Source organism: Carcharodon carcharias, chromosome 2, assembly GCF_017639515.1.
Source record: "Carcharodon carcharias isolate sCarCar2 chromosome 2, sCarCar2.pri, whole genome shotgun sequence".
In the NCBI taxonomy this organism is placed as follows: Eukaryota; Metazoa; Chordata; class Chondrichthyes; order Lamniformes; family Lamnidae; genus Carcharodon; species Carcharodon carcharias.
Window position 1 is genome coordinate 120,590,800 of NC_054468.1, and position 72,089 is coordinate 120,662,888.

Genomic DNA, 72,089 nt, shown 5'->3' on the forward strand with positions numbered 1-72,089 from the left:
CCCTCTATATCTCTGTAACCTGCTCCAGCCCCTACAAGCTTCCCTACATCTGTAACCTCCTCCATCCCCATAAACCTCCCTATCTCTGTAAACTCCTGCAACCGTGTAACCCTCCCTTTCTCCGTAACGCCCTCCAGCCCCATAACCCTCCCTATCTCTGTAACGTCCTCCAGCCCCATAAACCTCCCTATCTCTGCAACCTCCTCCAGTCCCATAACACTCCCTATCTCTGTAACCTCGTCCAGCCACTACAACCCTCCCTAACTCTGTAAACTCGTCCAGCCCCTACAACCAACTATATCTCTGTAACCTGCTCCAGCCCCTACAACCTTCCCTACCGCTGTAATATTCTCCAGTGCCTACAACCCTCCCTATCTCTGTAACGTCCTCCAGCCCCATAACCATCCCTATCTCAGTAACCTCCTCCAGCCACAAAATCCGCTCTATCTTTGTAACCTCCTCCAATCCCATAACACTCCCTATAACTGTAACCTCCTCCATTCCCATAAACTTCCCTATCTCTGTAACCTCCTCCAGTCCCAAAAACCTCCCTATCTCTGCAACCTCCTCCAGTCCCATAACCCTCCCTATCTCTGTAATCTCCTCCAGACCCTACAAACCTCCCAATCTCCGTAATATCCGGCAGTCACATAACCCTCCCTATCTCTGTAACCTCCTCCAGTCCCATAACAATCCCTATCAATGTAACCTCCTCCAACCCGAAAAACCTCCCTATCTCTGTAACCTCCTCCAGTGCCTACAACACTCCCTATCTCTGTAACATCCTCCAGCCCGAGAAACCTTCTAATCTCTGCAACATCCTCCAGAGCCATAACCTTCCCTATCACTGTAACCTGCTCCAATCCCATAACACTCTCTATCTCTGTAACCTCCTCCAGCCCCTACAACCCTCCCTATCTCGGTAAACACCTTCAGACCCTACAACGCTAGCTATCTCTGTAACATCCTCCAGCCCCTACAATCCACCCTATCTCTCTAACATCCTCCAGCCCCATAACCCGCCCTATCCCAGTAACCTCCTCCAGCCCCATAAACCTAGCAATCTCTGTAACATTGTCCAGCCCCTACAACCCTCCATATCTATCTAAACTCCTCCTGCCCCAAAACCCTCGCTATCTCTGTAACCTCCTCCAATCCCATAACCCTCCCTATCTCTGTAACCTCCTCCAGCCCCATATCGCTCCCTATCACTGTAACCTCCTCCAGCCCCAGAAACCTCCCAATCTCTGCACATCCTCCAGACCCATAACCTTCCCTATCTCTGTAACCTCCTCCAGTCCCATAACACTCCCTATCTCTGTAACCTCCTCCAGCCCCTACAACCATCCCTATCTCTGTAATCTCCTCAAACCCCATAACCCTCCCTATCTCTGTAACCTCCTCCAGTGCCAACAACCCTCCCTATCTCTGTAACCACCTCCAGCCCCATAAACCTCCTTATCTCTGTAACCACCTCCAGCCCCATAACCCTCCTTATCTCATTAACCTCCTCCTCTCCCATAACACACCCTATCTCTGTAACCTCCTCCTGACGCTACAATGCTCCCTATCACTGTAACCTACTCCAGACCCATAACCTTCCCTATCTCTGTAACCTCCTCCAGCATCTTTTAAACTCCCAATCTCTGTAACCTCCTCCAGTGCCATAAACCTCCCTATCTCTGTAACCTCCCCCAGCACCATAAGCCTCCCGATCTCTATAATCTCCTCCAGCCCCATAATGCTCCCTATCTCTGTAACCTCCTCCAGACCCATAATCCTCCCTATCTCACTAATCTGCTCCAGCCCCATAACACTCCCTATCTCTGTAACCTCCTCCAGTCACATAACCCTCCCTATCTTTGTAAAATCCTCCAGCCTCAGAAACCTCCCTATCTCTGTAAACTCCTCCAGCGCCATAACCCTCCCTATCTCTGTAACCTCCTCCAGCCACTACAACGCTCCCTATCTCTGTAAAACCCTCCTTCCCTACAACTCTCTCTATGTCTGTAACCTGCTCCAGCCCCTACAACCCACTCTATTTCTGTAACCTCCTCCAGCCCGAAAACCCTCCCCATCTCTGTAACCTCCAACAGGCCCAAAACCCTCCCTATCTCTGTAACCTCCTACTGCCACATAATCCTCCCTATCTCTGTAAATCCTCCAGCCCCAAAACCCTCCCTATCTCTGTAAACTCCTCCAGCCACCACAACCCTCCCAATCTCTGTAACATCCTCCAGTCCCATAAGCCTCCCTATCCCTATAACCTCCTCCAGCCGCATAACGCTCCCTATCACTGTAACCTCCACCAGCCCCAAAACCCTCCCTATTTCTGTAACATCCTCCAGCCCCATAACCCTCGCTATCTCTGTAACCTCCTCAAGCCACCACAACCCTCCCTATTTCTGTAACCTCCTCCAGTCCCATAACCCTCCCTATCTCTGTAAAATTCTCCAGCCTCAGAAACCTCCCTATCTCTGTAAACTCCTCCAGCGCCATAACCCTCCCTATCTCTGTAACCTGCTCTAGCCCGCACAATCCTCCCTACCTCTGTAACCTCCTACAGCCCCATAACCCTCCCTATCTTTGTAACCTCCTCTAGCCCCATAACTCTCCGTATCTCTATAAATTCCTGCAGCCGCGTAATCCTCCCTATCTCCATAACCTCTTCCAGCCCCTTTTAACCTCCCTATCTCTGTAACCTCCTCCAGCCCCAAAACCCTCCCTATCTCTGTAACTTCATCCAGTCCCATAAACCTCCCAATCTCTGTAACATCATCCAGAGCCATAAACCTCCCTATCTCTCTTACCTCCTCCAGACCCATAACGCTCCCTATCTCTGTAACCTCCTCCAGTCCCATAACCCTCCCTATCTCTGTAACCTCCTCCAGCCTCAGAAACCTCCCTACCTCTGTAACCTCCTACAGCCCCATAAACCCCCTATCTCTGTAACCTCCTCCAGCCCCTAACCCTCCCGATCTCCATAAATTCCTGCAGCCGTGTAAACCTCCTTTTCTCTGTAAACTCCTCCAGCCCCTACAACCTGCCCTATCACTGTAACCTTCTCCAGTCCCTACAACCCTCAATATCTCTGTAACCTCCTCCAGCCACTTAACCCTCCCTCTCTCTGTAACCTCCTCCAGCCACATAACCCTCCTTATCTGTGTAACCTCCTCCAGTCCCATAACACTCCCTATAACTGTAAACTCCTCCATTCCCATTAATCTCCTTATCTCTGTAACCTCCCCCAGGCCCATAGAACTCCCTATCTCTGCAAACCCCTCCAGCCCCAAAACCATTCCTAACTCTGTAACCTCCTCCAGTCCCATAACCCTCCCTATCTCTGTAACCTCCTCCAGTCCCATAACAATCCCTATCAATGTAACCTCCTCCAACCCGAAAAACCTCCCTATCTCTGTAACCTCCTCCAGTGCCTACAACACTCCCTATCTCTGTAACATCCTCCAGTCCCATAACCCTCCCTTTCTCTGTAACCTCATCCAGCCCCATATCGCTCCCTATCACTGTAACATCCTCCAGCCCCAGAAACCTTCTAATCTCTGCAACATCCTCCAGAGCCATAACCTTCCCTATCACAGTAAAATGCTCCAATCCAATAACACTGTCTATCTCTGTAACCTCCTCCAGCCCCTACAACCCTCCCTATCTCTGTAAACACCTTCAGACCCTACAACGCTAGCTATCTCTGTAACATCCTCCAGCCCCTACAATCCACCCTATCTCTCTAACCTCCTCCAGCCCCAGAAACTTCCCAATCTCTGCACATCCTCCAGACCCATAACCTTCCCTATCTCTGTAACCTCCTCCAGTCCCATAACACTCCCTATCTCTGTAACCTCCTCCAGCCCCATAAACCTCCTTTTCTCTGTAACCTCCTCCAGCCCCATAACCCTCCTTATCTCATTAATCTCCTCCAGTCCCATAACACACCCTATCTCTGTAACCTCCTCCTGACGTTACAATGCTCCCTATCACTGTAACCTACTCCAGTCTCATAACCCTCCCTATCTCTGTAACCTCTTCCAGCCACACAACCCTCCCTATCTCTATAACATCCTCCAGAGGCTACATCGCTCTCTATCTATGTAACCTCCTCCAGTCCCATAAACCTAGCAATCTCTGTAACATTCTCCAGCCCCTACAACCCTCCATATCTATCTAAACTCCTCCTGCCCCAAAACCCTCGCTATCTCTGTAACCTCCTCCTGTCCCATAACACTCCCTATCCCTGCAACCTCCTCCAGCCCGAAAACCATCATTATTTCGGTAACCTCCTCCAATCCCATAACACTCCCTATCTCTGTAATCTCCTCCAGCCCCAGAAACCTACCAATCTCTGCACATCCTCCAGAACAATAACCTTCCCTATCTCTGTAATCTCCTCAAACCCCATAACACTCCCTATCTCTGTAACCTTCTCCAGCCCCATAATCCTCCTTATCTCTGTAACTTCCTCCAGCCCCATAACCCTCCTTATCTCATTAACCTCCTCCTTTCCCTTAACACACCCCATCTCTGTAACCTCCTCCTGACGCTACAATGCTCCCTATCACTGTAACCTACTCCAGTCTCATAACCCTCCCTATCTCTGTAACCTCCTCCAGCCACACAACCCTCCCTATCTCTATAACTTCCTCCAGAGGCTACGTCGCTCTCTATCTACGTAACCTCCTCCAGTCCCATAACACTCCATATCCCTGCAACCTCCTCCAGCCCCAAAACACTTCCAATCTCTGTGACATCCTCCAGTCCCATAAGCCTCCCTATCTCTATAACCTCCTCCAGCCCCATTACGCTCGCTATCTCTGTAACCTCCTCAAGCCACATAACGGTCCCTTTCGCTGTAACATCCTCCAGCACCAAAACCCTCCATATCTCTGTAACGTCCTCCTGCCCCATAAACCTCCCTATCTCTATAGCCTCCTCCAGTCCCATAACGCTCACTATCTCTTTAACCTCCTCAATCCCCATAACGCTCCCTTTCACTGTAACCTCCTCCAGCCAAAATACCCTCCCTATCTCTAAACGTCCTCCAGCCCCATAACCCTCCCTATATCTGTAACATCCTCCAGCGCCATAACACTCCCTACCTCTGTAACCTCCTCTAGTCCCATAACACTCCCTATCTCTGTAATCTCCTCCAGCCACTACAACCCTCCCTATCTCTATAAAACCCTCCTTCCCTACAACTCTCTCTATGTCTGTAACCTGCTCCAGCCCCTACAACCCACCCTATTTCTGTAACCTCCTCCAGCCCGAAAACCCTCCCCATCTCTGTAACCTCCAACAGGCCCAAAACCCTCCCTTTCTCTGTAACCTCCTACTGCCACATAATCCTCCCTATCTCTGTAAATCCTCCAGCCCCAAAACCCTCCCTATCTCTGTAAACTCCTCCAGCCACAGCAACCCTCCCAATCTCTGTAACATCCTCCAGTCCCATAAGCCTCCCTATCCCTATAACCTCCTCCAGCCGCATAACGCTCCCTATCACTGTAACCTCCTCCAGCCCCAAAACCCTCCCTATTTCTGTAACATCCTCTAGCCCCATAACCCTCGCTATCTCTGTAACCTCCTCCAGCCCCATAACGCTCCCAACTCGGTAGCCGACTCCAGACCCATAATCCTCCCTAGCTCTGTAACCTCTTCCAGCCCCTTTTAACCACCCTATCTCTGTAACCTTCTCCAGCGCCATAACCCTCCTTATCTCTCTAACTTCATCCAGTCCCATAAACCTCCCTATCTCTGTAACATCATCCAGAGCCATAAACCTCCCTATCTCTCTAACCTCCTCCAGACCCATAATTCTCCCTATCTCTGTAACCTCCTCCAGTCCCATAACCCTCCCTATCTCTGTAACCTCCTCCAGCCTCAGAAACCTCCCTACCTCTGTAACCTCCTACAGCCCCATAACCCTCCCTATCTCTGTAACCTCCTCCAGCCCCATAACCCTCCCTATCTCTATAAATTCCTGCAGCCGTGTAAACCTCCTTTTCTCTGTAAACTCCTCCAGCCCCTACAACCTGCCCTATCACTGTAACCTTCCCCAGTCCCTACAACCCTCAATATCTCTGTAACCTCCTCCAGCCACTTAACCCTCCCTCTCTCTGTAACCTCCTCCAGCCACATAACCCTCCTTATCTGTGTAACCTCCTCCAGTCCCATAACACTCCCTATAACTGTAAACTCCTCCATTCCCATTAATCTCCCTATCTCTGTAACCTCCTCCAGGCCCATAGCACCCCCCATCTCTGCAAACTCCTCCAGCCCCAAAACCATCCCTAACTCTCTAACCTCCTCCAGTCCCATAACCCTCCATATCTCTGTAATCTCCTCCAGACCCTACAAACCTCCCAATCTCCGTAATCTCCAGCAGTCACATAACCCTCCCTATCTCTGTAACCTCCTCCAGTCCCATAATAATCCCTATCAATGTAACCTCCTCCAACCCGAAAAACCTCCCTATCTCTGTAACCTCCTCCAGTGCCTACAACACTCCCTATCTCTGTAACATCCTCCAGTCCCATAACCCTCCCTTTCTCTGTAACCTCATCCAGCCCCATATCGCTCCCTATCACTGTAACATCCTCCAGCCCCAGAAACCTTCTAATCTCTGCAACATCCTCCAGAGCCATAACCTTCCCTATCACTGTAACCTGCTCCAATCCCATAACACTCTCTATCTCTGTAACCTCCTCCAGCCCCTACAACCCTCCCTATCTCGGTAAACACCTTCAGACCCTACAACGCTAGCTATCTCTGTAACATCCTCCAGCCCCTACAATCCACCCTATCTCTCTAACCTCCTCCAGCCCCATAACCCTCCCTATCCCTGTAACCTCCTCCAGCCCCAGAAACTTCCCAATCTCTGCACATCCTCCAGACCCATAACCTTCCCTATCTCTGTAACCTCCTCCAGTCCCATAACACTCCCTATCTCTGTAACCTCCTGCAGCCCCTACAACCATCCCTATCTCTGTAATCTCCTCAAACCCCATAACCTTCCCTATCTCTGTAACCTCCTCCAGTGCCAACAACCCTCCCTACCTCTGTAACCTCCTCCAGCCCCATAATCCTCCTTTTCTCTGTAACCTCCTCCAGCCCCATAACCCTCCTTATCTCATTAACCTCCTCCTCTCCCATAACACACCCTTTCTCTGTAACCTCCTCCTGACGCTACAATGCTCCCTATCACTGTAACCTACTCCAGTCTCATAACCCTCCCTATCTCTGTAACCTCCTCCAGCCACACAACCCTCCCTATCTCTATAACATCCTCCAGAGGCTACATCGCTCTCTATCTACATAACCTCCTCCAGTCCCATAACACTCCATATCCCTGCAACCTCCTCCAGCCCCAAAACCCTCCCAATCTCTGTGACATCCTCCAGTCCCATAAGCCTCCCTATCTCTATAACCTCCTCCAGCCCCATTACGCTCGCTATCTTTGTAACCTCCTCAAGCCACATAACGGTCCCTTTCGCCGTAACATCCTCCAGCCCCAAAACCCTCCATATCTCTGTAACGTCCTCCTGCCCCATTAACCTCCCTATCTCTATAACCTCCTTCAGCCCCATAACGCTCACTATCTCTTTAACCTCCTCAAGCCCCATAACGCTCCCTCTCACTGTAACCTCCTCCAGCCAAAATACCCTCCCTATCTCTAAACGTCCTCCAGCCCCGTAACCCTCCCTATCTCTGTAACGTCCTCCAGCGCCATAACACTCCCTACCTCTGTAACCTCCTCTAGTCCCATAACACTCCCTATCTCTGTAACCTCCTCCAGCCACAACAACCCTCCCTATCTCTGTAAAACCCTCCTTCCCTACAACTCTCTCTATGTCTGTAACCTGTTCCAGCCCCTACAACCCTCCCTATTTCTGTAACCTCCTCCAGCCCGAAAACCCTCCCCATCTCTGTAACCTCCAACAGGCCCAAAACCCTCCCTATCTCTGTAACCTCCTCCTGCCACATAATCCTCCCTATCTCTGTAACCTCCTCCAGCCCCAAAACCCTACCTATCTCTGTCAACCCCTCCAGCCACCAGAATCCTCCCAATCTCTGTAACATCCTCCAGTCCCATAAGCCTCCCTATTCCTATAACCTCCTCCAGCCGCATCACGCTCCCTATCACTGTAACCTCCTCCAGCCCCAAAACCCTCCCTATTTCTGTAACATCCTCCAGCCCCATAACCCTCGCTATCTCTGTAACCTCCTTCAGCCCCATAACGCTCCCAACTCTGTAGCCGACTCCAGACCCATAATCCTCCCTATCTCTGTAACCTCTTCCAGCCCCTTTTAACCTCCCTATCTCTGTAACCTCCTCCAGCGCCATAACCCTCCCTATCTCTGTAACTTCATCCAGTCCCATAAACCTCCCTATCTCTGTAACCTCCTCCAGCCCCATAACGCTCCCTATCTCTGTAACCGCCTCCAGCCTCAGAAACCTCCCTATCTCTGTAACCTCCTCCAGCGCCATAAACCTCCCTATCTCTCTAACCTCCTCCAGCCCCATAACACTCCCTATCTCTGTAACCTCCTCCAGCCTCAGAAACCTCCCTACCTCTGTAACCTCCAACAGCCCCATAACCTTCCCTATCTCTGTAACCTCCTCCAGCCCCATAACCCTCCCTATCTCTATAAATTCCTGCAGCCGCGTAAATCTCCTTTTCTCTTTAAACTCCTCCAGCCCCTACAACCTGCCCTATCACTGTAACCTTCCCCAGTCCCTACAACCCTCACTATCTCTGTAACCTCCTCCAGTCCCATAAACCCCCCTTTCTCTGTAACCTCCTCCAGCCCCTACAACGCTCACTATCTCTGTAACATCCTCTAGCCACATAACGCTCCCTATCTGTGTAACCTCCTCCAGTCCCATAACACTCCCTATAACTGTAACCTCCTCCATTCCCATAAACCTCCCTACCTCTGTAACCTCCTCCAGTCCCATAACAGTCCCTATCTCTGAAACCTCCTCCAGTCCTAAATCCCTCCTTATCTCGGTAACCTCCTCCAGTCCCACAACCCTCCCTATCTCTGTAATCTCCTCCAGCTCCTAGAAACCTCCCAATCTCCGTAATCTCCAGCAGTCACGTAACTCTCCCTATCTCTGTAAACTCCTCTGTCCCATAACCCTCCCTATCCATGTAACCTCCTCCAGTGCCTACAACACTCCCTATCTCTGTAACCTCCTCCAATCCCATAACACTCCCTATCTCTGTAACCTCCTCCAGACCCATAACCCTCCATATATCTGTAACCTCCTCCAGCCCCATATCACTCCCAATCACTGTAACCTCCTCCAGCCCCTGAAACCTCCCACTCTCAGCTACATCCTCCAGAATCATAACCTTCCCTATCTCTGTAACCTCCTCCAGTCCCATAACACTCCCTATCTCTGTAACCTCCTCCAGCCGCTACATCCCTCCCTAACTCTGTAAAACCCTACAACCCTGTCTATGTCTGTAACCTCCAACAGGCCCAAAACCCTCCCTATCTCTGTAACCTCCTCCAGCCACATAAGCCTCCCTATCTCTATCACCTCTTCCAGCCACATAACGCTCGCAATCTCTGTAACCTCCTTAAACCCCATAACGCTCCCTATCACTTGAAACCTCCTCCAGCCCCAAAACCCTCCCTATCTTGTAACATCCTCGAGCCTCATAACCCTCCCTATCTCTGTAACCTCCTCAAACCCCATAACACTCCCTATCTCTGTAACCTCCTCCAGCCCCATAACCCTCACTATCCCTGTAACCTCCTCCAGACCCATAAACCTGCCAATCTGTAACATTCTCCAGCCCCTACAACCCTCCCTATCTATCTAAACTCCTCCAGCCACATAACCCTCCCTATCTCTGTAACGTCCTCCAGCCCCATTACCCTCCCTATCACTGTAACCTCCTTCAGCCCCGATAACCATCGCTATCTCTGTAATCTCCTCAAACCCCATAACCCTCCCTATCTCTGTAACCTCCTCCAGCCCCTACATCCCTCCCTAACCCTGTGACTTTCTCCAGCCCCATAACCCTCCTTATCTCATTAACCTCCTCCAGTCCCATAACACACCCTATCTCTGTAACCTCCTCCAGATGCTTCAACGCTCCCTATCACTGTAACCTACTCCAGTCCCATAAACCTCACTATCTCTGTAACCTTCTCCAGCCACAAAACCCTCCCTATCTCTATAACATCCTCCAGAGGCTACATCATTCTCTATCCATGTAACCTTCTCCAGTCCCATAACACTCCATATCCCTTCAATCTCCTCCAGCCCCAAAACCCTCCCTATCTCTGTAACATCCTCCAGCCACATAACACTCCCTATCTCTATAACCTCCTCCAGCGCCAAAATCCTCCCAAATTGTGTAACCTCCTCCAGCCGCTACAACCCTCCCAATCTCTGTAACATCCTCCAGCGCCATAACCCTCCATACCTCTGTAACCTCCTCCAGTCCCATAACACTCCCTATCTCTGTAACTTCCTCCAGCCCCATAACGCTCGCTATCTCTGTAACCTCCTCAAACCCCATAACCCTCCCTATCACTGTAACCTCCTCCAGCCCCAAAACCGTCCCTATCTCTGTAAAGTCCTCCAGCCCCTTTTAACCTCCCTATCTCTGTAACCTCCTCCAGTCCCATAAACCTCCTTATCTCTGTAACCTCCTCCAGCCCCATAACGCTCCCTATCTCTGTAACCTGCTCCAGCCAAATAACCCTCCTTATCTCTGTAACTTCCTCAAGCCACAAAACCTCCCTATCTCTGTAACCTCCAACAGCCCCTACCAACCTCCCTATCTCTGTAACCTCCTCCAGCCCCATAACCCTCCCTATCTCTGTAACCTCATCCAGCCACATAACGTTCCCTATCTGTGTAACCTCCTCCAATCCCATAACACTCCCTATAACTGTAACCTCCTGCATTCCCATAAAACCGCCTATCTCTGTAATCTCCTCCAGTCCCATAACACTTCCTATCTCTGCAACCTACTCGAGTCCCATAACCCTCCCTATCTCTGTAACCTCATTCATCCGCATAACCTTCCCTATCTCTGTAACCTCCTCCAGCCCTCAAACCCTCCCTATCTTTGTAACCTCCTCCAGCCCCTACAACCCTCCCTATCTCTGTAACCTCCTCCAGCCCCATAAACATCCCTATCTCTGTAGCCTCCTCCAGCACCAAAACCCTCCCTATCTCGGTAACCTCCTCCAGTCCCATAACCCGCCCTATCTCTGTAATCTCCTCCAGTCCCTACAAACCTCCCAATCTCCATAATCTCCGGCAGCCACATAACCCTCCCTATCTCTGTATCCTCCTCCAGTCCCATAACTGTCCCTATCCATGTAACCTCCTCCATCCCGAAAAACCTCCTTATCTCTGTAACCTCCTCCAGTGCCTACAACACTCCCTATCTCTGTAACCTCCTCCAGACCCATAACCCTCCCCATCTCGGTAACCTCCTCCAGCCCCATATTGCTCCCTATCACTGTAACCTCCTCCAGCCCCAGAAACCTCCCAATCTCTGCACATCCTCCAGACCCATAAATTTCCCTATCTCTGTAATCTCCTCAAACCCCATAACCCTCCCTATCTCTGTAACCTCCTCCAGTGCCAACAACCCTCCCTGTATCTGTAACCTCCTCCAGTCGCATAACCCTCCCTATCTCTGTAACCTCCTCCAGCCACACAACCCTCCCTATCTCTATAACATCCTCCAGAGGCTACATCGCTTTCTATCTATGTAACCTCCTCCAGCCCCAAAACCCTCCATATCTCTGTAACATCCTCCTGCCCCATAACCCTCCCTATCTTTATAACCTCCACCAGCCCCATAACGCTCGCTATCTCTGTAACCTCCTCCAGCCACTACAACCCTCCCTAACTCTGTAAACTCCTCTAGCCCATACAACCCTCTTTATCTCTGTAACCTACTCCAGCCCCTTCAACCCTCCCTACATTTGTAACCTCCTACAGACCCTAAGCCCTCACTATCTCTGGACCCTCCTCCAGCCACATAACGCTCCCTTTCTGTGTAACCTCCTCCAGTCCCATAACACTCCCTATAACTGTAACATCCTCCATTCCCATAAAACTTCCTATCTCTGTAACCTCCTCCAGTCCCATAACACTCCCTATCTCTGCAACCTCCTCCAGTCCAATAACCCTCCCTATCTCTGTAACCTCATTCATCCGCATAACCCTCCCTATCTCTGTAACCTCCTCCAGCCCCTACAACCCTCCCTATCTCTGTAACCTCCTCCAGCCCCATTAACATCCCTATATCTGTAGCCTCCTCCAGCACCAAAACCCTCCCTATCTCTGTATTCTCCTCCAGCACCTACAAACCTCCCAATCTCTGTTAATTCTCTCCATTCCAATGACACTCTCTATCTCTATAATCTCCTCCAGCCCCATAACCCTCCCTATCTCTGGAACCTCCTCCAGCCCCATAACCCACCCTATCCATGTAACCTCCTCCAACACGAAAACCCACTCATTTTCTGTAACTTCCTTCAGCGCATCAACACTCCCTATCTCTATAACCTCCTCCAGTCCCATAACCTTCCCTATCTCTTTAAGCTCCTCCAGACCCATAACCATCCCTATCACTGTAACCTCCTCCAGCCTCAGAAAACTCCCAATCTCTACAAACTCCTCCAGACCCTTAACCTTCCGTATCTCTGTAACCCCCTCCAGTCCCATAACACTCCCTATCTCTGTAAACACCATCAGACCCTACAACCCTCTCTATCACTGTAACATCCTCCAGCGCCTACAAACATCCCTATCTCTGTAAGCTCCTGAAACCCCTTAACCTCCCTATCTCTGTAACCTCCTCCAACCCCTACAAACCTCCCTATCTTTGTATCCTCCTCCAGTCCCATAGCCCTCCCTATCTCTGTAACCTGCTCCAGCCAAATAACCCTCCCTATCTCTGTAACTTCCTCAAGCCACAAAACCTCCCTATCTCTGTAACCTCCTCCAGTCCCATAACACTCCCTATAACTGTAACCTCCTCCAATCCCATAACACTCCATATCTCTGCAACCTCCTCCAGTCCCATAAACCTCCCTATCTCTGTAACCTCATTCATCCGCATAACCCTCCCTATCTCTGTAACCTCCTCCAGCCCCTACAACCCTCCCTATCTCTGTAACCTCCTCCAGCCCCATAAACATCCCTATCTCTGTAGCCGCCTCCAGCACCAAAACACTCCCTATCTCGGTAACCTCCTCCAGTCCCATAACCCTCCCTATCTCTGTAATCTCCTCCAGCCCCTACAAACCTCCCAATCTCCGTAATCTCCGGCAGCCACATCACCCTCCCTATCTCTGTATCCTCCTCCTGTCCGATAACCCTCCCTATCCATGTAACCTCCTCCATCCCGAAAAACCTCTCTATCTCTGTAACCTCCTCCAGTGCCTACAACACTCCCTATCTCTGTAACCTCCTCCAGACCCATAAACCTCCCTATCTTGGTAACCTCCTCCAGCCCCATATCGCTCCCTATCAGTGTAACCTCCTCCAGCCCCAGAAACCTCCAAATCTCTGCACATCCTCCAGACCCATAACTTTTCCTATCTCTGTAACCTCCTCCAGTCCATAACACTCCCTATCTCTGTAACCTCCTCCAGCCCCTACAACCATCCCTATCTCTGTAATCTCCTCAAACCCCATAACACTCCCTATCTCTGTAACCTGGTCCAGTCCCAACCACCCTCCCTATCTCTGTAACCTCCTCCAGCCCCATATTCCTCCTTATCTCAGTAACCTCCTCCTGCTCCATAACCCTCCTTATCTCATTAACCTCCTCCTCTCCCATAACACACCCTATCTCTGTAACCTTCTTCTGACGCTACAATGCTCCCTATCACTGTAAGCTACTCCAGTCCCATAACCCTCCCTATCTCTGTAACCTCCTCCAGAGGCTACATCGCTCTCTATCTATGTAACGTCCTCCTGACCCATAACCCTCCCTATCTTTATAACCTCCTCCAGCCCCATAACGCTCGCTATCTCTGAAACCTCCTCAAGAACCATAACGCTCCCTTTCACTGTAACGTCCTCCAGCCCGAAAACCCTCCGTATCTCTGTTACGTCCTCCAGCCCCAAACCCTCCCTATCTCTGTAACCTCCTCCAGTCCCATAACACTCCCTATCTCTGTAACCTCCTCCAGCCACTACAACCCTCCCTAACTCTGTAAACTCCTCCAGCCCATACAATCCTCTCTATCTCTGTAACCTGCTCCAGCCCCTACAACCCACCCTACATTTGTAACCTCCTACAGCCCCTAAACCCTCCCTATCTCTGTACCCTCCTCCAGACCCATATCCCTCCCTATGTCTGGAATGTACTCCAGCCCCTAACCCTCCCTATCTCTGTAAACTCCTGCAGCAGTGTAACCATCGCTTTCTCATTAACCTCCTTCAGCCCCTACAACCCTCCATACCTCTGTAACCTCCCCCATCCCCTACAACCCTCCCTATCTCTGTAACATCCTCCAGCCGCATAACCCTCCCTATCTCTGTAAACCCCTGCAGCCGCGTAACCATCCCTTTCTCATTAACCTCCTCCAGCCCCTACAACCCTCCCTACCTCTGTAACCTTCTCCAGCCCCGACAACCCTCCCTACCTCTGTAATCTTCTCCAGCCCCGACAACCCTCCCTATCTCTGTAACCTCCTCCAGCCCCTACAGCCCTCCCTATCTCTGTAAGCTCCTTCAGACACTACAATCCTATCTATCTCTGAAACATCCATCTGCCCCTACAATCCTCCCTATCTCTTTAACCTGCTCCAGCCCCATAAGCCTACCAATCTCTGTAACATCCTCCAGCCACTTCAACCTTCCCTATCTATCTAAGCTCCTCCTGCCCAATAACCCTCGCTATCTCTGTAACCTCCTAAAGCCCCATAACCCTCCCTATCACTGTAAACTCCTTCAGCCCCAACCATCACTATCTCTGTAATCTCCTCAAACCCCATAACCCTCCCTATCTCTGTAACCTCCTCAGCCCCATAAACTCCCCTATCTCTGTAAAATCCTGCAGCCATGTAACCCTCCCTTTCTCTGTAAACGCCTCCAGCCCCTACAACCCTCTCAACATTTGTAACCTCCTCCAGCCCCTACAACACTCCCTATCTCTGTAACCTCCTCCAGCCCCTAGAACCGTCCCGATCTCTGTAAACTCCTTCAGACCCTACAACCCTATCTATCTCTGTAACATCCTCCAGCCCCTACAGTCCTCCCTATCTCACTAACCTCCACCAGCCCCATAACACTCTCTATCCCTGTAACCTCCTCCAGCCCCATAAACCTACCAATCTATGTAACATTCTCCAGCCCCTACAACCCTCCCTATCTATCTAAACTCCTCCTGGCCAATAAACCTCGTTATCTCTGTAACCTCCTCCAGCCCCATTACCCTCCATATCTCGGTAAACTCCTTCAGCCCCTACAACCATCGCTATCTCTGTAATCTCCTCAAAGCCCATAACGTTCCCTATCTCTGTAACCTCCTCCAGTCCCATAACACTCCCTATCTCTGTAACCTCCTCCAGCCCCTACAACCATCCCTATCTCTGTAAATTCCTTCAGAAGCTACAAACCTATCTATCTCTGTAACATCCTCCAGCCCCTACAACCCTCCCTAACCCCGTGACCTTCTCCAGTCCCATACTCCTCCTTATCTCTGTAACCTCCTACAGCCCCTACAACCCTGTTTATCTCAGTAACCTGCTACAGTCCCATAACACACCCTAACTCTGTTACCTTCTCTAGACGCTACAACGCTCCCTATCAGTGTAACCTACTCCAGTCCGATAACCCTCCCTATCTCTGTAACCTCCTCCAGCCACACAACCCTCCCTATCTCTATAACATCCTGCAGAGGCTACATCGCTCTCTATCTATGTAACCTCCTCCAGTCCCATAAAACTCCATATCCATGCAATCTCCTCCAGCCCCAAAACCCTCCCTAACTCTGTAACATCCTCCAGCCACATAACCCTCCCTATCTCTGTAACCCCTCCAGCACCTACAACCCTGCCAAACTCTGTAACATCCTCCAGCGCCATAACCTTACCTACCTCTGTAACCTCCTCCAGTCCCATAACACTCCCTATCTCTGTAACCTCCTCCAGCCACTACAACCCTCCCTATCTCTGTAAAACCCTACAACCCTGTCTATGTCGTAACCTCCAACAGGCCCAAAACCCTCCCTATCTCTGTAACCTCCTCCAGACCCATAACTCTCCCTATCTCTGAAACCTCCTCCAGCTCCATAACCCTCCTTATCTCTGTAAACTCCTCCAGCCCCTACAACACTCCCAATCTCTGTAACATCCTCTAGTCCCATAAGCCTCCATATCTCTATAACCTCCTCCAGCCCCATAACGCTCGCAATCTCTGTAACCTCCTCAAACCCCATAACGCTCCCTATCACTGTAACCTCCTCCAGCCCCAAAATCCTTCCTATCTCTGTAACATCCTCGAGCCCCATAACCCTCGCTATCTCTGTAACCTCCTCTAGCCCCATAATGCTCCCAACTCTGAAACCCCCTCCAGACCATAACCCTCCCTATCTCTGTAACCTCCTCCAGCCACTTTTAAACTCCCTATATCTGTAACCTCCTCGAGCGCCATAACCTTCCCTATCTCTGTAACCTCCTCCAGCCCCATAAACCTCCCTATCTCTGTAACCTCCTCCATCCCCTTAATGCTCCCTATCTCTGTAACCTCCGCCAGCATCAGAACCCTCCCTATCTCTGTAACCTCTTCCAGCGCCATAAATCTCCCTATCTCTGTAACCTCTTCCTGCCCCATAACCCTCCCTATCTCTGCAAACTCCAGCAGCCGCGTAACCCTCCCTTTCTTGTAACCTCATCCAGTCCTACAACGCTCACTATCTCTGTAATCTCATCCAGCCACATAATCCTCCCTATCTGTGTAACCTCCTCCAGTCCCATAACACTCCCTATAACTGGAACCTCCTCCATTCCCATAAACCTCCCTACCTCTGTAACCTCCTCCAGTCCCATAACAGACCCTATCTCTGAAACCTCCTCCAGCCCCAAATCCCTCCTTATCTCGGTAACCTCCTCCAGTCCCACAAACCTCCCTATCTCTGTAATCTCCTCCAGCCCCTACAAACCTCCCAAACTCCGTAATCTCCGGCAGCCACATAACTGTCCCTATCTCTGTAAACTCCTCCAGTCCCATAACCCTCCCTATCCATGTAACCTCCTCCAGTGCCTACAACACTCCTTATCTCTGTAACCTCCTCCAGTCCCATAACACTCCCTATCTCTGTAATCTCCTCCAGCCCCATATCACTCCCTATCACTGTAACCTCCTCCAGCCCCAGAAACCTCCCACTCTCAGCTACATCCTCCAGACCCATAACACTCCCTATCTCTGTAACCTCCTCCAGTCCCATAACACTCCTTATCTCTGTAACCTCCTCCAGCCCCTGCAGCCGTCCCTATTTCTGTAAACTCCAACAGACCCTACAACACTATGTATCTCTGTAACATCCTCCAGCCCCTACAGTCTTCCCTCTCTCTCTAACCTCCTCCAGCCCCATAACCCTCTCTATCCCTGTAACCTCCTCCAGTCCCATAAACCTACCAATCTGTAACATTCTACAGCCCCTTCAACCCTCCCTATCTATCTAAACTCCTCCAGCCACATAACCCTCCCTATCTCTATAACCTCCTCCATCCCCTACAACCCTCCCAAACTCTGTAACAACCTCCAGCGCCATAACCCTCTCTAACTCTGTAACCTCCTCCAGTCCCATAACACTCCAACAGGCCCAATACCCTCCCTATCTCTGTAAAATCCTCCAGCCCCTACAACCCTCCCAATCTCTGTAACATCCTCCAGTCCCATAAGCACCCCATCTCTGTAACCTCCTCAAACCTCATAACGCTCCCTATCTCTGTAACCTCCTCCAGCCCCAAAACCCTTCTTATCTCTGTAACATCCTCGAGCCTCATAACCCTCGCTAACTCTGTAACCTCCTCCAGCCCCATAACACTCCCAACTCTGTAACCGCTTCCAGACCATAACCCTTCCTAACTCTGTAACCTCCTCCACCCCCTTTAAATCTCCCTATCTCTGTAAACTCCTCGAGCGCCATAACCCTCCATATCAATGTAACATCCTCCATCCCCCTAACGCTCCCTATCTCTGTAAACTCCTCAAGCCTCAGAAAACTCACTATCTCTGTAACCTCTTCCAGCGCCATAAACATCCCTATCTCTGTAACCTCCTCCAGCCCCATAATAATCCCTAAATCTGTAACCTCCTCCAGACCCATAACCCTCCCTATCACTGTAACCTTCTCCAGTACCATAACCCTCGCTATCTCTGTAACCTCCTCCAGCCACACAACCCTCCCTATCTCTATAACATCCTGCAGAGACTACATCGCTCTCTATTTATGCAACCTCCTCCAGTCCCATAACACTCCATATCCCTGCAATCTCCTCCAGCCCCAAAACCCTCCCTCTCTCTGTAACATCCTCCAGCCACATAACCCTCCCTATCTCTGTAACCTCCTCCAGCCCCTACAACCCTCCCAAACTCTGTAACATCCTCCAGCGCCATAACCTTCCTTACCTCTGTAACCTCCTCCAGTCCCATAACACTCCCATTCTCTGTAACCTCCTCCAGCGACTACAACCCTCACTAACTCTGTAAAACCCTACAACCCTGTCTATATCTGTAACCTCCAACAGGCCCAAAATCCTCCCTATCTCTGTAACCTCCTCCAGCCACATAAGCCTCCCTATCTCTGTAACCTCCTCCAGCCCCAAAACCCTTCCTATCACTGTAAATTCCTCCAGCCCCTACAACCCTCTCCATCTCTGTAACATCCTCCAGTCCCATAAGTCTCCTTATCTCTATAACCTCCTCCAGTCCTATAACGTTCGCAATCTCTGTAACCTCCTCAAACCCCATAACGCTCCCTATCACTGTAACCTCCTCCAGCCCCAAAACCCTCCCTATCTCTGTAACATCCTCGAGCCCATAACCCTCTTTATCTCTGTAACCTCCTCCAGCCCCATAATGCTCCCAACTCTGTAACCGCCTCCAGAACATAACCCTCCCTCTCTCTGTAACCTCCTCGAGCGCCATAACCCTCCCTATCTCTGTAACCTCCTCCAGTCCTATAAACCTCCCTATCTTTGTAACCTCCTTCATCCCCTTAACGCTCCCTACATCTGTAAACTCCTCCAGCCTCAGAAAACTCCCTATCTCTGTAACCTCTTCCAGCGCCATAAACCTCCCTATCTCTGTAACCTCCTCCAGCCCCATAATAATCCCTAAATCTGTAAACTCCTCCAGACCCATAACCCTCCCTATCTCTGTAACCTCCTCCAGCCCCATAACCCTCCCTATCTCTGCAATATCCTGCAGCCGCGTAACCCTCCCTTTCTCTGTAACCTCCTCCAGCCCCTACAACGCTCACTATCTCTGTAACCTGCTCCAGCCACATAACCCTCCCTATCTGTGTAACCTCCTCCATTCCCATAAACCTCCCTACCTTTGTAACCTCCTCCAGTCCCATAACAGTCCCTATCTCTGAAACCTCCTCCAGCCCCAAATCCCTCCTTATCTCGGTAACCTCCTCCCATCCCACAACCCTCCCTATCTCTGTAATCTCATCCAGCCCCTAAAAACCTCCCAAACATCGTAATCTCCGGCTGTCACATAACTCTCCCTATCTCTGTAAACTCTTCCAGTCCCATAACCCTCCTTATCCATGTAACCTCCTCCAGTGCCTACAAAACTCCCTATCTCTGTAACCTCCTCCAGTCCCATAAACCTCCCTATCTCTGTAACCTCCTCTAGCCCCATAACGGTCCCATCTCTGTAACCCCCTCCAGACCATAACCCTCCCTATCTCTGTAACTTCCTCCAGCCCCTATAACCTCCCTATCTCTGTAACCTCCACGAGCGCCATAACCCTCCCTATCTCTGTAACCTCCTCCAGTCGCATAAACCTCCCTATCTCTGTAACCTCCTCCATCCCCTTAACGCTCCCTATCACTGTAATCTCCTCCAGCCTCAGAAACCTCCCTATCTCCGTAACCTCTTCCAGCGCCTTAAATCTCCCTATCTCTGTAACCTCCTCCAGCCCCGTAATAATCCCTAAATCTGTAACCTCCTCCAGACCCATAATGATCCCTATCTCTGTAACCTCCTCCAGCCCCATAACCCTCCCTATCTCTGCAATATCCTGCAGCCGCGTAACCCTCCCTTTCTCTGTAACCTCATCCAGCCTCTACAACGCTCACTATCTCTGATACCTCCTCCAGCCCAAACAACCCTCCCTATCTCTGTAACCTCCTCCAGCCACATAACCCTCCTTAACTGTGTAACCTCCTCCTTTTCCATAACACTCCCTATAACTGTAACCTCCTCCAGTCCCATAACAGTCCCTATCTCTGAAACATCCTCCAGCCCCAAATCCCTCCTTATCTCGGTAACCTCCTCCCATCCCACAACCCTCCCTATCTCTGTAATCTCATCCAGCCCCTAGAATCCTCCCAATCACCGTAATCTCCGGCAGTCACATAACACTCCCTATCTCTGTAAACTCTTCCAGTCCCATAACCCTCCATATCCATGTAACCTCCTCAAGTGCCTACAAAACTCCCTATCTCTGTAACCTCCTCCAGTCCCATAACACTCCCTATCACTGTAACCACCTCCAGACCCATAACCCTCCCTATATCTGTAACCTCCTCCAGCCCCATATCACTCCCTATCACTGTAACCTCCTCCAGCCCCAGAAACCTCCCACTCTCAGCTACATCCTCCAGACCCATAACCTTCCCTATCTCTGTAACCTCCTCCAGTCCCATAACACTCCCTTTCTCTGTAACATCCTCCAGCCCCTACAATCTTCCCTCTCTCTCTAACCTCATCCAGCCCCATAACCCTCCCTATCCCTGTAATGTCCTCCAGCCCCATAAACCTACCAATCTGTAACATTCTCCAGCCCCTACAACCCTAGCTATCTATCTAACTTCCTCCAGCCACATAACCCTCCCTATCTCTGTAACCTCCTCCAGCCCCTACAACCCTCCCAAACTCTGTAACAACCTCCAGCGCCATAACCCTCTCTAACTCTTTAACCTCCTCCAGTCCCATAACACTCCCTATCTCTGTAACCTCCTCCAGCCCCATAACCCTCCCTATCTCTGCAATATCCTGCAGCCGCGTAACCCTCCCTTTCTCTGTAACCTCCTCCAGCCCCTACAACGCTCACTATCTCTGTAACCTCCTCCAGCCACATAACCCTCCCTATCTGTGTAACCTCCTCCATTCCCATAAACCTCCCTACCTTTGTAACCTCCTCCAGTCCCATAACAGTCCCTATCTCTGAAACCTCCTCCAGCCCCAAATCCCTCCTTATCTCGGTAACCTCCTCCCGTCCCACAACGCTCCCTATCTCTGTAATCTCATCCAGCCCCTAAAAACCTCCCAATCACCGTAATCTCTGGCAGTCACATAACTCTCCCTATCTCTGTAAACTCTTCCAGTCCCATAACCCTCCTTATCCATGTAACCTCCTCCAGTGCCTACAAAACTCACTATCTCTGTAACCTCCTCCAGCCACTACAAAACTCCATAACTCTGTAAAACCCTACAAACCTGTCTATGTCTGTAACTTCCAACAGGCCCAAAACCCTCCCTATCTCTGTAAACTCCTCCAGCCCCTACAACCCTCACAATCTCTGTAACATCCTCAAGGCCCATAAGCCTCCTTATCTCTATAACCTCCTCAAACCCAATAACGCTCCCTATCACTGTAACCTCCTCCAGCCCCAAATCCCTTCCTATCTCTGTAACATCCTCGAGCCTCATAACCCTCGCTATCTCTGTAACCTCCTCCAGCCCCATAACACTCCCAATTCCGTAACCGCATCCAGACCACAACCCTCCCTACTTCTGTAACCTCCTCCACCACCTTTTAACCTCCCTATCTCTGTAACCTCCTCCAGCGCCATACCCCTCCTTATCTTTGTAACCTCCTCCATCCCCTTAACGCTCCCTACATCTGTAAACTCCTCCAGCCTCAGAAAACTCCCTATCTCTGTAACCTCTTCCAGCGCCATAAACCTCCCTATCTTTGTAACCTCCTCCAGCCCCATAATAATCCCTAAATCTGTAACCTCCTCCAGACCTATAACCCTCCCTATCACTGTAACCTTCTCCAGTCCCATAACCCTCGCTATCTCTGTAACCTCCTCCAGCCACACAACCCTCCCTATCTCTATAACATCCTGCAGAGACTACATCGCTCTCTATCTATGCAACCTCCTCCAGTCCCATAACACTCCATATCCCTGCAATCTCCTCCAGCCCCAAAATCCTCCCTACCTCTGTAACCTCCTCCAGTCCCATAACACTCCCATTCTCTGTAATCTCCTCCAGCCACTACAACCCTCCCTAACTCTGTAAAATTCTACAACCCTGTCTATATCTGTAACCTCCAACAGGCCCAAAATCCTCCCTATCTCTGTAACCTCCTCCAGCCACATAATCCTCCCTATCTCTATAATCTCCTCCAGCCCCATAACCCTCCCTATCTCTGTAAACTCCTCCACCCCTACAACCCTCCCCATCTCTGTAACATCCTCCAGTCCCATAAGTCTCCGTATCTCTATAACCTCCTCCAGCCCTATAACGCTCGCAATCTCTGTAACCTGCTCAAACCCCATAACGCTCCCTATCACTGTAACCTCCTCCAGCCCCAAAACCATCCCTATCTCTGTAACATCCTCGAGCCCCATAACCCTCTTTATCTCTGTAACCTCCTCCAGCCCCATAATGCTCCCAACTCTGTAACCGCCTCCAGAACATAACCCTCCCTATCTCTGTAACCTCCTCGAGCGCCATAACCCTCCCTATCTCTGTAACCTCCTCCAGTCCTATAAACCTCCCTATCTCTGTAACCTCCTCCATCCTCTTAACGCTCCCTATCTCTGTAAACTCTTCCAGCCTCAGAAACCTCCCTATCTCTGTAACCTCTTCCTGCGCCATAAACCTCCCTATCTCTGTAACCTCCTCCAGCCCCATAATAATCCCTAAATCTGTAACCTCCTCCAGACCCATAACCCTCCCTATCTCTGTAACCTCCTCCAGCCCCATAACCCTCCCTATCTCTGCAATATCCTGCAGCCGCGTAACCCTCCCTTTCTCTGTAACCTCCTCCAGCCCCTACAACGCTCACTATCTCTGTAACCTCCTCCAGCCACATAACCCTCCCTATCTGTGTAACCTCCTCCATTCCCATAAACCTCCCTACCTTTGTAACCTCCTCCAGTCCCATAACAGTCCCTATCTCTGAAACCTCCTCCAGCCCCAAATCCCTCCTTATCTCGGTAACCTCCTCCCGTCCCACAACCCTCCCTATCTCTGTAATCTCATCCAGCCCCTAAAAACCTCCCAATCACCGTAATCTCCGGCAGTCACATAACTCTCCCTATCTCTGTAAACTCTTCCAGTCCCATAACCCTCCTTATCCATGTAACCTCCTCCAGTGCCTACAAAACTCACTATCTCTGTAACCTCCTCCAGTCCCATAACACTCCCTATCTCTGTAACCACCTCCAGACCCATAACCCTCCCTATATCTGTAACCTCCTCCAGCCCCATATCACTCCCTATCACTGTAACCTCCTCCAGCCCCAGAAACCTCCCACTCTCAGCTACATCCTCCAGACCCATAACCTTCCCTATCTCTGTAACCTCCTCCAGTCCCATAACACTCCCTTTCTCTGTAACATCCTCCAGCCCCTACAATCTTCCCTCTCTCTCTAACCTCCTCCAGCCCCATAACCCTCCCTATCCCTGTAACTTCCTCCAGCCCCATAAACCTACCAATCTGTAACATTCTCCAGCCCCTACAACCCTCCCTATCTATCTAAACTCCTCCAGCCACATAACCCTCCCTATCTCTGTAACCTCCTCCAGCCCCTACAACCCTCCCAAACTCTGTAACAACCTCCAGCGCCATAACCCTCTCTAACTCTTTAACCTCCTCCAGTCCCATAACACTCCCTATCTCTGTAACCTCCTCCAGCCCCATAACCCTCCCTATCTCTGCAATATCCTGCAGCCGCGTAACCCTCCCTTTCTCTGTAACCTCCTCCAGCCCCTACAACGCTCACTATCTCTGTAACCTCCTCCAGCCACATAACCCTCCCTATCTGTGTAACCTCCTCCATTCCCATAAACCTCCCTACCTTTGTAACCTCCTCCAGTCCCATAACAGTCCCTATCTCTGAAACCTCCTCCAGCCCCAAATCCCTCCTTATCTCGGTAACCTCCTCCCGTCCCACAACGCTCCCTATCTCTGTAATCTCATCCAGCCCCTAAAAACCTCCCAATCACCGTAATCTCTGGCAGTCACATAACTCTCCCTATCTCTGTAAACTCTTCCAGTCCCATAACCCTCCTTATCCATGTAACCTCCTCCAGTGCCTACAAAACTCACTATCTCTGTAACCTCCTCCAGCCACTACAAAACTCCATAACTCTGTAAAACCCTACAAACCTGTCTATGTCTGTAACTTCCAACAGGCCCAAAACCCTCCCTATCTCTGTAAACTCCTCCAGCCCCTACAACCCTCCCAATCTCTGTAACATCCTCAAGGCCCATAAGCCTCCTTATCTCTGTAACCTCCTCAAACCCAATAACGCTCCCTATCACTGTAACCTCCTCCAGCCCCAAAACCCTTCCTATCTCTGTAACATCCTCGAGCCTCATAACCCTCGCTATCTCTGTAACCTCCTCCAGCCCCATAACACTCCCAACTCTGTAACCGCTTCCAGACCACAACCCTCCCTACTTCTGTAACCTCCTCCACCACCTTTTAACCTCCCTATCTCTGTAACCTCCTCCAGCGCCATACCCCTCCTTATCTTTGTAACCTCCTCCATCCCCTTAACGCTCCCTACATCTGTAAACTCCTCCAGCCTCAGAAAACTCCCTATCTCTGTAACCTCTTCCAGCGCCATAAACCTCCCTATCTTTGTAACCTCCTCCAGCCCCATAATAATCCCTAAATCTGTAACCTCCTCCAGACCCATAACCCTCCCTATCACTGTAACCTTCTCCAGTCCCATAACCCTCGCTATCTCTGTAACCTCCTCCAGCCACACAACCCTCCCTATCTCTATAACATCCTGCAGAGACTACATCGCTCTCTATCTATGCAACCTCCTCCAGTCCCATAACACTCCATATCCCTGCAATCTCCTCCAGCCCCAAAATCCTCCCTACCTCTGTAACCTCCTCCAGTCCCATAACACTCCCATTCTCTGTAATCTCCTCCAGCCACTACAACCCTCCCTAACTCTGTAAAATTCTACAACCCTGTCTATATCTGTAACCTCCAACAGGCCCAAAATCCTCCCTATCTCTGTAACCTCCTCCAGCCACATAATCCTCCCTATCTCTATAATCTCCTCCAGCCCCATTTCTCCCTATCTCTGTAAACTCCTCCACCCCTACAACCCTCCCCATCTCTGTAACATCCTCCAGTCCCATAAGTCTCCGTACCTCTATAACCTCCTCCAGCCCTATAACGCTCGCAATCTCTGTAACCTGCTCAAACCCCATAACGCTCCCTATCACTGTAACCTCCTCCAGCCCCAAAACCATCCCTATCTCTGTAACATCCTCGAGCCCCATAACCCTCTTTATCTCTGTAACCTCCTCCAGCCCCATAATGCTCCCAACTCTGTAACCGCCTCCAGAACATAACCCTCCCTATCTCTGTAACCTCCTCGAGCGCCATAACCCTCCCTATCTCTGTAACCTCCTCCAGTCCTATAAACCTCCCTATCTCTGTAACCTCCTCCATCCTCTTAACGCTCCCTATCTCTGTAAACTCTTCCAGCCTCAGAAACCTCCCTATCTCTGTAACCTCTTCCTGCGCCATAAACCTCCCTATCTCTGTAACCTCCTCCAGCCCCATAATAATCCCTAAATCTGTAACCTCCTCCAGACCCATAACCCTCCCTATCTCTGTAACCTCCTCCAGCCCCATAACCCTCCCTATCTCTGCAATATCCTGCAGCCGCGTAACCCTCCCTTTCTCTGTAACCTCCTCCAGCCCCTACAACGCTCACTATCTCTGTAACCTCCTCCAGCCACATAACCCTCCCTATCTGTGTAACCTCCTCCATTCCCATAAACCTCCCTACCTTTGTAACCTCCTCCAGTCCCATAACAGTCCCTATCTCTGAAACCTCCTCCAGCCCCAAATCCCTCCTTATCTCGGTAACCTCCTCCCGTCCCACAACCCTCCCTATCTCTGTAATCTCATCCAGCCCCTAAAAACCTCCCAATCACCGTAATCTCCGGCAGTCACATAACTCTCCCTATCTCTGTAAACTCTTCCAGTCCCATAACCCTCCTTATCCATGTAACCTCCTCCAGTGCCTACAAAACTCACTATCTCTGTAACCTCCTCCAGTCCCATAACACTCCCTATCTCTGTAACCACCTCCAGACCCATAACCCTCCCTATATCTGTAACCTCCTCCAGCCCCATATCACTCCCTATCACTGTAACCTCCTCCAGCCCCAGAAACCTCCCACTCTCAGCTACATCCTCCAGACCCATAACCTTCCCTATCTCTGTAACCTCCTCCAGTCCCATAACACTCCCTTTCTCTGTAACATCCTCCAGCCCCTACAATCTTCCCTCTCTCTCTAACCTCCTCCAGCCCCATAACCCTCCCTATCCCTGTAACTTCCTCCAGCCCCATAAACCTACCAATCTGTAACATTCTCCAGCCCCTACAACCCTCCCTATCTATCTAAACTCCTCCAGCCACATAACCCTCCCTATCTCTGTAACCTCCTCCAGCCCCTACAACCCTCCCAAACTCTGTAACAACCTCCAGCGCCATAACCCTCTCTAACTCTTTAACCTCCTCCAGTCCCATAACACTCCCTATCTCTGTAACCTCCTCCAGCCCCATAACCCTCCCTATCTCTGCAATATCCTGCAGCCGCGTAACCCTCCCTTTCTCTGTAACCTTCTCCAGCCCCTACAACGCTCACTATCTCTGTAACCTCCTCCAGCCACATAACCCTCCCTATCTGTGTAACCTCCTCCATTCCCATAAACCTCCCTACCTTTGTAACCTCCTCCAGTCCCATAACAGTCCCTATCTCTGAAACCTCCTCCAGCCCCAAATCCCTCCTTATCTCGGTAACCTCCTCCCGTCCCACAACGCTCCCTATCTCTGTAATCTCATCCAGCCCCTAAAAACCTCCCAATCACCGTAATCTCTGGCAGTCACATAACTCTCCCTATCTCTGTAAACTCTTCCAGTCCCATAACCCTCCTTATCCATGTAACCTCCTCCAGTGCCTACAAAACTCACTATCTCTGTAACCTCCTCCAGCCACTACAAAACTCCATAACTCTGTAAAACCCTACAAACCTGTCTATGTCTGTAACTTCCAACAGGCCCAAAACCCTCCCTATCTCTGTAAACTCCTCCAGCCCCTACAACCCTCCCAATCTCTGTAACATCCTCAAGGCCCATAAGCCTCCTTATCTCTGTAACCTCCTCAAACCCAATAACGCTCCCTATCACTGTAACCTCCTCCAGCCCCAAAACCCTTCCTATCTCTGTAACATCCTCGAGCCTCATAACCCTCGCTATCTCTGTAACCTCCTCCAGCCCCATAACACTCCCAACTCTGTAACCGCTTCCAGACCACAACCCTCCCTACTTCTGTAACCTCCTCCACCACCTTTTAACCTCCCTATCTCTGTAACCTCCTCCAGCGCCATACCCCTCCTTATCTTTGTAACCTCCTCCATCCCCTTAACGCTCCCTACATCTGTAAACTCCTCCAGCCTCAGAAAACTCCCTATCTCTGTAACCTCTTCCAGCGCCATAAACCTCCCTATCTTTGTAACCTCCTCCAGCCCCATAATAATCCCTAAATCTGTAACCTCCTCCAGACCCATAACCCTCCCTATCACTGTAACCTTCTCCAGTCCCATAACCCTCGCTATCTCTGTAACCTCCTCCAGCCACACAACCCTCCCTATCTCTATAACATCCTGCAGAGACTACATCGCTCTCTATCTATGCAACCTCCTCCAGTCCCATAACACTCCATATCCCTGCAATCTCCTCCAGCCCCAAAATCCTCCCTACCTCTGTAACCTCCTCCAGTCCCATAACACTCCCATTCTCTGTAATCTCCTCCAGCCACTACAACCCTCCCTAACTCTGTAAAATTCTACAACCCTGTCTATATCTGTAACCTCCAACAGGCCCAAAATCCTCCCTATCTCTGTAACCTCCTCCAGCCACATAATCCTCCCTATCTCTATAATCTCCTCCAGCCCCATTTCTCCCTATCTCTGTAAACTCCTCCACCCCTACAACCCTCCCCATCTCTGTAACATCCTCCAGTCCCATAAGTCTCCGTATCTCTATAACCTCCTCCAGCCCTATAACGCTCGCAATCTCTGTAACCTGCTCAAACCCCATAACGCTCCCTATCACTGTAAACTCCTCCAGCCCCAAAACCCTCCCTATCTCTGTAACATCATCGAGCCCCATAACCCTCTTTATCTCTGTAACCTCCTCCAGCCCCATAATGCTCCCAACTCTGTAACCGCCTCCAGAACATAACCCTCCCTATCTCTGTAAACTCCTCGAGCGCCATAACCCTCCCTATCTCTGTAACCTCCTCCAGTCCTATAAACCTCCCTATCTCTGTAACCTCCTCCATCCTCTTAACGCTCCCTATCTCTGTAAACTCTTCCAGCCTCAGAAACCTCCCTATCTCTGTAACCTCTTCCTGCGCCATAAACCTCCCTATCTCTGTAACCTCCTCCAGCCCCATAATAATCCCTAAATCTGTAACCTCCTCCAGACCCATAACCCTCCCTATCTCTGTAACCTCCTCCAGCCCCATAACCCTCCCTATCTCTGCAATATCCTGCAGCCGCGTAACCCTCCCTTTCTCTGTAACCTCCTCCAGCCCCTACAACGCTCACTATCTCTGTAACCTCCTCCAGCCACATAACCCTCCCTATCTGTGTAACCTCCTCCATTCCCATAAACCTCCCTACCTTTGTAACCTCCTCCAGTCCCATAACAGTCCCTATCTCTGAAACCTCCTCCAGCCCCAAATCCCTCCTTATCTCGGTAACCTCCTCCCGTCCCACAACCCTCCCTATCTCTGTAATCTCATCCAGCCCCTAAAAACCTCCCAATCACCGTAATCTCCGGCAGTCACATAACTCTCCCTATCTCTGTAAACTCTTCCAGTCCCATAACCCTCCTTATCCATGTAACCTCCTCCAGTGCCTACAAAACTCACTATCTCTGTAACCTCCTCCAGTCCCATAACACTCCCTATCTCTGTAACCACCTCCAGACCCATAACCCTCCCTATATCTGTAACCTCCTCCAGCCCCATATCACTCCCTATTACTGTAACCTCCTCCAGCCCCAGAAAACTCCCACTCTCAGCTACATCCTCCAGACCCATAACCTTCCCTATCTCTGTAACCTCCTCCAGTCCCATAACACTCCCTTTCTCTGTAACATCCTCCAGCCCCTACAATCTTCCCTCTCTCTCTAACCTCCTCCAGCCCCATAACCCTCCCTATCCCTGTAACTTCCTCCAGCCCCATAAACCTACCAATCTGTAACATTCTCCAGCCCCTACAACCCTCCCTATCTATCTAAACTCCTCCAGCCACATAACCCTCCCTATCTCTGTAACCTCCTCCAGCCCCTACAACCCTCCCAAACTCTGTAACAACCTCCAGCGCCATAACCCTCTCTAACTCTTTAACCTCCTCCAGTCCCATAACACTCCCTTTCTCTGTAACCTACTCCTGCCCCTACAACGCTCACTATCTCTGTAACCTCCTCCAGCCACATAACCCTCCCTATCTGTGTAACCTCCTCCAGTCCCATACAACTCCCTATAACTGTACCCTCCTCCATTCCCATAAACCTCCCTACCTCTGTAACCTCCTCCAGTCCCATAACAGTCCCTATCTCTGAAACATCCTCCAGCCCCAAATCCCTCCTTATCTCGGTAACCTCCTCCAGCCCCATAATGCTCCCAACTCTGTAACCGCCTCCAGAACATAACCCTCCCTATCTCTGTAACCTCCTCGAGCGCCATAAACCTCCCTATCTCTGTAACCTCCTCCAGTCCTATAAACCTCCTTATCTCTGTAACCTCCTCCATCCCCTTAACGCTCCCTATCTCTGTAAACTCTTCCAGCCTCAGAAACCTCCCTATCTCTGTAACCTCTTCCAGCGCCATAAACCTCCCTATCTCTGTAACCTCCTCCAGCCCCATAATAATCCCTAAATCTGTAACCTCCTCCAGACCCATAACCCTCCCTATCTCTGTAACCTCCTCCAGCCCCATAACCCTCCCTATCTCTGCAATATCCTGCAGCCGCGTAACCCTCCCTTTCTCTGTAACCTCCTCCAGCCCCTACAACGCTCACTATCTCTGTAACCTCCTCCAGCCACATAACCCTCCCTATCTGTGTAACCTCCTCCATTCCCATAAACCTCCCTACCTTTGTAACCTCCTCCAGTCCCATAACAGTCCCTATCTCTGAAACCTCCTCCAGCCCCAAATCCCTCCTTATCTCAGTAACCTCCTCCCGTCCCACAACCCTCCCTATCTCTGTAATCTCATCCAGCCCCTAAAAACCTCCCAATCACCGTAATCTCCGGCAGTCACATAACTCTCCCTATCTCTGTAAACTCTTCCAGTCCCATAACCCTCCTTATCCATGTAACCTCCTCCAGTGCCTACAAAACTCCCTATCTCTGTAACCTCCTCCAGTCCCATAACACTCCCTATCACTGTAACCTCCTCCAGCCCCAGAAACCTCCCACTCTCAGCTACATCCTCCAGACCCATAACCTTCCCTATCTCTGTAACCTCCTCCAGTCCCATAACACTCCCTTTCTCTGTAACCTCCTCCAGCCCCTACAATCTTCCCTCTCTCTCTAACCTCCTCCAGCCCCATAACCCTCCCTATCCCTGTAACTTCCTCCAGCCCCATAAACCTACCAATCTGTAACATTCTCCAGCCCCTACAACCCTCCCTATCTATCTAAATTCCTCCAGCCACATAACCCTCCCTATCTCTGTAACCTCCTCCAGCCCCTACAACCCTCCCAAACTCTGTAACAACCTCCAGCGCCATAACCCTCTCTAACTCTTTAACCTCCTCCAGTCCCATAACACTCCCTATCTCTGTAACCTCCTCCAGCCACTACAAACCTCCATAACTCTGTAAAACCCTACAAACCTGTCTATGTCTGTAACTTCCAACAGGCCCAAAACCCTCCCTATCTCTGTAAACTCCTCCAGCCCCTACAACCCTCCCAATCTCTGTAACATCCTCAAGGCCCATAAGCCTCCTTATCTCTATAACCTCCTCAAACCCAATAACGCTCCCTATCACTGTAACCTCCTCCAGCCCCAAAACCCTTCCTATCTCTGTAACATTCTCGAGCCTCATAACCCTCACTATCTCTGTAACCTCCTCCAGCCCCATAACGCTCCCAACTCTGTAACCGCTTCCAGACCACAACCCTCCCTACTTCTGTAACCTCCTCCACCACCTTTTAACCTCCCTATCTCTGTAACCTCCTCCAGCGCCATTCCCCTCCATATCTTTGTAACCTCCTCCATCCCCTTAACGCTCCCTACATCTGTAAACTCCTCCAGCCTCAGAAAACTCCCTATCTCTGTAACCTCTTCCAGCGCCATAAACCTCCCTATCTCTGTAACCTCCTCCAGCCCCATAATAAACCCTAAATCTGTAACCTCCTCCAGACCCATAACCCTCCCTATCACTGTAACCTTCTCCAGTCCCATAACCCTCGCTATCTCTGTAACCTCCGCCAGCCACACAACCCTCCCTATCTCTATAACATCCTGCAGAGACTACATCGCTCTCTATCTATGCAACCTCCTCCAGTCCCATAACACTCCATATCCCTGCAATCTCCTCCAGCCCCAAAATCCTCCCTACCTCTGTAACCTCCTCCAGTCCCATAACACTCCCAATCTCTGTAACCTTCTCCAGCCACTACAACCCTCCCTAACTCTGTAAAACTCTACAGCCCTGTCTATATCTGTAACCTCCAACAAGCCCAAAATCCTCCCTATCTCTGTAACCTCCTCCAGCCACATAAGCCTCCTTATCTCTGTAACCTCCTCCAGCCCCAAAACCCTCCCTATCTCTGTAAACTCCTCCACCCCTACAACCCTCCCCACCTCTGTAACATCCTCCAGTCCCATAATTCTCCGTATCTCTATAATCTCCTCCAGCCCTATAACGCTCGCAATCTCTGTAACCTCCTCAAACCCCATAACGCTCCTTATCACTGCTATCAATGCTCCCAACTCTGTAACCGCTTCCAGACCACAACCCTCCCTACTTCTGTAACCTCCTCCACCACCTTTTAACCTCCCTATCTCTGTGACCTCCTCGAGCGCCATAACCCTCCCTATCTCTGTAAACTCCTCCAGTCCCATAAACCTCCCTATCTCTGTAACCTCCTCCATCCCCTTAACGCTCCCTATCTATGTAAACTCCTCCAGCCTCAGAAACCTGCCTATCTCTGTAACCTCTTCCAGCGCCATAAACCTCCCTATCTCTGTAACCTCCTCCAGCCCCATAATAATCCCTATATCTGTAACCTCCTCCAGCCACTACAAACCTCCATAACTCTGTAAAACCCTACAAACCTGTCTATGTCTGTAACTTCCAACAGGCCCAAAACCCTCCCTATCTCTGTAAACTCCTCCAGCCCCTACAACCCTCCCAATCTCTGTAACATCCTCAAGGCCCATAAGCCTCCTTATCTCTATAACCTCCTCAAACCCAATAACGCTCCCTATCACTGTAACCTCCTCCAGCCCCAAAACCCTTCCTATCTCTGTAACATTCTCGAGCCTCATAACCCTCACTATCTCTGTAACCTCCTCCAGCCCCATAACGCTCCCAACTCTGTAACCGCTTCCAGACCACAACCCTCCCTACTTCTGTAACCTCCTCCACCACCTTTTAACCTCCCTATCTCTGTAACCTCCTCCAGCGCCATTCCCCTCCATATCTTTGTAACCTCCTCCATCCCCTTAACGCTCCCTACATCTGTAAACTCCTCCAGCCTCAGAAAACTCCCTATCTCTGTAACCTCTTCCAGCGCCATAAACCTCCCTATCTCTGTAACCTCCTCCAGCCCCATAATAAACCCTAAATCTGTAACCTCCTCCAGACCCATAACCCTCCCTATCACTGTAACCTTCTCCAGTCCCATAACCCTCGCTATCTCTGTAACCTCCGCCAGCCACACAACCCTCCCTATCTCTATAACATCCTGCAGAGACTACATCGCTCTCTATCTATGCAACCTCCTCCAGTCCCATAACACTCCATATCCCTGCAATCTCCTCCAGCCCCAAAATCCTCCCTACCTCTGTAACCTCCTCCAGTCCCATAACACTCCCAATCTCTGTAACCTTCTCCAGCCACTACAACCCTCCCTAACTCTGTAAAACTCTACAGCCCTGTCTATATCTGTAACCTCCAACAAGCCCAAAATCCTCCCTATCTCTGTAACCTCCTCCAGCCACATAAGCCTCCTTATCTCTGTAACCTCCTCCAGCCCCAAAACCCTCCCTATCTCTGTAAACTCCTCCACCCCTACAACCCTCCCCACCTCTGTAACATCCTCCAGTCCCATAATTCTCCGTATCTCTATAATCTCCTCCAGCCCTATAACGCTCGCAATCTCTGTAACCTCCTCAAACCCCATAACGCTCCCTATCACTGCTATCAATGCTCCCAACTCTGTAACCGCTTCCAGACCACAACCCTCCCTACTTCTGTAACCTCCTCCACCACCTTTTAACCTCCCTATCTCTGTGACCTCCTCGAGCGCCATAACCCTCCCTATCTCTGTAAACTCCTCCAGTCCCATAAACCTCCCTATCTCTGTAACCTCCTCCATCCCCTTAACGCTCCCTATCTATGTAAACTCCTCCAGCCTCAGAAACCTGCCTATCTCTGTAACCTCTTCCAGCGCCATAAACCTCCCTATCTCTGTAACCTCCTCCAGCCCCATAATAATCCCTATATCTGTAACCTCCTCCAGACCCATAACCCTCCCTATCTCTGTAACCTCCTCCAGCCCCATAACCCTCCCTATCTCTGCAATCTCCTGCAGCCGCGTAACCCTCCCTTTCTCTGTAACCTCCTCCAGCCCCTACAACGCTCACTATCTCTGTAACCTCCTCCAGCCACATAACCCTCCATATCTGTGTAACCTCCTCCAGTCCCATAACACTCCCTATAACTGTAACCTCCTCCATTCCCATAAACCTCCCTACCTCTGTAACCTCCTCCAGTGCCATAAAAGTCCCTATCTCTGAAACCTCCTCCAGCCCCAAATCCCTCCTTATCTCGGTAACCTCCTCCAGTCCTACAACCCTCCCTATCTCTGTCATCTCCTCCAGCCCCTACAAACCTCCCAATCTCCGTAAACTCCGGCAGTCACATAACTCTCCCTATCTCTGTAACATCCTCGAGCCCCATAACCCTCGATATCTATGTAACCTCCTCCAGCCCCATAATGCTCCCAACTCTGTAACCGCCTCCAGAACATAACCCTCCCTATCTCTGTAACCTCCTCGAGCGCCATAACCCTCCCTATCTCTGTAACCTCCTCCAGTCCCATAAACCTCCCTATCTCTGTAACCTCCTCCATCCCCTTAACGCTCCCTATCTCTGTAAACTCCTCCAGCCTTAGAAACCTCCCTATCTCTGTAACTTCTTCCAGAGCCATAACCCTCCCTATCTCTGTAACCTCCTCGAGCGCCATAACCCTCCCTATCTCTGTAACCTCCTCCAGACCCATAACCCTCCCTATCTCTGTAATCTCCTCCAGCCCCATAACCCTCCCTATCTCTGCAATCTCCTGCAGCCGCGTAACCCTCCCTTTCTCTGTAACCTACTCCAGCCCCTACAACGCTCACTATCTCTGTAACCTCCTCCAGCCACATAACCCTCCCTATCTGTGTAACCTCCTCCAGTCCCATACAACTCCCTATAACTGTACCCTCCTCCATTCCCATAAACTTACCTACCTCTGTAACCTCCTCCAGTCCCATAACAGTCCCTATCTCTGAAACATCCTCCAGCCCCAAATCCCTCCTTATCTCGGTAACCTCCTCCAGTCCCACAACCCTCCCTATCTCTGTAATCTCCTCCAGCCCCTAAAAACCTCCCAATCTCCGTAATCTCTGGCAGTCACAGAACTCTCCCTATCTCTGTAAACTCCTCCAGTCCCATAACCCTCCCTATCTCTGTAACCTCCTCCAGTGCCTACAACACTCCCTATCTCTGTAACCTCCTCCAGTCCCATAACACTCCCTATCTCTGTAACCTCCTCCAGACCCATAACCCTCACTATATCTGTAACCTCCTCCAGCCCCATATCACTCCCTATCACTGTAACCTCCTCCAGCCCCAGAAACCTCCCACTCTCAGCTACATCCTCCAGACCCATAACCTTCCCTATCTCTGTAACCTCCTCCAGTCCCATAACACTCCCTATCTCTGTAACCTCCTCCAGCCCCTACAACCGTCCCTATTTCTGTAAACTCCAACAGAAGCTACAACAATATGTATCTCTGTAACATCCTCCAGCCCCTACAATCTTCCCTCTCTCTCTAACCTCCTCCAGCCCCATAACCCTCCCTATCCCTGTAACTTCCTCCAGCCCCATAAACCTACCAATCTGTCACATTCTCCAGCCCCTACAACCCTCCCTATCTATCTAAACTCCTCCAGCCACATAACCCTCCCTATCTCTGTAACCTCCTGCAGCCCCTACAACCCTCCCAAACTCTGTAACAACCTCCAGTGCCATAACCCTCTCTAACTCTTTAACCTCCTCCAGTCCCATAACACTCCCTATCTCTGTAACCTCCTCCAGCCACTACAAACATCTATAACTCTGTAAAACCCTACAAACCTGTCTATGTCTGTAACTTCCAACAGGCCCAAAACCCTCCCTATCTCTGTAAACTCCTCCCGCCCCTACAACCCTCCCAATCTCTGCAACATCCTCCAGTCCCATAAGCCTCCCTATCTCCGTAACCTCCTCAAACCCAATAACGCCCCCTATCACTGTAACCTCCTCCAGCCCCAAAACCCTTCCTATCTCTGCAACATTCTCGAGCCTCATAACCCACGTTATCTCTGTAACCTCTTCCAGCCCCAGAAACCTCCCACTCTCAGCTACATCCTCCAGACCCATAACCTTCCCTATCTCTGTAACCTCCTCCAGTCCCATAACACTCCCTATCTCTGTAACCTCCTCCAGCCCCTACAACCGTCCCTATTTCTGTAAACTCCAACAGAAGCTACAACAATATGTATCTCTGTAACATCCTCCAGCCCCTACAATCTTCCCTCTCTCTCTAACCTCCTCCAGCCCCATAACCCTCCCTATCCCTGTAACTTCCTCCAGCCCCATAAACCTACCAATCTGTCACATTCTCCAGCCCCTACAACCCTCCCTATCTATCTAAACTCCTCCAGCCACATAACCCTCCCTATCTCTGTAACCTCCTGCAGCCCCTACAACCCTCCCAAACTCTGTAACAACCTCCAGCGCCATAACCCTCTCTAACTCTTTAACCTCCTCCAGTCCCATAACACTCCCTATCTCTGTAACCTCCTCCAGCCACTACAAACATCTATAACTCTGTAAAACCCTACAAACCTGTCTATGTCTGTAACTTCCAACAGGCCCAAAACCCTCCCTATCTCTGTAAACTCCTCCCGCCCCTACAACCCTCCCAATCTCTGCAACATCCTCCAGTCCCATAAGCCTCCCTATCTCCGTAACCTCCTCAAACCCAATAACGCTCCCTATCACTGTAACCTCCTCCAGCCCCAAAACCCTTCCTATCTCTGCAACATTCTCGAGCCTCATAACCCACGTTATCTCTGTAACCTCTTCCAGCCCCATAATGTTCCCAACTCTGTAACCGCTTCCAGACCATAACCCTCCCTACTTCTGTAACCTCCTCCACCACCTTTTAACCTCCCTATCTATGTAACCTTTTCCAGCCCCATAAACCTACCAATCTGTAACATTCTCCAGCCCCTACAACCCTCCCTATCTATCTAAACTCCTCCAGCCACATAACCCTCCCAAACTCTGTAACCTCCTCCAGACCCTACAAACCTCCCAAACTCTGTAACATCCTCCAGTCCCATAAGCCTCCCTATCTCTATAACCTCCTCCAGCCCCATAACGCTCGCAATCTCTGTAACCTCCTCAAACCCCATAACGCTCCCTATCACTGTAACCTCCTCCAGCCCCAAAACCCTCCCTATCTCTGTAACATCCTCGAGCCCCATAACCCTCGCTATCTCTGTAACCTCCTCTAGCCCCATAACGCTCCCAACTCTGTAACCCCCTCCAGACCATAACCCTCCCTATCTCTGTAACTTCCTCCAGCCCCTATAAACTCCCTATCTCTGTAACCTGCACGAGGGCCATAACCCTCCCTATCTCTGTAACCTCCTCCAGTCCCATAAATCTCCCTATCTCTGTAACCTCCTCTAGCCCCATAACGGTCCCATCTCTGTAACCCCCTCCAGACCATAACCCTCCCTATCTCTGTAACGTCCTCCAGCCCCTATAACCTCCCTATCTCTGTAACCTCCACGAGCGCCATAACCCTCCCTATCTCTGTAACCTCCTCCAGTCCCATAAACCTCCCTATCTCTGTAACCTCCTCCATCCCCTTAACGCTCCCTATCACTGTAATCTCCTCCAGCCTCAGAAACCTGCCTATCTCCGTAACCTCTTCCAGCGCCTTAAACCTCCCTATCTCTGTAACCTCCTCCAGCCCCGTAATAATCCCTAAATCTGTAACCTCCTCCAGACCCATAATGATCCCTATCTCTGTAACCTCCTCCAGCCCCATAACCCTTCCTATCTCTGTAACCTCCTCCAGCCCCATAAACCTCCCCATCTCTGCAAATTCCTGCAGCCGCGTAACCCTCCCTTTCTCTGTAACCTCCTCCAGCCTCTACAACGCTCACTATCTCTGATACCTCCTCCAGCCCAAACAACCCTCCCTATCTCTGTAACCTCCTCCAGCCACATAACCCTCCTTAACTGTGTAACCTCCTCCTTTTCCATAACACTCCCTATAACTGTAACCTCCTCCAGTCCCATAACAGTCCCTATCTCTGAAACCTCCTCCAGCCCCAAATCCCTCCTTATCTCGGTAACCTCCTCCCGTCCCACAACCCTCCCTATCTCTGTAATCTCATCCAGCCCCTAAAAACCTCCCAATCACCGTAATCTCCGGCAGTCACATAACTCTCCCTATCTCTGTAAACTCTTCCAGTCCCATAACCCTCCATATCCATGTAACCTCCTCCAGTGCCTACAAAACTCCCTATCTCTGTAACCTCCTCCAGTCCCATAACACTCCCTATCACTGTAACCACCTCCAGACCCATAACCCTCCCTATATCTGTAACCTCCTCCAGCCCATATCACTCCCTATCACTGTAACCTTCTCCAGCCCCAGAAACCTCCCACTCTCAGCTACATCCTCCAGACCCATAATCTTCCCTATCTCTGTAACCTCCTCCAGTCCCATAACACTCCCTTTCTCTGTAACCTCCTCCAGCCCCTACAATCTTCCTTCTCTCTCTAACCTCCTCCAGCCCCATAACCCTCCCTATCCCTGTAACTTCCTCCAGCCCCATAAACCTACCAATCTGTAACATTCTCCAGCCCCTACAACGCTCCCTATCTATCTAAACTCCTCCAGCCACATAACCCTCCCTATCTCTGTAACCTCCTCCAGCCCCTACAACCCTCCCAAACTCTGTAACAACCTCCAGCGCCATAACCCTCTCTAACTCTTTAACCTCCTCCAGTCCCATAACACTGCCTATCTCTGTAACCTCCTCCAGCCACTACAAACCTCCATAACTCTGTAAAACCCTACAAACCTGTTTATGTCTGTAACTTCCAACAGGCCCAAAACCCTCCCTATCTCTGTAAACTCCTCCAGCCCCTACAACCCTCCCAATCTCTGTAACATCCTCAAGGCCCATAAGCCTCCTTATCTCTATAACCTCCTCAAACCCAATAACGCTCCCTATCACTGTAACCTCCTCCAGCCCCAAAACCCTTCCTATCTCTGTAACATCCTCGAGCCTCATAACCCTCGCTATCTCTGTAACCTCCTCCAGCCCCATAACGCTCCCAACTCTGTAACCGCTTCCAGACCACAACCCTCCCTACTTCTGTAACCTCCTCCACCACCTTTTAACCTCCCTATCTCTGTAACCTCCTCCAGCGCCATACCCCTCCTTATCTTTGTAACCTCCTCCATCCCCTTAACGCTCCCTACATCTGTAAACTCCTCCAGCCTCAGAAAACTCCCTATATCTGTAACCTCTTCCAGCGCCATAAACCTCCCTATCTCTGTAACCTCCTCCAGCCCCATAATAATCCCTAAACCTGTAACCTCCTCCAGACCCATAACACCCCCTATCACTGTAACCTTCTCCAGTCCCATAACCCTCGCTATCTCTGTAAACTCCTCCAGCCACACAACCCTCCCTATCTCTATAACATCCTGCAGAGACTACATCGCTCTCTATCTATGCAACCTCCTCCAGTCCCATAACACTCCATATCCCTGCAATCTCCTCCAGCCCCAAAATCCTCCCTACCTCTGTAACCTCCTCCAGTCCCATAACACTCCCATTCTCTGTAATCTTCTCCAGCCACTACAACCCTCCCTAACTCTGTAAAACTCTACAACCCTGTCTATATCTGTAACCTCCAACAGGCCCAAAACCCTCCTTATCTCTGTAACCTCCTCCAGCCCCAAAACCCTCCCTATCTCTTTAAACCTCTCCAGCCCCTACAACCCTCCCAATCTCTGTAACATCCTCCAGTCCCATAAGCCTCCCTATCTATATAACCTCCTCCAGCCCCATAGCGTTCGCAATCTCTGTAACCTCCTCAATCCCCATAACGCTCCCTATCACTGTAACCTCCTCCAGCCCCAAAACCCTCCCTATCTCTGTAACATCCTCGAGTCCCATAACCCTCGCTATCTCTGTAACCTCCTCTAGCCCCATGACGCTCCCAACTCTGTAACCCCCTCCAGACCATAACCCTCCCTATCTCTGTAACTTCCTCCATCCCCTTAACGCTCCCTATCACTGTAACCTCCTCCAGCCTCAGAAACCTCCCTATCTCCGTAACCTCTTCCAGCGCCATAAACCTTCCTATCTCTGTAACCTCCTCCAGCCCCATAATAATCCCTAAATCTGTAACCTCCTCCAGACGCATAATGATCCCTATCTCTGCAACCTCCTCCAGCACCATAACCCTCCTATCCCTGCAAACTCCTGCAGCCGCGTAACCCTCCCTTTCTCTGTAACCTCCTCCAGCCCTTACAACGCTCACTATCTCTGTAACCTCCTCCAGCCCAAACAACACTCCCTATCTGTGTAACCTCCTCCAGCCACATAACCCTCCCTATCTGTGTAACCTCCTCCTTTCCCATAAACCTCCCTACCTCTGTAACCTCCTCCAGTCCCATAACAGTCCCTATCTCTGAAACTTCCTGCAGCCCCAAATCCCTCCTTATCTCGGTAACCTCCTCCAGTCCCACAACCCTCCCTATCTCTGTAATCTCCACCAGCCCCTACAAACCTCCCAATCTCCATAATCTCCGGCAGTCACATAACTCTCCCTATCTCTGTAACCTCCTCCAGTCCCATAACCCTCCCTATCCATGCAACCTCCTCCAGTGCCTACAAAACTCCCTATCTCTGTAACCTCCTCCAGTCCCATAAAGCTCCCTATCTCTGTAACCTCCTCCAGCCCCATAATAATCCCTAAATCTGTAACCTCCTCCAGACCCATAACCCTCGCTATCTCTGTAACCTCCTCCAGCCCCATAACCCTCCCTATCTCTGCAAACTCCTGCAGCCGCGTAACCCACCCTTTCTCTGTAACCTCCTCCAGCCCCTACAATGCTCACTATTTCTGTAACCTCCTCCAGCCCAAACAACCCTCCTTATCTCCGTAACCTCCTCCAGCCACATAACCCTCCCTATCTCTGTAACCTCCTCCAGCCACATAAGCCTCCCTATCTCTGTAACCTCCTCCAGCCCTAAAACCCTCCCATTCTCTGTAACATCCTGCAGTCCAACAAGCCTCCATATTTCTATAACCTCCTCCAGCTCCAAAACCTTCCCTATCTCTGTAACCTCCTCTAGCCCCATAATGCTCCCAACTCTGTAACCGCTTCCAGACCATCACTCTCCCTATCTCTGTAACCTCCGCGAGCGCCATAACCCTCCCTATCTCTGTAACCTCCTCCACTCCCATAAACCTCCCTACCTCTGTAATCACCTCCAGTCCCATAAGAGTCCCTATCTCTGAAAAATCCTCCAGCCCCAAATCCCTCCTTATCTCTGTAATCTCCTCCAGCCCCTACAAACCTCCCAATCTCGGGAATCTCCGGCAGTCACATAACTCTCCCCATCTCAGTAACCTCCTCCAGTCCCATAACACTCCATATCCATGTAACCTCCTCCAGTGCCTACAAAACTCCCTATCTCTGTAACCTCCTCCAAGCCCATAACACTCCCTATCTCGGTAACCTCCTCCAGTCCCATAAAGCTCCCTATCTCTGAAACCTCCTCCAGCCCCATAATAATCCCTAAATTTGTAACCTCCTCCAGACCCATAACCCTCCCTATCTCTGTAACCTCCTCCAGCCCCTTAACCCTCCCTATCTCTACAAACTCCTGCAGCCGCGTAACCCTCCCTTTCTCTGTAACCTCCTCCAGCCCCTACAATGCTCACTATCCCTGTAACCTCCTCCAGCCCAAACAACCCTCCCTATCTCCGTAACCTCCTCCAGCCACATAACCCTCCCTATCTGTGTAACCTCCTCCAGTCCCATAACACTCCCTATAACTGTGACCTCCTCCATCCCCATGAACCTCCCTTGCTTTGTAACCTCCTCCAGTCCCATAACAGTCCCTATCTCTGAAACCTCATCCAGCCCCAAATCCCTCCATATCTCGGTAACCTCCTCCAGTCCCACAACCCTCCCTATCTCTGTAATCTCCTCCAGCCCCTACAAACCTCCAATCTCCGTAATCTCTGGCAGTCACATAAATCTCCCTATCTCTGTAACCTCCTCCAGTCCCATAAACTTCCCTATCCATGTAACCTCCTCCAGTGCCTACAACAGTCCCTATCTCTGTAAACTGCTCCAGTCCCATAACACTCCCTATCTCTGTAAATTCCTCCAGACCCATAACCCTCCCTACATCTGTAACCTCCTCCAGCCCCATATCACTCCCTATCTCTGTAACCTCCTCCATCCCCTTAACGCTCCCTATCTCTGTTATCTCCTCCAGCCTCAGAAACCTCCCTATCTCTATAACCTCTTCCAGCGCCATAAACCTCCCTATCTCTGTAACCTCCTCCAGCCCCATAATAAACCCTAAATCTGTAACCTCCTCCAGACCCATAATCCTCGCTATCTCTGTAACCTCCTCCAGCCCCATAACCCTCCCTATCACTGCAAACTCCTGCAGCCACGTAACCCTCCCTTTCTCTGTAACCTCCTCCAGCCCCTACAACGCTCCCTATCTCCGTAACCTCCTCCAGTCCCATAACACTCCCTATATCTGTAAACTCCTCCAGCCTCTACAACCGTCCCTATTTCTGTAAACTCCAACAGGCCCTACAACACTATCTATCTCTGTAACATCCTCCAGCCCCTACAATCCTCCCTCTTTCTCTAACCTCCTCCAGCCCCAATACCCTTCCTATCCCTGTAACCTCCTCCAGCCCCATAAACCTACCAATCTGTAACATTCTCCAGCCCCTACAACCCTCCCTATCTATCTAATCTCCTCCTGCCCAATAACCCTCGCTATCTCTGTAACGTCCTCCAGCTCCATTACCCTCCCTATCTCTGTAACCTCCTTCAGCCCCGATAACCATCGCTATCTCTGTAATCTCCTCAAACCCCATAACCCTCCCTATCTCTGTAACCTCCTCCAGCCCCTACATCCCTCCCTAACCCTGTGACCTTCTCCAGCCCCATAATCCTCCTTATCTCTGTAACCTCCTCCAGTCCCATAACACACCTTATCTCTGTAACCTCCTCCAGACGCTACAACGCTCCCTATCACTGTAACCTACTCCAGTCCCATAAACCTCCCTATCTCTGTAACCTCCTCCGGCCTCTTTTAACCTCCCTATCTCTGTGACTTCCTCCAGTCCCATAAACCTCCCTATCTCTGTAACCTCCTCCAGCACCATAACGCTCCCTATCTCTGTAACCTCCTCCAGCCCCATAAACCTCCCTATCTCTGTAAAGTCCTGCAGCCGCGTAACCCTCCCTTTCTCTGTCACCTCCTCCAGCCCCTACAACCCTCACTATCTCTGTAACCTCCTCCAGCCCAAACAACCCTCCCTATCTCTGGACCCTCCTCCAGCCTCATAACCCTCCCTATCTCTGTAACCTCCTCCAGCCCCATTAACATCCCTATCTCTGTAGCCTCCCCCAACACCAAAACCCTCCCTATCTCTGTATTCTCCTCCAGCACCTACAAACCTCCCAATCTCTGTAACGTCTCTCCATTCCAATAATACTCTCTATCTCTATAATCTCCTTCAGCCCCATAACTCTCACTATCTCTTTAACCTCCTCCAGACCCATAACCCTCCCTATCTCTGGAACCTCCTCCAGCCCCATAACCCACCCTATCCATGTATCCTCCTCCAACCTGAAAACCCACCCATTCTCTGTAACTTCCTGCAGCGCATCAACACTCCCTTTCTCTATAACCTTCTCCAGTCCCATAACCTTCCCTATGTCTTTAACCTCCTCCAGACCCATAACCATCCCTATCATTGTAACGTCCTCCAGCCCCATAACGCTCCCTGTCACTGTAACCTCCTCCAGCCCCAGAAAACTCCCAATCTCTGCAACCTCCTCCAGACCCTTAACCTTCCGTATCTCTGTAACCCCCTCCTGTCCAAAAACACTCCCTATCTCTGTAAACACCATCAGACCCTACGACCCTCTCTATCACTGTAACATCCTCCAGCGCCTACAACCATCCCTATCTCTGTAAGCTCCTCAAACCCCTTAACCCTCCCTATCTCTGTAACCTCCTCCAACCCCTACAAACCTCCCTATCTCTATATCCTCCTCCAGTCCCCAAGCCCTCCCTATCTCTGTAACCTCCAACAGCCACTACCACACTCCCTATCTCTGTAACCTCCTCCGGCCCCATAACCCTCCCTATCTCTGTAACCTCATCCAGCCACATAACGTTCCCTATCTGTGTAACCTCCTCCAGTCCCATAACACTCCCTGTACCTGTAACCTCCTCCATTCCCATAAAACTTCCTATCTCTGTAACCTCCTCCAGTCCCATAACGTTCCCTATCTCTGCAACCTCCTCCAGTCCCATAACCCTCCCTATCTCTGTAACCACATTCATCCGCATAACCCTCCCTTTCTCTGTAACCTCCTTCAGCCCTAAAACCCTCCCTATCTCTGTAACCTCCTCCAGCCCCTACAACCCTCCCTATCTCTGTAACCTCCTCCAGCCCCATAAACATCCCTATCTCTGTAGCCTCCTCCAGCACCAAAATCCTCCCTATCTCTGTATTCTCCTCCAGCACCTACAAACCTCCCAATCTCTGTAACGTCTCTCCATTCCAATAACACTCTCTATCTCTTTAACCTGCTCCAGCCCCATAACGCTCCCTATCTCTGGAACCTCCTCCAGACCCATAACCCACCCTATCCATGTAACCTCCTCCAACCCGAAAACCCACCCTATCTCTGTAACTTCCTCCAGCGCATCAACACTCCCTATCTCTATAACAACCTCCAGTCCCATAACCATCCCTATCTCTTTAACCTCCTCCAGACCCATAACCCTCCCTATCACTGCAACATCATCCAGCCACATAACTCTCCTATCTCTGTAACCTCCTCCAACCCCTACAAACCTCCCTATCTCTGTATCCTCCTCCAGTCCCATAGCCCATCCTATCTCTGTAACCTGCTCCAGCCCAATAACACTCCCTATCTCTGTAACATCCTCCAGCCACATAACCCTCCCTATCTCTGTAACCTCCTCCAACCCCTACAAACCTCCCTATCTCTGTATCCTCCTCCAGTCCCATAGCCCATCCTATCTCTGTAACCTGCTCCAGCCACATAACCCTCCCTATCTCTGTAAGCTCTTCCAGCCCCAAAACCCTCACTATCTCTGTAACCTCCAACAGCCCCAAAACCCTCCCTATCTATGTAACCTCCTCCAGCCACATAACCCTCCCTATCTCTGTAACTTCCTCAAGCCCCAAAACCTCCCTATCTCTGTAACCTCCAACAGCCCCTACCACCCTCCCAATCTCTGTAACATCCTCCAGTCCCATAAGCCTCCCTATCTCTATAACCTCCTCCAGCCCAATAAAGCTCGCTATCTCTCTAACCTGCTCCAGACCCATAAAGCTCCCTATCTCTGTAACCTCCTCCAATCCCATAACCTTCCCTATCTCTGTAACCTCCTCCAGCCTCAGAAACCTCCCTATCTCTGTCAACTCCTCCAGCGTCATAACCCACCCTATTTCTGTAACCTGCTCCAGCCCGCACAACCCTCCCTACCTCTGAAACCTCCTCCAGCCCCTACAACCCACCCTATCACTGTAACCTTCTCCAGCCCCTACAACCCTCACTATCTCTGTAACCTCCACCAGCCCCTTAACCCTCCCTATCTCTGTAACCTCCTCCAGCCCCAAAATGCTCCCTATCTCTGTAACCTCCTCCAGTCCCATGACCCTCCCTATCTCTGTAACCTCCTCCAGCCCCTATTCCCTCCCTTTCTCTGTAACCTCCTCCACCACATAATCCTCCCTATCTCTGTAACCTCCTCCAGCCCCATAACCATTCTATCTAGGTAACCTATTCCAGTCCCATAACACACCCTATCTCTGTAACCTCCTCCAGACCCTACAAAGCTCCCTATCACTGTAACCTTCTCCAGTCCCATAACTCTCCCTATCTCTGTAAACCCGTCATGCCACACAACCCTCCTTATCTCTATAACATCCTCCAGACCCTATATCATTCTCTATCTAAGTAACCTCCTCCAGTCCCATAAAACTCACTTTCCCTGCAACCACCTCCAGCCCTAAAACCCTCCCTATCTCCATAACCTCCTCTAGTTCCCTAACCCTCCCTATCTCTCTAACCTCCTCCAGTCCTATAATCCTCCCTATTTCTGCAACATTCTCCAGCCACATAAAGATCCCTATCTCTGTAACCTCCTCCAGCGCCAAAACTCTCCCTATCTCTATATCCACCAACAGCCCCTACAACCCTCCCTATCTCTGTAAACTCCTAGAGCCCCAAAACCCTCCCTATATCTGTAACCTCCTCCAACCCCAAAACGCTCCCTATCTCTGAAACTCCTCCAGTCCCTACAACTCTCCCAATCTCTGTAACATCCTCCAGTCCCATAAGCCTCCCTATCTCTATAACCTCCTCCAGCCACATAACGCTCCCTATCTCTGTAACCTCCTCCAGTTCCATAACCCTCCCTATTTCTGTATACCTCCTGCAGCCTCAGGAACATCCCTATCTCTGTAACCTCCTCCAGTGCCATAACCCTCCCTATCTCTGTAACCTCCTCCAGTCCCATAACCCTCCCTATCAAGTAACCTCCTCCAATCCCATAGCCCTCCCTATCTCTGTAACTTACTCCAGCCACTACAACCGTCCCTAACTCTGTTAACTCCTCCAGCCCCTGCAACCCTCTCCATCTCTGTAAACTCCTCCAGCCCCTACAAACCTCCCTATCTCTGTAACCTCCTCCAGACCTTACAAGCCTCCCTATCTCGGTAACCTTCTCCAGCCCCTACAACCCTCCCTCTCTCTGTAACATATTCCAGCTCTTTCAAGCTCCCTATCTCTCTAACATCATCCAGCCCCTACAACCCTCCGTATCTCTGTAACCTTCTCCAGCCCCAAAACCCTCCCTATCTCTGTAAACACCTCCAGCCACTACAACCCTCCCCATTTCTGGAAAATCCTGCAGTCCCGTAACCCTCCCTATCTCTGTAACTTCCTCCAACCCATACCCCTCCCTATCTCTGTAACCTCCTCCAGTCCCAAAACCCTCCCTATCTCTGTCACCTCCTCCAGCCCCTACAACCCTCCATATCTCTGTAACCTCCTCCAGTCCCATAGCCCTCCCTATCTCAGTAACCTCCTCCAGCCCCTACAACCCTCCCTATCTATGTAGCCTCCTCCAGCCCCATAATGCTCCCTATCTCTGTAACCTCCTCCAGCCCCATAACCCTCCCTATCTCTGTAACCTCCTCCAGCCCCATAATCCTCCCTATCTCTGTAAACACCTCCAGCCGCACAACCCTTCCTATCTCTATAACATCCTCCAGACCCTACATCGTTCTCTATCTATGTAAGTTCCTCCAGCCCCATAACCATTCTATCTAGGTAACCTATTCCAGTCCCATAACACACCCTATCTCTGTAACCTCCTCCAGACCCTACAACGCTCCCTATCACTGTAACCTTCTCCAGTGCCATAACCCTCCCTATCTCTGTAACCTCCTCCAGTCCCATAACCCTCCCTATCAAGTAACCTCCTCCAATCCCATAGCCCTCCCTATCTCTGTAACCTCCTCCAGTCCAATAACACTCCCTATCTCTCTAACTTACTCCAGCCACTACAACCGTCCCTAACTCTGTTAACTCCTCCAGCCCCTGCAACCCTCTCCATCTCTGTAAACTCCTCCAGCCCCTACAAACCTCCCTATCTCTGTAACTTCCTCCAGACCTTACAAGTCTCCCTATCTCGGTAACCTTCTCCAGCCCCTACAACCCTCCCTCTCTCTGTAACATATTCCAGCTCTTTCAAGCTCCCTATCTCTCTAACCTCATCCAGCCCCTACAACCCTCCGTATCTCTGTAACCTTCTCCAGCCCCAAAACCCTCCCTATCTCTGTAAACTCCTCCAGCCACTACAACCCTCCCCATTTCTGGAAAATCCTGCAGTCCCGTAACCCTCCCTATCTCTGTAACCTCCTCCAACCCATACCCCTCGCTATCTCTGTAACCTCCTCCAGTCCCAAAACCCTCCCTATCTCTGTCACCTCCTCCAGCCCCTACAACCCTCCATATCTCTGTAACCTCCTCCAGTCCCATAGCCCTCCCTATCTCTGTAACCTCCTCCAGCCCCTACAACCCTCCCTATCTATGTAGCCTCCTCCAGCCCCATAATGCTCCCTATCTCTGTAACCTCCTCCAGCCCCATAACCCTCCCTATCTCTGTAACCTCCTCCAGCCCCATAATCCTCCCTATCTCTGTAAACACCTCCAGCCGCACAACCCTTCCTATCTCTATAACATCCTCCAGACCCTACATCGTTCTCTATCTATGTAAGTTCCTCCAGTCCCATAATAATCCCTATCTCCGCAACCTTCTCCAGCCCCAAAACCCTCCCTATTTCTATAACCTCCTCCAGTCCCATAACCCTGCCTATCTCTCTAACCTCCTCCAGTCCCATAACCGTCCCTATCTCTGTAACCTCATCCAGCCACAAAACCCTCCTTATCTCTGTAACCTCCTCAAGCCCCATAAACATCCCTATCTCTGTAGCCTCCTCTAGCCCCAAATCCCTCCCTATCTCTGTAGCCTCATCCAGCACCTACAAACCTCCCAATCTCTGTAACCTCTTCCATTCCCATAACACTCCCTATCTCTATAATCTTTTCCAGCCCCTACAAACCTCCCAATCTCCGTAATCTCCTCCAGTCCCATAACCCTCCCAATCTCTGTAACCTCCTCCTGTCCCATAAGCCTCCCTATCTCTGTAACCTCCTCCAGCCACATTACCCTCCCTATCTCTGTAACCTCCTCCAGCCCCGTAACGCTCTCTATCACTGTATCATCCTCCAGCCCCAGAAACCTCCCAATCTCTGCAACCTTCTCCAGACCCATAACCTTCCCTATCTCTGTAACCTCCTCCAGTCCCATAACACTCCCTATCTCTGTAACATCCTCCAGCCCCTACAACCCTCCCTATCTCTCTAACCTCCTCCAGCCCCATAACCCTCCCTATCTCTGGAACATCCTCCAGTCTCTACAACCATCCCTATCTCTGTAATATCGTCCAACCCCAAAAAGATCCCTATCTCTGAAAACTCCTCCAGCCCCATAACCTTCCCAATCTCTGTAACCTCCTCCTGCCCCTACAAACCACCCAATCTCTGTAACCTCCTCCAGCCCCATAATCCTCCCTATCTCTGGAATCTCCACCAGACCTATAACCCTCCTTAGCTCTGTTACCTCCTCCAGACCCTACAACGTTCCATATCACTGTAACCTCCTCCATCCCATAACCCTCACTAGCTCTGTAACCTCCTTGAGCCACACAACCCTCCCTATCTCTATAACATCCTCCAGACCCTACATCGCTCCCTATCTATGTAACCTCCTGCACTCCCATAACACTCCCTATCCCTGCAACCTCCTCTAGCCCCAAAACCCTCCCTATCTCTATAACCTCCTCCAGTCCCATAACCTTCCCTATCTCTCTAACCTCCTCCAGTCCCATAATTCCCCCCATCTCTGTAACATCCTCCAGCCACATAACCCTCCCTATCTCTGTAACCTTCTCCAGCCCCAAAACCCTCCCTATCTCTGTAACCTCCAACAGACCCTAAAACCCTCCGTATCTCTATGACCTCCTCCAGCCCCATAACCCTCCCTATCTCCCTAACCTCCTTCAGTCCCATAATTCTTCCCATCTCTGTAACATCCTCCAGCCACATAACCCTCCCCATCTCTGTAACATCCTCCAGCCACATAACCCTTCTTATCTCTGTAACCTCCTCCAGCCCCAAAACCCTCCCTATCTCTGTAACCTCCTCAAGGCCCATAACGCTCCATATCACTGTAACCACTTCCAGACCCATAACCCTCCCTAACTCTGTAACCTCCTCCAGCCCAATAAGGCTCCCTTTCTCTGTAACCTCCTCCAGACCCATAATGCTCCCTATCTCTGTAACCTCCTCCAGTCCCATAAGCCTCCCTATCTCTATAACCTCCTCCAGCCCCATTACGCTCGCTATCTCTGTAACCACCTCAAGGCCCATACCGCTCCATATCACTGTAACCTCCTCCAGCCCCAAAACACTCCCTATCTCTGAAACATCCTCCAGATCCATAACCCTCCCTATCTCTGTAACATCCTGCAGCCCCATAATGCTCCCTATCTCTGAAGCCTCCTCCAGCCCCACAACTCTCCCTATCCCTTAACCTCCTCCAGTCCCATAACCCACCCTATATCTGTAACGTCCTCCAGCCTCAGAAACCTCCCTAGCTCTGTAACCTCCTCCAGCGCCATAACCCTCCCTATCGCTGTACCTCCTCCTCTCCCATAACACTCCCTATTTCTGTAACCTCCTCCAGCCCTTACAACTATCCCTATTGCTGTAACCTCCTACATCCCCATAACCCTCCCTATCTCTGTAACCTCCTCCAGCCGCATAACCCTCCTTATCTATGTAACCTCAGCCTGCCCCATAACACTCCCTGTCTCTGTAACCTCCTCCAGCCCCAAAATCCTCCCTATCTCCGTAATCTCCTCCAGCCCCTACAACCCTCCCTATCATGTAACCTCCTCCTGTCCCATAGCCCTCCCTATCTCTGTAACATCGACCAGTCCAATAACACTCCCTGTCTCTGTAACCTCCCCAGCCACTACAACCGTCCCTAACTCTGTGAACTCCTCCAGCCCCTGCAAACCTCACTATCTCTGTAACCTCCTCCAGCCCTTACAACCCTCACTATCTATGTAACCTCCTCCTGCTCCATAACGCTCCGTATCTCTGTAACATCCTCCAGTCCCATAACCCTCCCTAACTCTGTAACCTTTTCCAGACCCTACAACCCACCCTATCTCTGTAACATCCTCCAACTTATAACGCTTCCGTATCTCTTTAACCTCATCCTGCCACTAACAGCCTCTCTATCTCTGTAACCTTCTCCAGCCCTAATAGCCTCCCTATCTCTGCAACCTCCTGCAATCCCATAACCCTTCCTATCTCTGTAACCTACTCCTATCCCTACAGCCCTCCCAATCTCTGTAACCTCCTCCAGCACCATAAACCTCCCTATCTCTGTAACATCCTCCAGCCCCTACCACCATCCCTATCTCAGTAATCTCAACCAACCCCAAAACGCTCCCTATCTCTGTAACCTTGTCCAGTCCCATAACCCTCCATATCACTGTAACCGCCTCCTGCCCCTACAACCCTCCCTATCTCTGTAACCTCCTCCACACCCATAACCCTCCTTATCTCTGTAACCTCCTCCAGTCCCATAACACACCCTAACTCTGTAACCTCCTCCAGACCCTATAACGTTCCTTATCCCTGCAACCTCCTCCAGCCCCAAAACCCTCCCTATCTCCATAATCTCCTCCAGTCCCATAACCCTCCCTATCTTTCTAACCTCCTCCAGTCCCATAATTCTCCCTATCTCTGTAAAATCCTCCAGCCACATATCCCTCCCTATCTCTGTAACCACCTCCAGCCCCTAAACCCGCCCTATCTCTGTAACCTCCAACAGCCCCTACAACCCTCCGTATCTCTGTAACCTCCTCCAGCCGCATAACCCTCTCCATACCTGTAACCGCCTCCAGCCCCAAAACCCTCCCTATCTCTGTAACCTCCTCCAGCCCCTACAAACCTCCCAATCTCTGTAAAATCCTGCAGGCCCATAAGCCTCCCTATCTCTATAACCTCCTCCAGCACCATAACGCTTGCTATCTCTGTAACCTCCTCAAGGCCCATAACGCTCCATATAACTGTAACCTCCTCCAGACCTACAACCCTCCCTATCTCTGTAATGTCATCCAGCCCCATATCCCTCCCTATCTCTGTAAGCTTCTCCAGCCCCTGAAGGCTCCCTATCTCTGTAACCTCTTCCAGACCATAACCCTCCCTATCTCTGTAACCTCCTCCAGCCGTATAACCCTCCCTATCTCTGTAACCTCCTCCAGCAGCATAACCCTCCCTATCTCTGTAACCTCCTCCAGCCCCATAATCCTCCCAATCTCTGTAACGTCTCCCAACCACATAACCCTCCCTGTCTCTGTAACCTCCTCCAGCCCGTAAATCCTCCCTATCTCTGTTATCTCCTCTAGCCCCTACAACCCTGCCTATCATGTGACATCCTCCAGTCCCCTAGCCCTACCTATCTCTGTAACCTCCTCCAGTCCAAAAACACTCCCAATCTCTGTAACCTCCTCCAGCCACTACACCCGTCCCTAACTCTGTAAACTCCCCCAGTCCCTGCAACCCTCTCTATCTCTGTAACCTCCTCCAGGCCCTTCAACCATCCCTATTTCTGTAACATCCTCCAGACCCATAACACTCCCTATCTCTGTAACCTTCTCCAGCCCCTACAACCCACCTTATCTCTGTAACATCCTCCGGCTCTATAGCTCCCTATCTCTTTAACCTCATTCAGCCGCTACAACCCTCCCTATCTCTGTAACCTTCTCCAGCCCCGAAAGCTTCCCTATCTCTGTAAACTCCTCCAGCCCCTACTACCCTCCCTATCTCAGCAACCTCCTGCAGTCCCATAACCCTCCCTATCTCTGTAACCTCCTCCAGACCCATAACCCTCCCTAGCTCTGTAACCTCCTCCAGCCCCTACAACCATTCCTCTCTCTGTAATCTCCTCCAACCCCAAAACGCTCCCGATCTCTGTAACCTCATCCAGACTCTACAACGCTCCCTATCTGTGTAACCTCCTCCAGCCCCATAATCCTCCCTATCTCTGGAACCTCCTCCAAGCCCATAACCGTTCTTATCTCCGTAACCTCCTCCAGTCCCATAACACACCCTATCTCTGTAACCTCCTCCAGCCACACAACCGTCCTTATCTCTATAACATCCTCCAGACCCTACATCGCTCTCTATCTATGTAACCTCCTCCAGCCACAAAACCCTCCCTATCTCGATAACCTCCTCCAGACCCATAACCCTCCCTATCTCTGCAATCTCCTCCAGCCCCAATACCCTCCCTATAGGTGTATCTCCTGCAGCCCCAAAGTTCTCCCTATCTCTGTAACCTCCTCCAGCCCCTACAACCCTCCCAATCTCTGTAACATCCTCCAGTCCCATAAGCCTCCTTATCTCTATAACCCCCTCCAACCCCATTCCGCTTGCTATGTCTGTAACCTCCTCAAGGCCCATACCGCTCCATATCACTGTAACCTCCTCCAGTCCCACAACCCTCCCTATCTCTGAAACATCCTCCAGCCCCATAACCCTCCCTATCTCTGTAACCTCCTGCAGCCCCATAATTCTTCCTATCTCTGGAACCTCCTGCTGACCCATAACCCTCCCTATATCTGGAACCTCCTCCAGACCCATAAACCTCCCTATCTCTGTAGCCTCCTCCAGCCCCACAACTCTCCCTATCCCTTAACCTCCTCCAGTTCCATAACCCTCCCTATATCTGTAACCTCCTCCAGCCTCAGAAACCTCCCTATCACTGTAACCTCCTCCAGCACCATAACCCTCCCTATCTCTGTACCTCCTCCACTCCCATAACATTCTCTATTTCTGTAACCTCCTCCAGCCCTTACAACCCTCTCTAACTCTGTAAACTCTTCCAGCCCCTACAACTATCCCTATCTCTGTCACCTCCTTCATCTCCATAACCCTCCGTATCTCAGAACCCTCCTCCTGCCCCATAACCCTCCCTATCTCTGTAACCTCCTCCAGACCCATAACACTCCCTGTCTCTGTAATCTCCTCCAGCCCCTACAACCCTCCCTATCATGTAATCTCCTCCAGCCCCTGCAAACCTCTCTAACTCTGTAACCTCCTCCAGCCCTTATAACCCTCACTATCTATGTAACCTCCTCCTGCCCCATAACGCTCCCTATCTCTGTAACATCCTCCAGTCCCATAACCCTCCCTAACTCTGTAACCTTCTCCAGCCCCTACAACCCACCCTATCTCTGTAACATCCTCCAGCTCTATAACGCTCCGTATCTCTTTAACCTCATCCAGCCACTAACACCCTCCCTATCTCTTTAACCTTCTCCAGCCCTAATAGCCTCCCTATCTCTGCAACCTCCTGCAATCCCACAACCCTCCTTATCTCTGTAACCACCTCCTATACCTACAACCCTCCCTATCTCTGTAACCTCCTCCAGACCCATAACCCTCCTTATCTCTGTAACCTCCTCCAGCCATATAACCCTCCCTATCTCTGTAACGTCTCCCAACCGCATAACCCTCCCTGTCTCTGTAACCTCCTCCAGCCCGTAAATCCTCCCTATCTCTGTAATCTCCTCCAGCCCCTAGAGCCCTGCCTATCATGTAACATCCTCCAGTCCCCTAGCCCTACCTATCTCTGTAACCTCCTCCAGTCCAATAACACTCCCAATCTCTGTAACCTCCTCCAGCCACTACAACCGTCCCTAACTCTGTAAACTCCGCCAGCCCCTGCAACCCTCTCTATCTCTGTAACCTCCTCCAGCCCCATCAACCCTCCCTATTTCTGTAACATCCTCCAGCCCCATAACCCTCCCTATTCTTGTAACCTTCTCCAGCCCCTACAACCCACCCTATCTCTGTAACATCCTCCAGCTCTATAACGCTCCCTATCTCTTTAGCCTCATTCAGCCGCTACAACCCTCCCTGTCTCTGTAACCTCCTCCAGCCCCAAAACCCTCCCTATGTCAGTAACCTCCAACAGCCCCTACAACCCTCCCTATCTCTGTAACCTCCTCCAGCCCCAAAACCCTCCCTATGTCAGTAACCTCCAACAGCCCCTACAACCCTCCCTATATCTGTAACTTCCTCCAGCTCCAAAGTCCTCCCTATCTCTGTAACCTCATTCAGTCCCATAACACACCCTATCTCTGTAACCTTCTCCAGCCACTACAACCGTCCCTAAATCTGTAAACTCCGCCAACCTCGGCAACCCTCCCTATCTCTGTAACCTCATTCAGTCCCATAACACACCCTATCTCTGTAACCTTCTCCAGCCACTACAACCGTCCCTAAATCTGTAAACTCCGCCAACCTCGGCAACCCTCTCTATCTCTGTAACCTCCTCCAGACCCTACAAACCTCCCTATCTCTGAAATCTCCTCCAGCCCCATTAGGCTCCCTATCTCTGAAACCTCCTCCAGCCCCATAACCCTTGCTATCTCGGTAAGCTCCTCAAACCCCATAACGCTCCCTATCTCTGTAACTTCCTCCAGATCCAAACCCTCCCTATATCTGTAACCTCGTCCAGCCCTTACAAACCTCCATATCACTGTAACCTCCTCCAGCCCCATAACGCTCCCTATGTCTGTAACCTCCGCCAGATCCAAACCCTCCCTATCTTTGTAAACTCCTCCAGTCCCATAAAGCTCCCTATCTCTGTAACCTCCTCGATTCCCATAACCCTACCTATCTCTGTAACCTCCTCCAGCCTCAGAAACTTGCCGTTCTCTGTAAACTCCTCCAGCGCCATAACCCTCCCTATCTCTGTAACCTCCTCCAGCCCCATAACACTCCCTATCTCTGTAACCTCCTCCAGCGACTACAACCCTCCCTATCTCTGTAACCGCCTCCAGCCTCATAACACTTCCTATCTCTGTAAACTCCTGCAGTCACATAACCCTCCCAAACTCTGTAACCTCCTCTAGTCCCATAACCCTCCCTATCTCTATAACCTCCTCCAAGCCCCACCACACTCCCTATCTCTGTAACCTCCTCCTGTCCCAAAACCCTCCCTATCTCTGTAACCTCCTCCAGACCCTACAACGCTCCCTATCACTGTAATCTCTAAGGTCTCATTACCGTTCCTATCACTGTAACCTCCAACAGCCCCTACAACCCTCCCTATCTCTGTAACCTCCTCCAGCCCCAAAACCCTCACTCTCTGTAACCTCCTCCAGCCCCTACAACCCTCCCAATCTCTGTGACATCCTCCAGTCCCATAAGCCTCCTTATCTCTATAACCTCCTCCTGCCCCATAACACTCGCTATCTCTGTAACCTCCTCAAGCCTCATAATGCTCCCTATCACTGTAACCTCCACCAGCCCCAAAACCATCCCTGTCTCTGTAACGTCCTCCAGCCCCATAACCCTCCCAATCTCTGTAACCTCCTCCAGCCCCAGAACGCTCCTTATCTCTGTAATCTCCTCCAGACCCATAACCCTCCCAATATCTCTAAGCTCCTCCAGCCCCATAATGCTCCCTATCTCTGTCACCTCCTCTAGTGACATAAACCTCACTCTCTCTGTAACCTCCTCCAGTCCCATAACACTCCCTATCTCTGTAACCTCCTCCAGCCACTACAATCCTCCCTAACTCTGTAAACTCCTCCAGCCCCTACAACTCTCACTATCTCTAACCTCCTCCAGCCGCTACAACCCTCCTTATCTCTGTAACCTCCTACAGTCCCATAACACTCCCTATCTCTGTAACCTCCTCCAGCCACTACAATCCTCCCTAACTCTGTAAACTCCTCCAGCCCCTACAACTCTCACTATCTCTAACCTCCTCCAGCCGCTACAACCCTCCTTATCTCTGTAACCTCCTACAGTCCCATAACACTCCCTATCTCTGTAACCTCCTCCAGCCCTATATCCCTCCCTATCTCTGTAACCTCCTCCAGCCCCATAACACTCCCGATCTCTGTTACCCCCGCCAGCCCCATAACCCTCCCTATCTCTGTAACTGCCTCCAACAACTACAAACGTCCCTAACTCGGTAAACTCCTCCAGACAATGCAATCCTCTCTATCTCTGTAACCTACTACAGCCCCTACAAACATCCCTATCTCTGTAACCTCCTCCAGCCCCATAATACTCCCTATCTCTGTAACCTCATCCAGTGCCATAAACATCACTATCTCTGTAACCTCCTCCAGTCCCGTAACACTCCCTTTCTCTGTAAGCTCCTTCAGCCACTACAACCCTCCCTAACTTTGTAAACTCCTCCAGCCCCTACAAGCCTCTCTATCTCTAACCTCCTCCAGCCGCTACAACCCTCCCTATCTCTGTAACCTCCTACAGCCCCATAACTCTCCCTATCTCTGTAAACCCCGCCAGCCCCATAACCCTCCATATCTCTGTAACTGCCTCCAGCAACTACTTCCGTCCCTAACTGTGTAAACTCCTCCAGCCAATGCTACCCTCTCTATCTCTGTATCCTACGCCCGCCCCTACAAACCTCCCTATCTCTGTAACCTCCTCCAGCCGCATAACCCTCCATATCTCTGTAACCTCCTCCAGCCCCAAAACCCTCCCTATCTCTGTCACATCCTCCAGCCCCTAAAACCCTTCCTATCCCTGAAACCTCCTCCAGTCCCATAGCCCACCCGTTCTATGTAACCTCCTCCAGCCCCATAACCCTCGCTATCTCTGTAACCTCCTCCAGCCCTTACAACCCTCCCTATCTATGTAACCTCCGCCTGCCCCATAACGCTCCCAATCTCTGTAACATCCTCCAGTTCCATAACCCTCCCTAGCTGGGTAACCTTCGACAACCCCTACAACCTTCCCTATCTCTGTAATCTTCTGCAGCACCAAAAGCCTCCCTATATCTGTAAACTCCTCCAGCCCCTACAATGCTGCCTATCTCTGCAACCTCTTGCAGTCCCGTAACCCTCCCTATCTCTGTAACCTCCTCCAGACCCATAACCCTCGCTACCTCTGTAACCTCCTCCAGCACTTACAAACCTCCCTATCTATGTAACCTCCGCCTGCCCCAAAACGCTCCCAAAATATGTAACATCCTGCAGTCCCATAACCCTCCCTATATCTGTAACCTTCTCCAGCCCCTACAACCCTCCCTATCTCTGTAACCTCCTCCAGCCCCATAATCCTCCCTATCTCTGTAACCTCCAACAGCCCCATAACCCTCCTTATCTATGTAATCTCCTCCAGTCCCATAACACACCCTATCTCTATAACCTCCTCCAAGCCCCACAACGCTCCCTATCACTGTAACCTCCTCCAGCCCCAAAACCCTCCCTATCTCTGTAACCTCCTCCAGCCCCTACAACCCTCCCAATCTCTGTAACATCCTCCAGTCCCATAAGCCTCCCTATCTCTATAACCTCCTCCCGCCCCATAACGCTCGCTATCTCTGTAACCTCCTCAAGCCTCATAATGCTCCCTATCACTGTAACCTCCTCCAGCCCTAAAATCCTCCCTGTCTCTGTAACGTCCTCCAGCCCCATAACCCTCCCGATCTCTGTAACCTCCGCCTGCCCCAAAACGCTCCCAATCTCTGTAACATCCTCCAGTTCCATAACCCTCTCTATCTGGGTAAGCGTCGCCAGCCACTACAACCCTCCCTATCTCTGCAACCTCCTGCAGTCCCATAACCCTCCCTATCTCTAACCTTCTCCAGCCCCATAATCCTCCATATCTCTGTAACCACCGCCAGCCCCATAACCCTCCATATCTCTGTAACCGCCTCCAGCCCCAAAATCCTCCCTATCTCTGTAACCGCCTCCAGCCCTCCCTATCTCTGTAACCTCCTTCAGTCCCATAACACACACTATCTCTGTAACCCTCTCCAGCAACTACTACCGTCCCTAACTCTGTCAACTCCTCCAGCCAATGCAACCCTCTCTATCTCTGTAACCTCCTCCAGCCCCTACAAACCTCCCTATCTCTGTAACCTCCTCCAGCCCCATAACCCTCCCCATTTCTGTAACCTCCTCCAGCCCCATAACCCTCGCAATCTTTGTAAACTCCTCCAGCACTTACAACCCTCCCTATCTATGTAACCTCCTCCTGCTCCATAATGCTCCCTATCTCTGTAACATCCTCCAGCGCCATAACCCTCCCTACCTCCATAACCTCTGTAGCCTCCTCCAGACCATACGACGCTCCACATTTCTGTAATCTCCTCCAGTCCCATAAACCTCCCTATCTCTGTAACCTCCTCCAGCCCCATGAACCTCCCTATCTCTGTAGAATCCTCCAGCCCCATAACGTTCCTCTCTCTGTACCGCCACCAGTCCCATAATCCTCCCTATCTCTGTAACCTACTCCAGCTTCAGAAACATCCCTATTGCTGTAACCTCCTCCAGCGCGATAACCCTCCCCATCTCTGTAACCTCCCCCAGTCCCATAACACTCCCTATCTTTGTATCCTCCTCCAGCCAATACAACCCTCTCTAACTCTGTAAACTCCTCCAGCCCCTACAACCCTCTTTATATCTGTAACCTCCTCCAACCACTACAGCCCTCCCTATCTCTGTAAACTACTACAGCACCATAACCCTCCCTATCTCTGTACCCCCCTCCAGGCCCATAACTCTCCCTATCTCAATGACCGCCTCCAGCCCCATAAACCTCCCTATCTCTGTAACCTCCTCCAGCCCCATTAACCTCCTTGTCTCTGTAACCTCCTCCAGCCCCAAATCCTCCCTATCTCTGTAACATCCCCCAGTCCCATAACCCTCCCTATCTCTGTAAACTTCTCCAGCACCTACAACCCTCCTTATGTCTGTAACATCCTCCAGCCCTAAAATGCTCCCTATCTCTTTAACCTCATTCAGCCCCTACAACCCTTCCTATCTCTGCAACCTCCTGCATTCCCATAAACCTCCCTATCTCTGCAACCTCCTCCAGACCCATAACCCTCCCTATCTCTGTAACCTCCTCCAACACATAACCCTCCCTATCTCTGTAACCTCCTCCAGTCCCATAAGCCTCCCTATCTCTATAACCTCCTACCGCCCCATAACGCTTGCTATCTCTGTAACCTCCTCAAGTCTCATAATGCTCCCTCACGCTGTAACTTCCTCCAGCCCCAAAACCCTCCCTTTCTCTTTAACTTCCTCCAGCCCCATAACCCTCCCTATCTCTGTCACCTCTTCCAGCCCCATAACGCTCCTTAACTCTGTAACCTCCTCCAGAACCATAACACTCCCTATATCTCTAAGCTCCTCCAGACCCATAAACCTTCCTATGTCGGCAACCAACCTCCACCAGCCCCATAACTCTCCTTATCTCTGTAAACTCCTCCAGTGCCATAAACCTCACTATCTCTGTAACCTCCTCCAGACACATAACACTCCCTATCTCTGTAACCTCCTCCAGCCACTACAACCCTCCCTATCTCTGTAACCTCCTCCAGCCCATACAAACCTCCCTATCACTTTAACCTCCTCCAGTCCCATAACCTTACCTATCTCTGTAACCTCCTCCAGCCCCATAACACTCCCTATCTCTGTAACCTCTTCCAGCCCCTACAAGCCTGCCTATCTCTGTTAACTCCTACAGCCCCATAACAATCCCTATCTCTGTAACCTCCTACAGCCCCATTACCCTCCCTATCTCTGTAACCTCCTCCAGTACCATAACACTGTCTATCTCTGTAGCCTCCTCCAGACCATAGGACGCACCACATTTCTGTAATCTCCTCCAGTCCCATAACCCTCCCTATCTCTGTAATGTCCTCCAGCCCCATGAACCTCCCTATCTCTGTAGAATCCTCCAGCACCATAACACTCCCTCTCTCTGTACCTCCACCAGTCCCATAATCCTCCCTATCTCTGTAACTTCCTCCAGACCCAAAACCCTCCCTGTCTCTGTAACTTCCTCCAGCCCCATATCCCTCCCTATCGCTGTAACCTCCTCCAGTGCGATAAACCTCCCTATCTCTGTAACCTCCCCCAGTCCCATAACACTCCCTAACTTTGTATCCTCCTCCAGCCAATACAACCCTCTTTATATCTGTAACCTCCTCGAAACACTACAGCCCTCACTATCTCTGTAAACTCCTACAGCCCCATAACACTCCCTATCTCTGTACCCCCCTCCAGCCCCAAAACTCTCCCTATCTCAATAACCTCCTCCAGCCCCATAACCCTCCCTATCTCTGTAACCTCCTCCAGCCCCATTACCCTCCCTATCTCTGTAACATTCTCCAGCTCCATAACCCTCGCAATATCTGTAACCTCCTCCAGCCCTTACAACCCTCCCTATCTATGTAAACTCCTCGTGTCCCAGAACGCTCCAAATCGAGTAACATCCCCCAGTCCCATAACCCTCCCTATCTCTGTAACCTTCTCCAGCCCCTAAAACCCTCCTTATGTCTGTAACATCCTCCAGCCCTAAAACGTTCCCTCTCTCTGTAACCTCCACCAGCCTCATAACCCTCCCTATCTCTGTAATCTCCTCCAGCCCCTACAACCCTCCCTATCATGTAACCTCCTGCAGCCCCATAGCCCTCCCTATCACTGTAACCTCCTGCAACCCCATAACCCTCCCTATCTCTTTAACCTCATCCAGCCCCTACAATCCTTCCTATCTCTGCAACCTCCTGCATTCCCATAAACCTCCCTATCTCTGTAACGTCCTCCAAACCCATAACCCTCCCTATCTCTGTAACCTCCTCAAACACATAACCATCCTTATCTCTGTAACCTCCTCCAGTCCCATAAGCCTCCCTATCTCTATAACCTCATCCCGCCCCATAACGCTCGCTATTTCTGTAACCTCCTCAAGCCTCATAATGCTCCCTATCCCTGTAACTTCCTCCAGCCCCAAAACCCTCCCTGTCTCTGTAACATCCTCCAGCCCCATAACCCTCCCTATCTCTGTAACCTCCTCCAGCCCCATTACGCTCCTTATCTTTCTAACCTCCTCCAGGCCCATAACCCTCCCTATATCTCTAAGCTCCTCCAGACCCATAAACCTTCCTATCTCTGTAACCTCCTCCAGCCCCATAACGCTCCTTATCTCTGTAACCTCCTCCAGTGCCATAAACCTCAGTATCTCTATAACGTCCTCCAGTCCCATAACACTCCCTATCTCTAACCTCCTCCAGCCGCTACAACCCTCCCTATCTCTATAACCTCCTACAGCCCCATAACCCTCCCTATCTCTGTAACCTCCTCCAGCCCTATATCCCTCGCTATCTCTGTAACCTCCTCCAGTCACATATCCCTCCCTATCTCTGTAACCTCCTCCAGCCCCATAACCCTCCCTATCTCTGTAACCTCCACCAGCCCCATAAACCTCCATATCTCTGTAACCGCATCCAGCCCCAAAATCCTCCCTATCTCTGTAACCGCGTCCAGCCACTAGAACCCTCCCTATCATGTAATCTCCTCCAGTCCCATAGCCCTCCGTATCTCTGTAACCTCCTTCAGTCCCATAACACATCCTATCTCTTTAACCCTCTCCAGCAACTACTAGGGTCCCTAACTCTGTAAACTCCTCCAGCCAATGCAACGTTCTCTATCTCTGTAACCTCCTCCAGCCCCTACAAACCTCCCTATCTCTGTAACCTCCTCCAGCCCGATAACCCTCACTATCTCTGTAACCTCCACCAGCCCCATAACGCTCCCTATCTCTGCAACCTCCTCCAGTCCCTTAAAACTTCCCATCACTGTAACCTCCTCCAGCCAATACAACCCTCCCTATCTCTGTATACTCCTCCAGCCCCTACAACCATCTCTATCTCTGTAACCTCCTCCATCCCCTACAAACCTCCCTATCTCAGTAACCTCCTACAGCCACATAACCCTCCGTATCTCAGTAACCTCCTCCAGCCCTATAAGCCTCCCTATCTCTGTATCCTCCTCAAGCCCCAAAATCCTCCCTATCTCTGTAACCTCCTCCAACCCCTACAACCCTCCCTATCATGTAACCTCCTCCAGTCCCATAGACCTCCCTATCTCTGTAACCTCCTTCAGTCCCATAACACTCCCTATCTCTGTAACCCCCTCCAGCCACTACAACCGTCCCAAACTCTGTAAACTCCTCCAGCCAATGCAACCCTCTCTATCTCTGTAAACTCCTACAGCCCTTACAAAACTCCCTATCTCTGTAACCTCCTCCAGCCCCATCACCCTCCCTATCTCTGTAAACTCCTCCAGCCCCATTACACTCCCTATCTATGTAACCTCCTCCAGCCAATACAACCCTCCCTATCTCTGTATACTCCTCCAGCCCCTACAACCATCTCTATCTCTGTAACCTCCTCCATCCCCTACAAACCTCCCTATCTCAGTAACCTCCTACAGCCACATAACCCTCCGTATCTCAGTAACCTCCTCCAGCACTATAACCCTCCCTATCTCTGTATCCTCCTCAAGCCCCAAAATCCTCCCTATCTCTGTAACCTCCTCCAACCCCTACAACCCTCCCTATCTCTGTAACCTCCTTCAGTCCCATAACACTCCCTATCTCTGTAACCCCCTCCAGCCACTACAACCGTCCCAAACTCTGTAAACTCCTCCAGCCAATGCAACCCTCTCTATCTCTGTAAACTCCTACAGCCCCTACAAAACTCCCTATCTCTGTAACCTCCTCCAGCCCCATCACCCTCCCTATCTCTGTAAACTCCTCCAGCCCCATTACACTCCCTACCTATGTAACCTCCTCCAGCCCTTACAATCCTCCCTATCTATGTAACCTCCTCCTGCCCCATAATGCTCCCAATCTCTGTAACATCCTCCAGTCCCATAATCCTCCCTATCTCTGTAACCTTCTCCAGACCCTACAACCCACCCTCTCTGTAACCTCCTCCAGCCTCATAACCATCCCTATCTCTATAACCTCCTCCAGCCCCATACCCCTCCCTATCTCTGTAACCTCCTCCAGCCCCATTACACTCCCTATCTCTGTAATCTCCTCCAGCCCCAAAATCCTCCCTATCTCTGTAACATCCTCCAGCCCCATAACCCTCGCAATCTCTGTAACCTCCTCCAGCCCTTACAACCCTCCCTATCTATGTAACCTCCTTGTGTCCCATAACGCTCCAAATCGCTGTAACATCCCCCAATCCCATAACCCTCCCTATCTCTGTAAACTTCTCCAGCACCTACAACCCTCCTTATGTCTGTAACATCCTCCAGCCCTAAAACGCTCCCTATCTATTTAACCTCATCCAGCCCTACAACCCTTCCTATCTATGCAACCTCCTGCATTCCCATAAACCTCCCTATCTCTGCAACCTCCTCCAAACCCATAACCCTCCCTATCTCTGTAACCTCCTCCAACACATAACCCTCCCTAACTCTGTAACCTCCTCCAGTCCCATAAGCTTCCCTATGTCTATAACCTCATCCCGCCCCATAACGCTCGCTATCTCTGTAAACTCCTCAAGCCTCATAATGCTCCCTATCCCTGTAACTTCCTCCAGCCCCAAAACCCTCGCTGTCTCTGTAACCTCCTCCAGCCCCATAACCCTCTCTATCTCTGTAACCTCCTCCAGCCCCTACAAACCTCCCTATCTCTGTAACCTCCTCCAGCCCCATAACCCTCTCTATCTCTGTAACCTCCGCCAGACCCATAGCGCTCCCTATCTCTGTAACCTCCTCCAGTCCCATAACACTCCCTATCTCTGCAACCTCCTACAGCCTCAGAAACCTCCCTATCTCTGTAACTTCCTCCAGTGCCATAAATCTCCCTACCTCAGTAACCTCCTCCAGTCCCTTAACACTTCCCATCTCTGTAACCTCCTCCAGCCACTACAACCCTCCCTAACTCTGTATACTCCTCCAGCCCCTACAACCATCTCTATCTCTCTAACCTCCTCCATCCCCTACAACCCTCCCTATCTCTGTAACCTCCTACAGCCCCATAACCCTCCGTATCTCAGTAACCTCCTCCAGCCCTATAACCCTCCCTATCTCTGTATCCTCCTCCAGCCCCAAAATCCTCCCTATCTCTGTAACCTCCTTCAGTCCCATAACACTCCCTATCTCTGTAGCACCCTCCAGCCACTACAACCGTCCCAAACTCTGTAAACTCCTCCAGCCAATGCAACCCTCTCTATCTCTGTAAACTCCTCAAGCCCCTACAAAACTCCCTATCTCTGTAACCTCCTCCAGCCCCATCACCCTCCCTATATCTGTAACCTCCTCCAGCCCAATAACGCCTCGCAATCTCTGTAACCTCCTCCAGGCCTTACAATCCTCCCTATCTATGTAACCTCCTCCTGCCCCATAATGCTCCCAATCTCTGTAACATCCACCAGTCCCATAATCCTCCCTATCTCTGTAACCTTCTCCAGACCCTACAACCCACCCTCTCTCTGTAACCTCTCCAGCCTCATAACCATCTCTATCTCTATAACCTCCTCAAGCCCCATAACCCTCCCAATCTCTGTAACATTCTCCAGCCCCATACAGCTCCCTATCTCTGTAACATCCTCCAACGCCATAACCCTCCCTACCTCTGTAACCTCCTCCAGCCCCATAAACCTCGCTATCTCTGTAACCTCCTCCAGCCCCGTAATGCTCCCTATCTCTGTACCTCCTCCAGTCCCATAACCCTCCCTATCTCTGTAACCTCCTGCAGCCCCATTACTCTCCCTATCTCTGTAACCTCCTCCAGCCCCATCACCCTCCCTATATCTGTAACCTCCTCCAGCCCAATAACGCCTCGCAATCTCTGTAACCTCCTCCAGGCCTTACAATCCTCCCTATCTATGTAACCTCCTCCTGCCCCATAATGCTCCCAATCTCTGTAACATCCACCAGTCCCATAATCCTCCCTATCTCTGTAACCTTCTCCAGACCCTACAACCCACCCTCTCTCTGTAACCTCCTCCAGCCTCATAACCATCTCTATCTCTATAACCTCCTCAAGCCCCATAACCCTCCCAATCTCTGTAACATTCTCCAGCCCCATACAGCTCCCTATCTCTGTAACATCCTCCAACGCCATAACCCTCCCTACCTCTGTAACCTCCTCCAGCCCCATAAACCTCGCTATCTCTGTAACCTCCTCCAGCCCCGTAATGCTCCCTATCTCTGTACCTCCTCCAGTCCCATAACCCTCCCTATCTCTGTAACCTCCTGCAGCCCCATTACTCTCCCTATCTCTGTAACCTCCTCCAGCCCCATAAACCTCGCTATCTCTGTAACCTCCTCCAGCCCTGTAACGCTCCCTATCTCTGTACCTCCTCCAGTCCCATAAACCTCCCTATCTCTGTAACCTCCTGCAGCCCCATTACTCTTCCTATCTCTGTAACCTCCTCCAGCCCCAAAATCCTCCCTATCTCTGTAACATCCTCCAACCCCATAACCCTCGCAATCTCTGTAACCTCCTCCAGCCCCTACAACCCTCCTTATGTGTGTAATATCCTCCAGCCCTAAAACGCTCCCTATCTACTTAACCTCATCCAGCCCCTACAACCCTTCCTATCTATGTAACCTCCTCATGTCCCATAAGGCTCCAAATCGCTGTAACATCCTCCAGTCCCATAACCCTCCCTATCTCTGTAAACTTCTCCAGAACCTACAACCCTCCTTATGTCTGTAATATCCTCCAGCCCTAAAATGCTCCCTATCTACTTAACCTCATCCAGCCCCTACAACCCTTCCTATCTATGCAACCTCCTGCATTCCCATAAACCTCCCTATCTCTGCAACCTCCTCCGAACCCATAACGCTCCCTATCTCTGTAACCTCCTCCAACACATAACCCTCCATATCTCTGTAACCTCCTCCAGTCCCATAAGCCTCCCTATCTCTATAACCTCATCCCGCCCCATAACGCTCGCTATCTCTGTAAACTCCTCAAGCCTCATAATGCTCCCTATCCCTGTAACTTCCTCCAGCCCCAAAACCCTCCCTTTCTCTGTAACGTCCTCCAGCCCCATAAACCTCTCTATCTCTGTAACCTCCTCCAGCCCCTACAAACCTCCCTATCTCTGTAACCTCCTCCAGCCCCATAACCCTCCCTATCTCTGTAACCTCCGCCAGACCCATAGCGCTCCCTATCTCTGTAACCTCCTCCAGTGCCATAAATCTCCCAACCTCAGTAACCTCCTCCAGTCCCTTAACACTTCCCATCTCTGTAACCTCCTCCAGCCACTACAACCCTCCCTAACTCTGTATACTCCTCCAGCCCCTACAACCATCTCTATCTCTCTAACCTCCTCCATCCCCTACAACCCTCCCTATCTCTGTAACCTCCTACAGCCCCATAACCCTCCGTATCTCAGTAACCTCCTCCAGCCCTATAACCCTCCCTATCTCTGTATCCTTCTCCAGCCCCAAAATCCTCCCTATCGCTGTAACCTCCTTCAGTCCCATAACACTCCCTATCACTGTAACCCCCTCCAGCCACTACAACCGTCCTAAACTCTGTAAACTCCTCCAGCCAATGCAACCCTCCCTATCTCTGTAACCTCCTCCAGCCCCATCACCCTCCCTATCTCTGTAACCTCCTCCAGCCCCATAACCCCTCGCAATCTCTGTAACCTCCTCCAGCCCTTACAATCCTCCCTATCTATGTAACCTCCTCCTGCCCCATAATGCTCCCAATCTCTGTAACATCCTCCAGTCCCATAATCCTCCCTATCTCTGTAACCTTCTCCAGACCCTACAACCCACACTCTCTCTGTAACCTCCTCCAGCCTCATAACCATCTCTATCTCTATAACCTCCTCGAGCCCCATAACCCTCCCAATCTCTATAACATTCTCCAGCCCCATACACCTCCCTATCTCTGTAACATCCTCCAACGCCATAACCCTCCCTACCTCTGTAACTTCCTCCAGCCCCATAAACCTCACTATCTCTGTAACCTCCTCCAGCCCCGTAACGCTCCCTATCTCTGTACCTCCTCCAGTCCCATAACCCTCCATATCTCTGTAACCTCCTGCAGCCCCATTACTCTCCCTATCTCTGTAACCTCCTCCAGCCCCAAAATCCTCCCTATCTCTATAACCTCCTCGAGCCCCATAACCCTCCCAATCTCTATAACATTCTCCAGCCCCGTACACCTCCCTATCTCTGTAACATCCTCCAACGCCATAACCCTCCCTACCTCTGTAACCTCCTCCAGCCCCATAAACCTCACTATCTCTGTAACCTCCTCCAGCCCCGTAACGCTCCCTATCTCTGTACCTCCTCCAGTCCCATAACCCTCCATATCTCTGTAACCTCCTGCAGCCCCATTACTCTCCCTATCTCTGTAACCTCCTCCAGCCCCAAAATCCTCCCTATCTCCGTAACATCCTCCAGCCCCATAACCCTCGCAATCTCTGTAACCTCCTCCAGCCCTTACAACGCTCCCTATCTATGTAACCTCCTCGTGTCCCATAACGCTCCAAATCGCTGTAACATCCCCCAATCCCATAAACCTCCCTATCTCTGTAAACTTCTCCAGCCGCTACAACCCTCCTTATGTCTGTAATATCCTCCAGCCCTAAAATGCTCCCTATCTATTTAAGCTCATCCAGCCCCTACAACCCTTCCTATCTATGCAACCTCCTGCATTCCCATAAACCTCCCTATCTCTGCAACCTCCTCCGAACCCATAACCCTCCCTATCTCTGTAACCTCCTCCAACACATAACCCTCCCTATCTCTGAAACCTCCTCCAGTCCCATAAGCCTCCCTATCTCTATAACCTCATCCCGCCCCATAACGCTCCCTATCTCTGTAAACTCCTCAACCCTCATAATGCTCCCTATCCCTGTAACTTCCTCCAGCCCCAAAACCCTCTCTGTCTCTGTAACGTCCTCCAGCCCCATAACCCTCCCTATCTCTGTAACCTCCTGCAGCCCCATTACGCTCCTTATATCTGTTACTTCCACCAGATCCATAATCCTCCCTATATCTCTAAGCTCCTCCAGACACATAAACATTCCTATCTCTGTAACCTCCTCCAGTGCCATAAACCTCAGTATCTTTGTAAAGTCCTTCAGTCCCATAACACTCCCAATTTCAAACCTCCTCCAGCCGCTACAACCCTCCCTATCTCTGTAACCTCCTACAGCCCCATAACCCTCCCTATCTCTGTAAACTCCTCCAGCCCTATATCCCTCCCTATCTCTGTAACCTCCTCCAGTCACATAACCCTCCCTATCTCTGTAGCCTCCACCAGCCCGATAACCCTCCATATCTCTGTAACCGAATCCAGCCCCAAAATCCTCCCTATCTCTGTAACCGCCTCCAGCCACTACAACCCTCCCTATCATGTAATCTCCTCCAGTCCCATAGCCCTCCCTATCTCTGTAACCTCCTTCAGTCCCATAACACTCCCTATCTCTGTAACCCCGTCCAGCCACTACAACCGTCCCAAACTCTGTAAACACCTCCAGCCAATGCAACCCTCTCTATCTCTGTAAACTCCTCCAGCCCCTACAAACCTCCCTATCTCTGTAACCTCCTCCAGCCCCATAAACCTCGCTATCTCTGTAACCTCCTGCAGCCCCATTACTCTCCCTATCTCTGTAACCTCCTCCAGTCCCATAAACCTCGCTATCTCTGTAACCTCCTCCAGCCCCGTAACGCTCCCTATCTCTGTACCTCCTCCAGTCCCATAAACCTCCCTATCTCTGTAACCTCCTGCAGCCCCATTACTCTTCCTATCTCTGTAACCTCCTCCAGCCCCAAAATCCTCCCTATCTCTGTAACATCCTCCAGCCCCATAACCCTCGCAATCTCTGTAACCTCCTCCAGCCCCATCACCCTCCCTATCTCTGTAACCTCCACCAGCGCCATAACCCTTCGCAATCTCTGTAACCTCCTCCAGCCCTTACAATCCTCCCTATCTATGTAACCTCCTCCTGCCCCATAATGCTCCCAATCTCTGTAACATCCTCCAGTCTAATAACCCTCCCTATCTCTGTAACCTTCTCCAGACCCTACAACCCACCCTCTCTCTGTAACCTCCTCCAGCCTCATAACCATCCCTATCTATATAACCTCCTCGAGCCCCATAATCCGTCCAATCTCTGTAACAACCTCCAGCCCCATACCCCTCCCTATCTCTGTAACATCCTCCAGTCCTATAACCCTCCATATCTCGGTATCCTCCTCCAGCCCCAAAATCCTCCCTATCTCAGTAATCTCCTCCAGCCCTTCTATCCCTCCCTATCATGTAACCTCCTGCAGCCCCATAAACCCCCTATCTCTGTAAGCTCCTCCAGCCCCATATCCCTCCCTATCTCTGTAACCTCCTCCAGCCCCATAACCCTCCCTATCTCTGTAAGCTCCGCCAGCCCCATAAACCTCCCTATCTCTGTAACCTCCTCCAGCCCCATAACCCTCCCTATCTCTGTAAGCTCCGCCAGCCCCATAAGCCTTCCTATTTCTGTAACCTCCTCCAGCCGGATAACCATTGCAATCTCTGTAACTTCCTCCAGCTCTTACAACCCTCCCTATCTATGTAACCTCCTTCTGCTCCACAACGCTCCCAATCTCTGTAACATGCTCCAGTCCCATAACCCTCCCTATCTCTGTAACCTTCTCCAGCCCCTACAACCCTCCATATGTCTGTAACATCCTCCAGCCCTAAAACGCTCTCTATCTCTGTAACGTCCTCTTGTCCCATAAACCTCTCTATCTCTGTAACCTCCTCCAGCCGCTACAACCCTCCCTATCTCTGTAACCTCCTCCAGTCCTATTCACCTACCTATCTCTGTAACCTCCAACAGCCGCATAACCCTCTCTATCACTGTAAACTCCTCCAGTCCCATAACACACCCTAACTCTGTAACCCTCAACAGCCCCAACAACCCTCCCTATCTCTGTAACCTCCTATAGCCCCCAAATCCTCCCTATATCAGTAACCTCCTCCAGCCCCAAAACCCTCCCTATCTCTGTCACCTCCCCCAGCCCCAACAACCCTCCCAATCTCTGTAACATCCTCCAGTCCCATAAGCCTCCCTATCTCTATAACCTCCTCCTGCCCCATAACGTTCGCTATCTCTGTAACCTCCCCAAGCCTCATAATGGTCCCTATCACTCAAAGCTCCTCCAGGCCCAAAACCCTCCCTATATCTAAAACTCCTCCAGCCCCATAAACCTCCCTAACTATGTACCCTCCGCCAGCCCCATAACGCTCCCTATCTCTGTAACCTCCTCCAGTCCCATAACACTCCCTATCTCTGCAACCTCCTCCAGCCACTACAACCCTCCCTAACACTGTAAACTCCTCCAGCTCCTACAACCCTCTCTATCTCAGTAACCTCCTCCATCTTTTATAACCCTCACTATCTCCATAACCTCCTACAGCCCCATAACCCTCCGTATCTCTGTAACCTCCTCCAGCCCTATAACCCTCCCTATCTCTGTATCCTCCTCCAGCCCCAAAATCCTCCCTATCTCTGTAACCTCCTCCAACCCCTACAACCCTCCCTAACATGTAACCTCCTCCAGTCCCATAGACCTCCCTATCTCTGTAACCTCCTTCAGTCCCATAACACTCCCTATCTCTGTAACACCCTCCAGCCACTACAACCGTCCCAAACTCTGTAAACTCCTCCAGCCAATGCAACCCTCTCTATCTCTGTAAACTCCTCCAGCCCCTACAAACCTCCCTATCTCTGTAACCTCCTCCAGCCCCATCACCCTCCCTACCTCTGTAACCTCCTCCAGCCCCATAAACCTCCCTATCTCTGTAACCTCCTCCTGCCCCAGAAACGTCGCAATCTCTGTAACTTCCTACAGCCCTTACAACCCTCCCTATCTATGTAACCTCCTCCTGCCCCATAACGCTCCCAATCTCTGTAACATGCTCCAGTCCCATTACCCTCCCTATCTCTGTAACCTTCTCCAGCCCCTACAACCCTCCTTATGTGTGTAACGTCCTCCAGCCCTCAAACGCTCTCTATCTCTTTAACCTCATCCATCCCCGAAAGCCCTCCCTATCTCTGCAAAAGCCGGCAGTCCCATAACCGTCCCTATCTCTGCAACATCCTCCAGCCCCAAAACCCTCCCTATCTCTGTCAAGTCCTCCAAACCCTACAACCCTCCCTATCTCTGTAACCTCCTCCAGTCCAAAAGCCCTCCTGTTATATGCAACCTCCTCCAGCCCCTACAAACCTCCCTATCTATGTAACCTCCTCCAGCC